The sequence below is a fragment of the Patagioenas fasciata genome, chromosome 9 (assembly GCF_037038585.1).
Source record: "Patagioenas fasciata isolate bPatFas1 chromosome 9, bPatFas1.hap1, whole genome shotgun sequence".
Taxonomy (NCBI): Eukaryota; Metazoa; Chordata; class Aves; order Columbiformes; family Columbidae; genus Patagioenas; species Patagioenas fasciata.
This window is the reverse complement of record NC_092528.1, coordinates 13,458,539-13,530,627: the sequence shown is the minus strand read 5'-3', so window position 1 is coordinate 13,530,627 and position 72,089 is coordinate 13,458,539. Positions and strand designations below refer to the sequence as shown.

At 42.4% G+C, this 72,089-nt stretch overlaps 1 protein-coding gene and 1 long non-coding RNA gene across 7 annotated transcripts; one reads left to right on the top strand and one right to left on the bottom strand.

The window, feature by feature from the left end:
• Nucleotides 1-17,510: 17,510 nt before the first annotated feature.
• SCG2 (secretogranin II) lies at nucleotides 17,511-23,257 on the top strand. The gene is made up of 2 exons (XM_065845087.2): nucleotides 17,511-17,635; nucleotides 20,963-23,257. The coding sequence occupies exon 2, from the start codon at nucleotides 20,977-20,979 to the stop codon at nucleotides 22,855-22,857; it is 1,881 nt and encodes a 626-aa protein (XP_065701159.1). The 5' UTR covers nucleotides 17,511-17,635; nucleotides 20,963-20,976; the 3' UTR covers nucleotides 22,858-23,257.
• LOC139828629 (uncharacterized) lies at nucleotides 23,110-64,394 on the bottom strand. 6 transcript variants are annotated; one of them, XR_011740479.1, is made up of 11 exons: nucleotides 63,861-63,954; nucleotides 51,712-51,831; nucleotides 50,562-50,717; nucleotides 47,687-47,858; nucleotides 37,616-39,615; nucleotides 36,360-36,565; nucleotides 32,033-35,918; nucleotides 29,486-29,665; nucleotides 28,149-28,296; nucleotides 24,404-24,456; nucleotides 23,110-24,252 (listed from the first exon to the last, which is right to left on the bottom strand). It is a non-coding gene; the product is annotated as an uncharacterized lncRNA (long non-coding RNA). The 6 variants fall into 6 exon arrangements; XR_011740482.1 differs by lacking the exon at nucleotides 29,486-29,665 and having other exon boundaries at nucleotides 32,033-32,133; nucleotides 35,823-35,918; XR_011740480.1 differs by lacking the exon at nucleotides 29,486-29,665 and having other exon boundaries at nucleotides 37,616-38,981; nucleotides 39,573-39,615.
• Nucleotides 64,395-72,089: the final 7,695 nt, after the last annotated feature.

Below are 72,089 nucleotides of genomic sequence, written 5' to 3'. Positions count from 1 at the left end.
CAACAGGGAAATTATAAAGGCCATTTCAGTCTGAAAACACTCCTTTTAATTAAAAATGGAATTAATAGCTGAGGTTCATGGGCTGCAAAATTTCAATTTTCTTCTTTGAAAGGTGCCTGAAATGCAGAAAGAGTTGATAGGCAGGAATGCGTGGGTGTGTTTGGTTTTACCTGGTGTGTCACCCTTTTGCAGATACTACGGTGCAGAAATTTTCCATACAGGGTTACTAATATGTTCCAGCACTTGGGCTGACATGTTTTTCAAATGTGATCACTTTGCATGGTGTTCATCTCATCCAGCTTGAGCTGTGTTTAAAATGGATGTGTAGCCTGTCTAACCACCTACAGTCAGAGCAGGAGGAGCAATTGTGATGGGTGGTTCTTTACATCTCTTTTAAACATACCTGTGGGTGGGAACTGCCCTGGTTTCCCATCTTTTGAAAGCAGCCTGGGAGGACCATTGTACTCCAGCCTAATGCTGGATGAGCTGAGCCCAGCCCTCTTGTTTTAGCAGTGTCTTGTGCAGCCTTATTTCCACAAGGACGGCTTTCTAGTGTTCAGTCTGCTGCTTAATATCAATGACAGAGCAACATGATTTTCAGCTGCAGCTGCACAAGAAACCTCACACGGGAACAGAGGTTCAGGCATAGACAGAGGATTTTAAATTGCAATGGCCTCTCTTTGTGAAATTAGCTGGTAATAAAGACAAGAATTCCCCTGGAGCAAGAAAAAACACTCTCGGTTTCACCTCTCCCCCTTGCACTGTTCCAGCAGCAGCAATTAGTTTCTGTAACTATTGGCCCTCAATTCTGGAAGCCTGAGAGCAGTTTGCGGCTGTTGAGCACCAAGCACAGCTGCTGCAGACACGTGAGTCTGTGTGCAGCATCATCCCAAGCATCTTTGCGTTCTGCTGTCATCAACAGAGGAAACTGTCTGAGCTAGAAATATTTTGTATTTGGTAGTGCTGGGATTACGTTCTCTCATTTGCAGGTGGGTTAACTCTGTGACCTTAACAGAGACTTGTAAGGCATTAGAATCAATCGAGATGACAGCTTGCCGTAAATACGACCTTCCGTATGACATTTCCGAATGCAGTCCCCATACTGCTAAATCTGTCCTTATTCAGAAATGTTATGTGTGCTCCTATCAGGCAAATGCAGAAACTGCTGGAGATCTTGTTTCCCAAATGTCTTCTCCTGATGCATTAAGACTTTCAGCTCCAGAGAGCAGCCCGTGTGATAAACAAGCTGACTGTGGGCCACGTGGTGTTTTGCACTACTGCTTTTTGTATGAGTCTCTGTGCCACTGAAAGATCTCAAGGGAGATTAATGCTGTAACAGAGGCACAAACCAATACAGATAGTTCTGAATTGTTGGGCAGATTATTTACTGCTGCTTTGAACACGCTTTCTTAACTCACCAGCAGTAAAAAAACTTGTGCCACCAATATCTGAGCTCTTTTCTTTTGCTGCTGTGAGGAGATGGAACTTGCAAATTAGGGTGTTTTGGCATTTCACTAGAACCAATGGATTCAACTGAAAGATGATTTCTGTTGATGTCTATCAGAGGAAATACCCATTTATCTTCCCTTGTGCTAGCCAGCGTGTCGCACTGTGAAGACAGCGCGTGTTATCAGCCCAGCTCTGTACCACTTCTGGCAGGTGTTAACCACGTGAGTCGTGGTGGTTTGGTTATCAGCAAGCAATCCCATGCTTGTGCTTCCAGTTCTGTTTCTGGGCAGAGACCATCCTGGGAAACTTCAATGTGCCATATGCACAGAAAAGTGCAGCAGCCCACTGCATGCTCCAGAGGAGAAACAAGCAGCACAGTGCTGCTGCTGGGGCTGGGAGGGATGGGGCTGGAGCTCTGATGCCCCAAGCTCTCGGCTAAGCCACAGGGAGAAGACAACCCCTGCCTCTCCATCCTTTCCCCTGGCCGTTGGCTGATGTAGGAAATCACATCTCTGGCATCGCTCATCCTGATGGGCACACAGGAGGCAGCCAGTGCTCACCCGGTGTGCTCTGCCTTGGCTAAATTTCTGTGTTCTCTTATGTGTGTTTCCAGGGGGAGTTTTCACAGAATTGAGGCTGGAACTTAATAATATGCCTGTAAGAGAAACAAACTTAAACCAGGATTTTTTCTGGGTAGTAGGGCCATAGCAAAGTAATATGTATGGATGAGTCTGCTTGCCATTGGGGAAATGCCTGGGATTTTTTGTACCTTTCTGATTCAGATTTTGTGTGTAGCTGAAGGCCTCATGATTTTTGAGGGGCTGTGTGGTTTTGTCTCTGTAGGAGAGTCTGTGCTTTGGAAAGGTCATAATTTTGATACTGAAATGCAACAGCAAATGGTGCATCCTGGGGGTACGTGGGCTTCAGGGTGAAGGGTGGTCCAGGGGCGAAGATGCTTCCGGCGGTGGTTCAGTTACGTGAATTGTGAATAAAAAATGGCACATGAAATTCTAGTCACTATAATGGGAACATAAAAAGCAACTAATCTAGATTTATTTATTTATTTATTTATTTGGTTAATATTTACTTGGTTAATATTTAGCTACTCCTATCTATGCTTGAACACAGTTGCAAACACAAAATGTGAGACAGGCAATAAGGAGTGGCTGATCTCATTTAACATCCTTTAATTAGTACGGAAAGTAGCCCGTCGACCATATCTGAAGCGGAAGGGCTGTGCACTGAAGCGTTCACCGGGATGAATTAATGTGTGATTCCAGGTGAGGTTGTTTCTTTCAGTGCTGTCAACAGTGAGCCCTGGGGAGTTTGTTCTTTGCAAGCAGATGACAGCTAGTGACAGATTTCTTAATAGTCGTTACAGTGTTGATGCCTTTAACTGTATGGCATGTCAGGAGAAAAAGATTCATTGCTCTGAATAGCTGAACCTGGCCTTGTTGTTCTCACCATTTGAGTTTAATGGTATAGATTCAAATGTAAAGCCTGTGATATGAGATCATCAGAAATTCTTTAGTTGGACTGTAGACTGCCATATTTTAAATTGCTTTAAATTCACCTTGCTTCAGAGCTAGAATGAACCCTAATGCCACAACGCTATAGAACACAGAAATTTTTGCTGGTAACTTCCACATAAAACCATAGAAAACTCTTTTCAGGCACAGTACAGGGGCTATTCTGTCACCTTTCTATTTTTTGTGGTTTGTTTTGAGCAGTTTTCTATCATGGGAGTTGTTTTCATAGCTACCCCCGTCAAAACCTACTGAAAATCTCATGACATGATTTATACTAAAGGGGCCTCCCAGTCTTGAATGCTTAATGCTGTCATGGGCAGGGAAACTTATCTGTTCTGCAGAGAAAGAACCCAGGAACAGAGGGGTGAAGTGAGCTGCTGAAGTCCCTGCAGGAGATCCATGGCAGACGGGGGAAGATGTGCTCCTGGGTGCCCTGCCAAGCCCTGTGGCCAGCCTTGCTCTCACACCTGTGATTTGGACTCGTGTGTTAAGCATCCCTGATGTTGTGAGCATGGCTCTTTTGTGAGAAGGGGGCTCTGTTTGCAGATAAAATATATAATTGTTATTGAAAAAGATCAAAAGATGCCAAAGAAATTTATAACTGAAAGTGTATTTGACAGTAGGCAAAGATGGTCGTTGAAACCGGAAGTGTTACAGGCATTTAGTGCATTTCTTGTTCTCTTGATCACCTAATTTCATCTGATGAACATTACCTTTAGTTTGGGAGTGCTTTTTCCTCTCTGTACCATGTGAACAATTTGATTTTTCCTGGCCCATTTGCAGCAGCATGAAATAGCAAAGCATGTATCTCAGGATGTCACACGGTTTTATGTCCTGGGATCCTGGCTATAGGTCACAGCTTGGAGCACTGACGATATCCAGTAATGAGGCAGTGCCATGTCAGATACAACTGGATGAGTTATTTGTAGCAAACAACTGATTTAATTTCTTTCCCTCGGTCCCTGAATGATCTGCTGTGAGGTTTTGACTGCTGGAGAACTGCGTGTGTGAAATAACGACTGTTTTATGCAAATAGGTTTCATGCTCTGGATTGCCTATCAGCTACTCGTAGCAATTATTTCTCATTATTTGCCATGTTGACTGAATGACAGGCCTTGCAAGTCACGGGGCATTGAGTCTGATCCCTGAATGAATAGCTTCCAAACTCACATGGAGCTTTCAAGATGATCTTTCAATAGGGCTGTATGCATGCTCTGAGCATCAACCCTGATGAAAACCCATTTACTGTGCTTTTCTCTTCCAGTCTGCGTTCTTGTCCACGTTTGCTTGTTGCTAGCAAGGAATGGGAGTGTTGACCATTCTGTAGGGCAGTCAACAGCTTGCCTTCAGACAGAGATTTGTAAGTACCTTTTGTCAGCATTTTACTCTAAGTAGGGGACTCACTGGTGCAGGAAGGCAGGGCTGAACCCACAATAGGTGTGGCAGTGGTTCATGGAGGGCCTGGTGTGGGTTTGCTGGTGCCATGGCAGATGAGTTCATCCCAGCCCATGTTGGTGGGGCTCGGGCACTGTCCCTGCTCCTGCGGGCAGCTGCCAGTACGGTCAGGCCCCAGCGCTTGTCCAGCCCTGGCTTTGTCTCTGCCCAGGAACCGTCAGCATTTGCTGGGTTCCTTTTGCAGTTTTGCAGCAAGAGGTTGTACATGAGAGAGCTACATTATTTGTGACAGTTGTAGCTCTAAATAGGAAATGATTAATATTTCATGATTATTTTTCTGTAAGGCATGATTCTTGGGAGAATGCATCAGTCTGACTTGCTGGAGAGAATGAGCCTGCCTTGCTTAGCTTCGAATCAAAATGTAGTTGGGCACTGCATGCTAATATACCTATATTAGATGAAAACTCTCTGGCAGTCTGACTAATGCTCTGCTGCCAATACATCAGTACAAAAGTGAACACTTAACTTTTAGAAACTTCTGTTTCATTCATCAGTCTTACAAGTTAGCTGTCTTTCTGCCTTGATCTTGTGCATCTTTTATCTGGGTTTTAAAATAGTGGATGAGGTCATGAATATCAACGGATTGCATCAATTGCAGAGACTTTTATTCTGATCTTTCCTTCTTTCTTATTTATTTTCCCCTTTCTTGAGTCATAAGTAAACTTCCTTAAAATATTTCAGGATTGCACTAGAGAGTAGCAATCAGTCAAGGAGGTGTTCTTGCATCTATGATACGAGTTTTTTGTGAAGGTAGTTATTCAAAATTCCTTGGAGTAAAATATGTCAGCAAATATCTTACAGAACTTTTGTTCTTGCAATATTAATAGGATGGTCCCAGAGTTACTGTTAATCAGCAGCCAGGCCACCAAGACCTTGACTTACGCTCTGGACTGCTCGCAAGGAAGTCTACAGGAAGGTCGCAGAAAGGTTGGTAAGAAAAGTGCAATGGAAGCTGCTCTTCTCCTCTATTCTCTGCAAGTCATGCTGTAAGAAGACATGCCACATTGTAGTAGGATGCTATTAAGTGCTGAAAATCAGGGTGAAAGAAACAGTGGGATGGACTCCTATTTACATAGGGAAGTTCTATTCTTTAATCTCAACTAAGTCAGACCAGAAGAAAATGAACTGAAAGATTATGTGCGTTCCCTCAGACTAGTATAATGGCTTAATCCTTGTGCAAACAGCAGTACTGGAATATAAATAATTCACAGCAGATTCTGCTGGTCCCAACCAGAGATGATGAAAACATGATGAAAGAGAGTTAAGATGGCAGAGAAAACATGTTAGAAAGTGTCAGTATTAAGGTGATCTGTGAAATGTTAAATTAAACCACCTTCCATGCAAGTGCTACAGTTGTTCTTAATTACAGTCATGTCTACCCCCTCTATCTGTGCAATGGAGTGCATACCCTTGCTATAACCAAACAAAACAAGGACTCCTGGTTCTTTCTAGGATGCTATTTTAGAGCTGGGTTTGGTTTTGTGTCACAGCTGTTCCAGATTTTTTAAGGGCTGTTGGTAGCCTCCAAATAAAGCAGAAATGAATGTGTAAGAATGGCAACTACTTTGCAAAACAGCTCTACATTCATAAGGTACTTGAAAATATGTTTTGGAGAGGAATGATTTACAACACTAGAAGTACTTTGAGACTTCATTGAGAGACGGGGTCATCTCAGAACTTTTGTCTGCAGTATCCAAGGATTCAGGGACTTAGAAAACTACATAGCTGAACTGCTTTGCTTTTCTGTCTAAAAAGCCTGATAAATCGACCCTTTTGGGGTGTGTATAATTTTCTGCACATGTAGGTATATACTACAATATTTGATGATCCATCTTTTTTAAGCTAATGCAGCTGGTATGTCAGGCAAGACTTGCTCAGCATTATTAAAATTCATGTTGCTTTATGAATTTAGGACTTAAATCAGCACAATGCAAAGTGTTAATTCAACAGCTACTCTGTAGGTCAGAGTAGTCTTGAGGTAATAGGCAATACAGCCATGGGAAGATACCGCATTTATCAGTGTATTGTGGACAGCTTTGTAGATGCTGCTTTTGATGATCAATGTAGCAATCAAATTTGCAGGCTTGTTTTGTGATCCGTTTGCCTGAAAATCATTGTCAGTTTGTTTCTTGGGATCTTTTCTCTTAAAGTGTCATTGTTGATAAGAGGAGTGGTTGAACTTGGTTGTCGTGATTATAAAAGGGAGGTTTGGTTTTGTTTTGTCTGATGCCGTTGGCACAGAAAAGCCTCTGCAGTTCTTTTTGGTTTCCAAGTGAACACTGACTTGATAAATAGACTCTGAGCTCTGACTGTCTAAGCAGCTGTGAGAAGTAACAACATAAATTTAGAATTAAGAATTGTCAATAGTAATTACAAATCATGGTTAAGGGCTCTCATTCAGCAAACACTGACTGTTGCACAAAGCCCTTAGGCATGTTTTTAATTTTGTGCATATTCCAAATAATTGGTCTTATTACAACCAAAGCATATACTTTCAATCCTATTGTTTTACTGCTTTTTAAAGCAAACAAATGTTTGTAAGTCAGATATATGCTTGGTGGGTAAAAATCAGGGGATATAACTGCAGTTGTATATGTGGATTTACTTTTGGGAGCAGGTTCTGTATTTCTGCTTCCCTGCAGGTTAATTGTGCTGGGATTTACTCTGTTATGCTTCTTACTTCAACTTTTATTTTCCTAAGATTTCTCTTATATTGTAAGCCTCATTTAATACATTTAATATCACTGTTCATCAGCCTAATTACCCTTTGGTCCCACGTCTTTGGCACAGACCCTGAAAGAGAGACTCAATATTCCTGCCTGGCTCCTGCACCATCTGCTCTTTCCAGCGCGGAGCCTCTGGCCGGGGTCTCCAGAGGACCACACATCTTCTCAGCTGTGCTGCCTCATGTGTTGCAGCTGCACCGCTGACAACTGAGCTGTTTCTTTCGCTTCCCAGTTTCTGCTGTGTCTCCTCACACGTTACAGTTCTTCCTTCTCATTTATTTCTGTTCTGTAGAGAACACCTCCATTCTACAAAAAAAGATAATAAGATGGGAATTGATGTCCTTTGCAATGCCTAGCAGAGAGAAAGGAAATCCTTCCACAAGAGCTCGGCAGGCACCTGCTTCTACACAGGACCAATGCTGTACCCACCAGGCACGGCCAGGTCCTTGCAGAAGAGAGAATGGGGAATGAGAATAGGACCTTTGTGCACCAGGGCGAAAACCAGCCAGTGGAGGCTTGTACAAAGGGCCAGAGAATCACACAGAATCACAGAATGTTAGGAATTGGAAGGGACCTCGAAAGATCATCTAGGCCAATCCCCCTGCTGGAGCGGGAACACCCAGATGAGGTTACACAGGAAGGCGTCCAGGCGGGTCTTGAATGCCTCAAGAGTAGGAGACTCCACAACCCCCCTGGGCAGCCTGGGCCAGTGTCTGTCACCCTCACTGAGAAGAAGTTTCTTCTCAAATTTAAGTGGAACCTTTTGTGTTCCAGTTTGTACCCATTACCCCTTGTCCTATTATTGGTTGTCACCAAGAAGAGCCTGGCTCCATCCTCGTGACACTCACCCTGTATATATCTGTAAACATTGATGAGGTCACCCCTCAGTCTCCTCTTCTCCAAGCTAAAGAGACCCAACTCCCTCAGCCTTTCCTCACACAGGAGATGCTCCACTCCCTTCAGCATCTTTGTTGCCCTACACTGGACTCTCTCCAGCAGTTCCCTGTCCTTCTGGAACTGAGGGGCCCAGAACTGGACACAATATTCCAGATGTGGAGAGCTGTGACAGTTTCCGCAGTCCAAGGGAGAAACCAAGCAGCGGTATGATGCTGTGTGGCACATGATGTACGTCCACTGCAGCAGGCAACAGCACATCAGGAGAAGCTGAGAAGATACCACTTCAACAAACATGTCTGGTCATCACTTCCTGATTAAAAGCAAGCAACATCAACCCAGAAGGGTTGTGTTTGGTTTTGCTTGTTTGTTTCTCATATAATAATATCATGAAACAGTTATGTAAAATTGAGAACCTCATCAATATTACATCTGCAACAGATGGTGAAAACCTCACTGCATGGACAAGTAATCCAGTTAGCTCTTCAGACGATATCTACAGTGCCAGATGTAGTATCTGCCCATTTGATTCATCTTTGAGATACGCTAGTGGAAAACCACAGCCAGCACAACAAATCCCTCTTGACCCCACATCTACGCAGGAGCACAGGCAAGCCAGGCTCTAGGTAAGGCTGATGGTAATTTGTTGCGGTTCTTAGTGACCTCATTTTAAACAACTGCAATGGATTGCTTTTGCCTTGAATTTCAAACAATATATTTTGGGTGTTCCAGGGCACTTCCATGGGATCTAGCACCATGCTGAATGCAGTAGATACAAATGACAGCACCTGTCATATTTTGGAAGATGACTACTGAGTCCCTGGGGGACGCAACTTGTGTTTGTGAGCAGCTCCGGGGCTCTGCTGTCCCTGTGTGTGGACCTGTGGCTGCTGGGACAGACCCAAGGTGAGGGTTTACAGCACAGTGGCAGTGCAGCAGCAGGACAGTTTCAAAATAAAGTTAAGCACTACAAGTCTGGTGGAAAATAGATCGTGCTGGTCCAGACCTTTCACCATCACATTGCCTTGTACAGGTGAGATCATCACTGAAATTTGGGTTGGTTTTAGAAACAGGTGGACTAGGCAGTTTCCAAAGGTGGTGAAATAGAAGAGGTATAAAAATGTGTTAATAATAGAAATGGACAGACCCAAGTCTCACAAGCAGCCCTGGCTCTGGCTCTACTTGTGTCCTTGCACCTGGGAAGTCTGCTCAGTCTTGGAGCTGGGAGACGTGGAATGAGGAGAGTACTGGGGAAGCCACTGCCAACATCGCATAAATCCATGTTACTACCCATCAGGCAAAGACAAAACAAGATCATCTTAGTTGTCACAATGCTCACATGCAACAAAAGTCAGTTTTCCCCAGTCAGTTGAAAAGCTGTATGAAAGTAAGAGGGTGTTTTCAATGTGAGCACTTGCGAATGGAAGCCAATAACTCAGTCCCATCCTGCTGGAAAAGTGTGTTTCCTGCAGCCCAGCCCTGCCCGCAGCTTCTGGCTGACAAGTCAGGAGTAAACGGTGCCTATAGGCTTCATGTTTGGTTTTTAAATGCATCCAGGAGAAAATTTCCGGATACTGCAGATTTGGGGTGAGATGCGATAATGTGTCTGTTTACTTTCAGATTCGAATCTTATTGAATGAGAATTATGAGCCCAGCACTCAAGCAGCTATTTTCCTGACAAGCCTTCTGTCGCCTGCAGGAATCCCTGGATACAAATGGTCTGTTGTGAGTACATTTCATTCAATTGGAAAAATAGCTTGTGTTTAATATTTTATAAAAGAGGCTGTGTATTTTATCTTTGCTGGTACAGAATCTATGCTTTCCATCTTCTCTTCAACATGTATCCAATTTTTTGCTCAGTTCTTTCATTTTGAGGCAGAAAAAATGATCTTATATCACACAGTCCTATCTTGTGCTTAAGCTCGGAGCGCTCAGCAAGATGCCTGAAGCCATAAGATGTTTGGATTGATATTCAGACAAGATAGTGGATGGGCTACTTTCTCATTAGGTGTTCGTCCTTTCCCAAACTTACTTGCTATGGTACCGTTTTCCAACTTGAAAAAAAAAAGCAGGTCAGTGGGCTGGCACACATCTGCCTTTACCCAGTGGTGGTATCTCAGCCTGGAGGGGGTTTCCATACCGCCTGGCTGATGGGTTGCTGTGTGGTTTGGCCTAGGATTTGGAAGAAGGGCAAAGTGGGACTCTCGGGGCTGGGCTTCTCCAGCACTTACCAGCAAGGTGTATTGGGCAGAAAGTATCTGCCTTAGGGGAAAATCGCGGCATTTTCTCCCGATTGTATGGATTTTGCTTGCCAATCAAGGCTCTGATAACTGAGAGAAATGCAAGACTGCTATCTAAAACAGTTTGAATGTCCAAGCAAATGTTCTTCCCAGCTTGCAGAGGTGTTACTAGTTGTCATGTACATTGCAGCCTGTTCAGGGAAACAGTGTCACCTCTTACATTTTTACTGTCACTAGAGAAGGGAACAGCCTGCCTAGAATGTTACCCTAGCCCAAGAGAGCTTTTCAGTGTTGAGTGATAAGAAAAAGCAAATTATAGATGTTAACAGAGCTCTTAACCTTTTCAGTGGATGGATGCGCTGTGCCATGTCCTCAGCTGTACCCACCCTCTGGCTCCCAGCCCATTCCGTGTTGGGTGGAGCGCAGTGGCTTGTCCTTATACACCTGTGCAGGATGACAGCTCGCTGCTCCCAGACCACATTGCTTGACTTCTCTGTCTTTTGCTGTTCAGAATATGCCTCCTGCACATCTGGGTGATGGCATTAAATCTTCACTGTCTGGGCAGCATCTCTGCCAGTTGATAATGAAGTTCTGCTTGGCTGCACAAGCTGCACGGCACTCCTGACCATAGCCCAGCTGCATGAAGCAGCAAGACTGGCCAGGCAGGAGGCTTGTGCGGGGCTGGGGGGTAAATGATTAACCCCGTGTCTCTTCTGCCTTTTGCACTGAGGTTCTGGACTTGCCTTGATCCTACAATCACAAACTTCCATTGAAACCAGCCAACTCTCCCTGGCTGTATATCCTGAATTCCAAAGTCAGTATGGTTCAAACCCAAAAACAGAAGCTCTCTGTTTTAATGCTGATGTAGCGAAAGTTAACAGCTATAACTACATGGGACAATATGAATTTGTGTTCTTGTTTTGATGCAATCACTCATGTTTATGTTGAATTAACTTGTAATTTAGTATACATTTTTTAAAAAGGACATGACATGAAGTGGTTATGCCTTGTCCATGTGAGCTACCAAATCAAACTGTTTGCCCTCTTCTTGGCAGAAGTCGTCTCCAGGAAGAAATTCTGTAACATTGACTCTGTGCTGTGCATTACACTGAGTCTTTTTTTTCTGTTGTTGTCACATTCATGATCAAATGCTAAATTTGATCTCAACCCAGGCCTATATAAATTACTGTAGTATTAGGGTTGGAATCTATGTAGGCATATACTAAGCAAAGAAGGACAAATCCATGGCCACAAAAAAAATGCTGTAATGGCACCAGGGGAACTAATGACATTAGGAAAGACAATGCAAGAGAAAATTGTGATAATGCTTTATAGCAAGGAAACAGAGCGTGATAGATTCTCTCATGCTGCGTTGCTAAAGCACCTGTTGCTCTAATGGCTTGGAGATGGGAAGACATTTGGCCACATGAAGTAACGCAAGCATGCTAGTTCATGCTTTGAGAATGATTCAATTGTCAAAACAAAAAAAACCCTCTGAGTCTTATCCTCTGTTGTCAGACGAGGCAGCAGGTAACAAAGTGGAGGTTTTCTGCCAGAGACAGATCCAAAAATCACTGAGATTTTTCATGTTTATGAGTGATTAATGTGAAAATTAATGAGGCTTTAATGTAAGTAAGGGATAGAAATGGCTTAGCACCAAGATCATGAAGTTTCTGCAGAGCAGAACTACTGAAATGATGTAGCAGAGCACTAAACAATGTAAATAACCTATGCACAGTTGTGAAATCACTTCTATCCATTTATTTCAAATGAAAAATCACGTAAATATGTGTACTCTTGTGACAACGTTTTTCAGTCTCCTGTAAAACCTTTGTGTTCTTTCACAAAAAAACATCTCTGAAGGTCAATTTTGGCTGACCCCAAGGTGGCCCATACCCCAGGCTGGACCCTCACACGAGCCAAGGAACAGGTGGCACTCATCCTGGAAAGCAGAGGCAAACTGGTTTTGTTGTCTGTTGTTCCTAGTTGTTGCCACAGCTGCTCTGAAGGGCTCAGAGATTTTGGTTAAGTAATCTCCAATGATTTTGGGTGAACCCTCAAAAAGTTACTACCTGGTTATCACCAATCATCATTTTTGTTTTGACTCAGCTTTAGCAAAAGAAAGTTGCCTAGGGCTGGCGTATAGGCTGTGTCTTCTGTAACTGAACGATGCTCAAAGTTGCTGGGTCATGCAAAGTCTGGTGGGTGATGCATTGTTAGAGCAGCTTGTGAGCAGCAGAACTTCCCTGAGCACAGCAAGCCCCATGCTGAGCTCCTCTGGGTGTCAAGGAAATGGGAGACTGCCCCATGCTAATTAAAACTCTTTTCTCAAATTCTCCTTGGCAAGGTGCAAAGAAACCCTCTTTTCATGCTCAATGACTAAAAATAAATCCTATTTTGGGTTTCAGAAGCAGCCGCATGACTAAAATGAGCTGTTCAGTTTCATTCATGTTTGCTGTCTATTAATCTGTTCTCTTCACCCTCAGCAGGGTATGACTCAGGGCTCTGCATTGTCTTCCTCCTAAACTATCTGTGTTTTGACTTTAAATTCTGCTGTCTGACGCAAAGCGGTGCTGAAATCATGACAGTTTGATCCAGCCAGCTCTCAGGAGGCACTTGATCTTTACTGGCTGGTAAATGTAGCACTCAGAACAGCTATGCAGAGCAGATATTGATATTTTTACACCAAATGTTGGTAAGCAGATGTCACAGGCTTGTGAAGAGCCTTGAAACTCCACAGAACAAAATATGTGAGTATGTATGTGGGGGAGGTCTGGAGATAAAAATAATCTGGTGGTTATATGCGAAAACATACATTCCTTAATGTGTTGGTGTTTTGCTATTCCTGTTCATGGTACTCAAACTGGAGGCAGCACTGGAACAAGTATGACAGTAAACTCTGTCCCTGTTGATGCATCTGCTGCTTTTACAGGCTCCTTCCAGCAGAGGCTTCTCTTGTCCCCTGGCCCAGCCAAGCCTGCCATGAGCAGAGGTGCTTTCTGGGGGACCCCAAATATTCCAAGCATCCTATAATGAATGTGGGTCATTGGGCAGGGCAGGAGGAGCAGTGAGGCAGCAGGTCTGGCTCCTCCAGCAGTCGCTGGAGATGACAAGAGGCACTTCCAGGGGTCACAGAGCTCTAGGGGGAAATCACGGGCAGGCCCAGCACAGCTGAGCCTGGACTGACCCCAACATGGGAACTCCCCCGGTGGACCAAGAGGTTTGTGCTGAAATAGTGATACCCACAAGGTTGTGGGTAGGTCCACATTGCGAAGGTGACATCCAGCCATTTGTCAGAGGTGGTGGTCAAGTCTTGCCCTCTGAGGCTCCTCTTTCTATTTTTATTTTTTTTTTTTTAAATGCAGGCAGAATGAAATCCTGAACATATAAATGTTGGGTGAAAGTCAAGATTTCTATTTTTTCGTTGCTCTTAGCAAAATCTGTTCTTGAAATGTTGCTATGGACCTTCAGGCCCATGTGTCAGTCAGGCTGGCATTGAAACTACTTAATCTTGTTGCAGTGCAGAATAAAGCCCAATGATCTACAGCCACCACACACTTGCCTTGATGTCCATGCTTTTAAAGGACTGTGGTTACAAACTACAAAGCACTTACTTTTCCTTACAATGTTATATTTTCCCCTTCCCTTACATCTTTGGTAATGAAATTTGAGCCATTTATTATGTACTAAATTTAGGGAGGCCAAAAATATTTGCATACAAATATGTTTGGTCTGCCAAGCATGCAAAATGAGCACAAAATAACAAGCCTAATGTTGGACCCAAGCAGAGTTCGAGTATTTTAAAATGAAAATAATTTAAAAGAATCTATATCTGTGATGACAGATGAACTTTTTCTGAGGAAAGAGAACCCTCCCCCTTCTCATTACATACAGAATAAATTCAGATGTTCAAGTCAGATATGGATTGAATTTTAAATGTGACAATGGCTCTTATTCTGCAAGAACTGCCATGTCTGTAATGAATTGTAAATTATTTTTAGTTGCCACTGGAAACAGAGAAGGGGGAATAATCAATATTGACACAATCCTGCTTTATTTTTAAGCAGCACTGATCTTTGGTGACACCAATTAGAGGAGGAGAGAGATAGAGCTGAAGGGAACTGCATGAACTACAAACTATTTTGGTGTTTAGAAAGGGCCAAAGCGGCCAGACGAATGTGCTGCTTGCTGCTCCGCATTGTTGCTGGGATGGCCATACCACCAAGATCACTGCTTCAGCCTTTCGTCCAAGCTGGACACATGCGGTGGGAGGCAGGTCTCACCAGGAGACCATGGTCCATGGGTGGTGGTGGTTCTTTCCAGTGCTGGTGCTGTCCTAGGGATCAGGCACAAGGGCAACAACACCAAGCCCCGTGTCAGACCTTGCTACCTTCTGAAGTCAAGTTGTTTGACTTCTTTCTCCATTAACCTTAGGGACAGTGCTCTGCTAGCTGGCTATGACACCACACAGTGGGTGGGAGTCCGCTTGCCTCTGTTTGCTGCAGTAAAGGCCCCTCACCCACCACATGCCCTCTTTCTTATATGAAATGAAATATCTTTGAAGCTTTACTTTTACGTTAGCATACAAGACGCAGGGTTGGTTAATTAATTAACTCTTAGCTTCTCGTGAGGCATAACTATGTGAGGCAGAGCATGTGACAGGGCAAGCCGTTCAGAGAAACCATTGTGTTTATTGCTACTCTGTTTCCAGGATCCACAAAAGGATGTGGTATGGTCAAAGATATGCTCAGAAAAAACAAGATTACCAAGCTACTCTGATTGGACAGTTGATATTGAGCTAGTTCTAATGCAATTTCCTAAAATTCAGAGATGCCGTGATGTGATCTTACTCTTGTACAAAATGCCATGGAACTTCTAATGACGGAACAGATCAAATTTTCTCTTGCATGACTCATTCTGAGGAAAAGAATGTCATACACTCAATAGGGGAAAGAAAAAAAGTATGTTCATTAAGGCCCTCCTTATAGGACTGTGTGGACGCAATCAATCATAAGCACAAAGTCCGTGCAACACTTTTTGATGTGGAGTAAAATTGACAGCTGAATTGTGGATACCCTTCAGTAAATTGTATCCACTGAACTCAAAATAACCATGGCAGAGACCTAAGCCAAGTGTCTGCCTGACTTCACACACTGTAAAATCTCAAGTGAGCAGTTCAGGACCAGAGGAAGGAATTGTGCTGATGTGCCAATTAATCTGGGTTGGCTGAAATATGCACTGGTGCTGAAGATCCATGATAGATGGATGGAGGGGCAGCAGGATAATTTCATGGGAAAGAAACGGCTAGCTAAATGCTAGGCATTTGGTAGCAGAATGTACCACCCAAGAGTCTGTTGGAAATACCTGCAGAGGCATAAGAAAATTCCTGAAAATCTGAATTAAGCAGTCTTTGGGTTTTTTTTTGTTGTTGGTTTGGTTTTGGTTTAGTTTGTGTTTTGGTTGTTGTTTGTTTATTTGTTTTTATTTGTTTGTTTTCCTCACAATGACTATTTTCTCCATGGACTAAGGTGTAATAGCGCTAACAATGTCTGCAGCTATATGTTTGTGGGCATTCAGAGAGTTGCTGAAGGGGGCTGTGACGATCAGTAATAGGATTCCCAGCTGCTCAGGGCAAACTTGGATCTTGCTTTCTGCAGCAGATTCTGTTTCCTGTCTTCAGGTTTGCTGTCATGGGTCCTAATGTAACTTCACTTTTGGCTCTTTTCTTCCTGGGCCCAGTGATGAAAGCGGGCATTTTGGGTTGTGTCTGGGGCCTAAGTAAAGCTGCTGATGAAGTGTTTCAGCACAAAAACTGGTCCTATATATTACCCATAACTGAGTGTGTAGTGAAATGAGAGCCTTCCAGATCTCCATTTCAACTACAACAAATACACCAAGGATAGTCCTTTCATTCATGGCTGCAAATATGTCTACCTTGCTGTTCTTATGACAAAGTAATTTTGTAACATTTATTGATTTGGAAAGGCATATTCATCCTGGGTTGTTGTTTTTTGTTTGGTTTTTTTTTTGCATTTTTTGCTGTAAAAGGTCAAAATTGTCAGGAAAGATTTATTTTTGGGAAAAAGGAGCCCTTATTTAAAAGCCAAAGTACAACCACCTTTCTAGAATAGAAAGGAAGCAGAAGGAACAAGCTGAAACCCAGAGGAGCAGCTGAAGGAACGTGTTACATTTCATGCTTTCTGATTTATGGCACAGTGGTATTTACTCACCCTAGTGAGCTACGTGTGGAAGTGCTGGATGTCTTGCACATGGAGTGCTGAGAATGGAGTTAAAACTGCAAGGGCACGGCCAGTAGTGGAGTTACTGTGGGGTGATCCTTCTGCCTTTTCCAACATGTTTCATGTTTTCTATCTGTGTCAGGCAAACAATGGAAACGTGTAATTTCCCCCCTTCATTCTCCTGAGAGCACCCAGCTCTCAGCAGGATGCTTTAGTTGGCCAGAGCTCCCAGGCCTCCTGTGCCTGATGAAGAGGCCATGGATGCTGTGAATTGTCCCTACCCTGTCACAAAGCCAGAACTGTGCTATGTCTCATTCAAAGATTAAAAAAAATAACTCCGTATAGACCGTAGCTGTTAAAAGGGCAGCTCCTGCAAAAGGGAAGGGCACAGCTAGGTGCACACACTGACCTTTGCACTGCACTGCCTTGGCACATGCTCTTCCTCGAGGTTTGGCTCGCACTCCCCTCCAGTGCCCTACACATACCGGTGTGCCCCAACTGGGCTCCTGTTCTGGAGCCCCAGGCGTCTGCTCCTGCTGCTGCCTCGGCATCACCTCCAAACCCCAGATGTTGGTCAGCTTAACAGAGTTCCCCTCTCCCAGCCCCTCACTGCTGTGGTCCATGGGAGCAGAGAAGCAGAAGGCACTGACTATACCCTGTTTACCCGCTTTATTTTAATTTTACCTTTTTATTTTTTTCCCCCTCTCTCTTCTCTACCCCCTCTTTATTTTTTCTTTTCATTTTTAAAATATTCTATTTTCTTTTTGTCTTTTTTTTTTTCACTTTCCCTGTCTTCCTTCCCGTCTTTTCATCTTTTTTCCCTCATCTTTTTTAAAAAAATATTTTTCTTCCCCCCACCCCCCCCTTTTTTTTTTCTTTCTCCCTTTTTCTCGTGTCCCCTCCGTTTTTCTTCGTTTTTCTTTTCTTTGCAGAACACTCTCCCCGCAAGGGGGGCTGTTCCTCAGCCTTTGCCCGGGGAGGGTCCCGCAGGCTCCGCCCGGGGCGCGGGAGCGCGGCTGACGTCAGGCGCGGCCGGGCCGTTATAAGCGAGCGCTGTCCGGTGCTGACGGCGGCGGCGGCGGCGGCGGGAGCGGCGCTGGCAGGTAGGGCGGAGGGGCGGCTGGGGAGGGGGGACCGGGGAGGGCCCTTGTGCCGGCTGCCACCCGGCTGGGGAGCAACCACGGAACAGGGAGGTTGAGTGAAACAGCGGTTTACAGCAGAAAGTTGATGGGGTTGTAGTGATTTTTGCAATTTTATATATATGTATATAAATATATAAACCTACATGCAGACCTACAACTACCTATATGTTACATATATAGGTATTACCACCTTTGTTTGTGGCCGAAACTGGGAGGTACAGCGTTTGTATTTGCAATCGTGTTCAGTCGTGCTGGCTTGCCGACATGGCACTTCAAAATATGGGATGAGAGGATACCTTGGATGCAAAAATGATCTGACTAACACTCCAGATGTATACGTGTACAGTTATTATATTCGTTCAGAAATGCTTAGGGTTCAAAACTGTTTTCTTCTCATCCTGTTGTTATTTCGTTTGTGTTTTGGGTCCCTTGTACAGGATAAAGAATTAGATACACTTTTTGAAAAAAAAAAAAAAAGGCAAATTTGCTGCAGTTTTATTATTTATTGTAAAAGTCAGCGGGAGGAAGAGGTATGATCTAGCTCCTTATTTTCCATATGGAAAACTGCTGTTGGATTTCCCCTTAGACTCTCAGGGCAGCTTATGAGTTTTCATCACAGATTTTCACTGGAAGCGTTACCTTCTCATCAGAGATGACTGCTGAGAGAGACTGAGAGAGAAAATTACTGCTACCATGGAAACATCCCAGAAAGGAGATTTATTGTTTTGTCTGTTTTCTGGCTAACTACTCTCAGTCTGCATTGCCTTTGTACATGTTAGATTGTGAACTCGATTGTCTCATTTTGTAAATAGGAACTTCTACATTTGTTGGCCAAAAGACAGTTTTCTTGTTTGGTAGGTGCTAATAGAAAATATGCTCGCCATCTAGGCTAGCTTCACGATTACCCATCTGTAGACAAAACAGCCATTTTAGCATGTTGTCCCTTGAGAGGCATAGAAGAGAATGTTTTTCTATAGAGCCTAAAGATAGTCTAAAATGTCCCTATTTTCCAAAAACTATGGAATTAAAGTCTGAAAGACTGGTGAGAATTCTTCTTACCCTAGATAATGCAGTACATTTAATGACAAGATTTTACGACCTGAACTCAAAGCTTTTAAAAGAAATCATTCCCAAATCCATTTGACAAGGCTTTTAAGTGCCATCTACCAATAAATCTGAAGTGAAAATTGATCTAGATCTAGAGACAAATGCACCCAAACTGTGTAGAAAGGAGCTAATGACCTGTAAAAAGAAATATCCGGTTGAGCAACATCCTTGTGGAACAGTAAACTTTTATTTTACTGGGATGGTGACAAACCTCACAAAGGCTGTAACACTACCTAATTGTGTGTCACGAAGGAGGTTGAGTTGCTGGTGTCTGTGAGTGGGAGGTGCCCAAGAGATAATTGTGGAACAACTCTCCCTTCCCCCATGCCTCAGAAACGATGGAGGTTCTCATGCACTAATCAAACTAACTCTGCTAATAACCAGTCTCTCTGCTGGAAAAGAAAGTCTTAATTTCATTTGTTTGCTGCAAGAAGTGTTTGTGGTTCGTGGGTTTTTTTGGTTGTTTTTGTTTTTTATTATGGAGATTTATATATAAGACTAGTACCTTTTCTGCGACAGAAAATGATGTGTTGGCTTTTTTTCAGGGCAAACTCCAATCTGGAGGGTGGGATCTTCTAATCAGCTGTTCTGAACTAATCCTTTGTGAAATCGATGCTCAAATGTAGCTAGGCTTGAGTAGTCAGAAATGTTTGGGGAACTTGTTTGCTATTACAGCTCTTAGCTTGCCCAGGCATACTGAGGGGAAAAAGAAGCTCTCTGAACGGATATTGCTTTAATTATTTAGTTAAGTCACATTATGTTAGGAACTAAAACTGAGTGGCAAAATCCACAAATGAGCTGAAATGAGCATATTCATGCTCAGTTTCTACTGCCGGCAGTGGGTGAATAGTGGCATAGGTAGCTCTTTTAGGCTGTCACAAATCACCAACCTCTGGACAGGATGCTTTTACCAAGCCAAAGATCAAAGGAACCAAAATAGGTTAATTAATCAAAGTGGTTTCTATCTTTATAATTTCTTTCTCATTGTTGTACTCTATTTTTTAATGTAACTGGATCAGAAAAGGCTCTAATCTGTTTCCCCACCCCATTGTATCAGTGCCTGAGCAATTTTTTCCTCTCACTGGGTGGAGGGTGCTCAGGTCCCCACAAGACTGGGCTTGTGCGGCTGCACCTCATACACAGCCATCTCCTTAGTCCAGAGGCATGTTTTCCACTTTTCAGTTCCACAGTTTATTGTTGGCTGGCGTAAGCTGGGCAGACTGACTAGATATGGGCTCCTACTGATCTATTATAACTGAATTTAGCTCAATTTTGCCAATGGCCACATTTCTGCCTGCCCTGGGACATGATTCAATTTCTGCTGAAGTGAATGAATGAATGAAATCATCACTCAGAACCTGGCTACTCCAGCTCATTTCTGAGATGGGTTTTAAAGGATTCAGTAAAATTGTATTGCACCTGTAGGATAAATTATACCTTGTCCTTCATTTAGGGGATCATTGCCCATAGGAAAATGGTTCCCTCATAGAGCCTCTTAACTAAAATTCATCTGTAATAGAAAGAATTTTTTTTAAATGAAATAGCAAAAAAAGAAAGTAATAACACTAGCAGTAATGACAGAAATAAACTTGCAAGTCATATTATATGCCATGTTCTCAACTTCATTACATTAATTTTATTGCAGTCTAACATAATTCAGTGTTATTACCCTGGCATGAAATTAGATGCCCTGTGGAACAATCTCACAAAATAATTCTGTATGCAGTTTTAATATTAATACTTTTAGTGGTATTTAAATATATGGGTATACTGATTTCACCATTTGAAGCCTTCATTTTCACAATCAAAATGACATTTAGCTCCCTCTGTAGCTATTTCATGAGCCGCATAGGATTTGTATTTTATACTTTGGTGCTGCCATTGGAAAAATGGATGTTCATAAAGTACATTGAGCATAAGAAATTTCTAGCATAGGAAACCAATAGTTTCCAATAAACTGAGGAATCATATGAAAGATTCAGAAAATCACAAATTTCCACCAAAATATATGACTTTCATATATGTGTTATATTAGGTTTCCATAATTATTAAAAACATGTAGTACTGGTGGTATTCTTCATGGTGAGTCCCAGTGTAACTATCACTATTCTGCTTCTCAGTTTTTTAAGTCTGTCTCCATGTGTTAACTGCTTATTTTTTCTTCTTCTTCTTTATTTCAAGGAAATATTTTAAACATGGCAGAAACAAAAGCCTTCCAGCTTGGAGCAGCCTGCGCTCTCACCTTTTTCTTTGTGCTAATCTGCTGGGTTGATGCAGCCTCCTTCCAGCAGCATCAGCTGCTTCAGAAAGATCCAGACTATGTAATGAAAAACTTACAAAGGTTCCCAAATCCAGATATGATCAAAGCTTTGGAATACATAGAAGATCTTCGCAAGCAAACTAACCAGGGAGAAAGCAGCCCTGATTACAACTCTTATCAAAGTGTCCCGTATCTCCTGCAACAGAAAGCAAGCAAAGATCAGGTTCACCTACCAGATAATGCAAGGGATTCTTTGACAGAAGATGAGTCCCAGTGGGTTAAGGTAATGTTGGAAGCCTTGCGACAAGCTGAGAAAGACTCAAAAATTGGCCAAAAGGAGAATAAACCTTATGGTCTGAGTTCAGATAACTTTCCAGCTGGAGTAACTGATGATTATGAGGCTTACAAGTGGCCTGAGAAGTGGCAAAAATATCTCAAAATGCCACTTGTTCACTATGAAGACAGTTCAAGAGACAGTCCTTTCAAGCGTACCAACGAGATCGTGGAAGAGCAATACACACCCCAAAGCCTTGCTACCTTGGAGTCTGTGTTTCAGGAGCTGGGGAAGATGGCAGGACCTAGTAACCACAAGAAAGAAAGGCTGGATGAGGACCAGAAATTGTATACAGATGATGAAGATGATGTATATAAAGTGAATAACATTGCCTATGAAGACGTGGTTGGAGGAGAAGATTGGAATCCCATAGAGGAAAAAGTGGAAAGTCAAACCCAGGAAGAGATAAAAGATAGCAAAGAGGAAATAGATAAACACGAAGAAGAGATCGATGATGAAATGAAAAGATCAGGGAAACTCAGCTTCCTTGAGGATGAAATAAGAAGAGACAATAAAGATCAAACGTCAGAGAATGTTTCAAAGCTAATGAAGTATTACCTGAAGAGGCTGATGGGCGGCACTGGGAATAGGAAATTAAGGACTGGAGGAGAACTTGAGGAAAAAAGAGCAACCATGTTTTTGGACAAGCAACTTGAACCTCAGTCTATAGCTCAGCTGATAGAAATCTCAAGGAATTTACAAATTCCTCCTGAGGATTTAATAGACATGTTGAAAGCTGGAGAAAAAAAGCAGCTTCAGAGTGAAAGGTTGGAAGCTGAGCAGGAAGCAGAATTCCCAGAAGACCTCGATGAGATTGCTGAAACCAATCTAGGACAGAGCGATATTTTTAAAAATAATGTAAACTCTAAAAATGGGTACCTGAAGCAGCCTCTTAATGTTATTCCAGAAAATCTACCTGAAGACCTCAATATTGAAGATATTGTCAGTCTTCTGGGAACTGACAATTTAGCTAATCAGAATCCCGCCTTCTTACTTAATCGTCTTAATCAAGAAAATGATTTGCCAAGACTGTCTTACATTCCCAGAAGATTGAAGGGACACCTATTTCCTAAAGCTGCCTGGATGAACGATTTGGAAAGGCGACAAATGCAGTATGAGAAACCGAACGAGAAGGATGAAGAGCTGGCCGATTACTTGGCAAAGGTGTTGGCAAAATATCCGGACGTCATCAACCCGAACCAGATGAAACGCGTCCCAGTTGCAGCTCCTGAAGGTGACCTACAGGAAGAGGACCGGCTGGAGCAGGCCATCAGGGAGCACCTGAGCCAGCTGGGACCACAGGAGGCCACCAAGTTGGCTTCACTCAGCAAAAGGCTTTCCATGGCTGGGGAAACCGATGAGACGCAGAACAGGCAGTATCTGGATGAAGATATGCTAGCAAAGGTGCTAGAGTATCTAAAACAGGAGAAATCAGAGCTTGAGAGAGATCACATTACTAAACGGGCAATGGAAAATATGTAATTGTTCCCCAAATATTATTTCTCTTCCGCGTGTTGACTTCTATCCCAATTCAGTTGTGATTTATTCCTGCTCTCCCACTAAACCACCCATGGTAGACTACTGACCATTGAACAGTCTGCGTATCTTTCTCAGAGCTGTTATATTGTTTATTGATATATATGTTATAAATTATGGGGCAAACAACAAATTGCTTCAAGTGTTTTAAGAAACAATTTAATGAAATCAAGTAAAACTATAGTATGTAAACAACCTTTGCATTGTTAATAAAACATGATAAATGAAGAGTGATAATTATAATTTGAAATTTTTAAGATTAATTGGATTATTTTGTTACTGTCTGTAGTGGTTTTTGTGGAGTATCGAATAAAAAAAATAAAGCATTATATAGTTTTATTTACAAGGCTTTTTCTATTAAATGTTTTATTGTTGATGAATAAATTATTTCTGGACAATACACTGTGTTTCTCTGTGGCAGCTGATAAGATCATACTAATTTGAAATGGAAACATCTTTTCTTCTACAGACAACTCTTCTAGAGGCTATTATTTTATTGTAGAATAAGTTGGTAACATATACCCAGGGTAGTAACTGCTTTACTTTTTCTGAAAATTGGGCTCTACATAATTAATGATTATGTATCTCTTGGCAGCAGGAGGAAGATATAAGCTTGGATATTATGAAAATATTATTCATTGAAAGGGTTAAGATTCTATGATAAATGATCTGTCCAGCTAAAACAGACTCTGTAAGGAAGCTAAAAAAAAATAGAAAATTGGACATTTGTGTGTGAGTATCAGGAGCTCTGGGCTGCTCTGCTGAAGGGGATGGGAAGCTCTGCAGATGGGTTCGTCACTGTCTCTCCTGACAGCTGCCACAAAGAAAGAGACGGGCTCCAGGGCAAGCAGAGAATTCATATTCTGTGTAACATCACTTTTTTTCTCTAATAAAAATATTATTTCATGACTGTTACATGTGCAAGTAAGTAGACAGAGAACCTTTATTATTCACTACATTACCAGGACACTTGTAACATCTCCCAAGCTCCTGTTAAGACCTGCTGAATATGTTCTGGAAAAGCTCCGGCTCTTTTACATTTGTAACATCTCCCGAGCTCCTGTTAAGACCTGCTGAGTAAGTTCTGGAAAAGCTCCGGCTCTTTTCCAGAATGAAATGTGCTTGTATAGTCAGACACAGTTTGTGCTGGGCCAGCTCAGGCGTAAGTGTTTCCAGGATTATAGTTTAAAAGTGGTTTTCCCTGTGGAATGCTTCAGCAGCTCATCTCTGCTAAGTGGGGGTGGGATGATTTTTGGTGAGGCAATGTCTAATGAAGCCAAGTACAAAGGCTGCAGAAATAAAACTTCATCTTCAGTGTCACCAAAAACATGAAACAGGGAACTGAAAAAAAAAATACCAGCGTTAAATTCACTTCTCTAAAACAGGACAAACCTCTTGCCATTCACAAAGTACTTGCACATCAGTAGCTTGGAATCACTGTATTGTATTCAAAACAAAATTTTACTTTTAAAAAAAGAGCAATTTTTATCACCTTGATCTGAATACTGCTCCTGCAATCCTCATAGTCCAGAAAAAATCTTCTTTCTGTTAAATTAGTAACATTTAATACTCAAATAAATAAATAAAACCAGGGAAGAGTGATAAAAACAAGAGTACTGAGAATTAAATGAATGTTTGGTGTTTTCAGTGAGCAAGTTTCAGAATTCTATATTTTCTTTCCAAGGTCATATTTTAACAGGAAGCTTTATTTACTGCCCTTATTCACACCCACACAGACAAGTGTATCAAAGCCTAACTTTATAGCCAACTTGCTGTACTTAAACGCCTTTTTAAAAGTTTTCTTATGTGAGAAAATAATCAGTTCACATAAATATTTTCATTAAAAGAGATAATGGGTAGCCAGAAGGGACTTTTTTTGTGTGTGTGTGTGTGCATGTGGTTCATCTTCATAAACAAGAAAAGGGATGCTGAACTTGAAATAACAGAATTGCACATTGTATAACAGAAGCTGATTTCAAGATAAAAAGTGCAATCAACACCCTTTCCAGCCACAGAATGTGGACGGCCCGTCTCCCTGTGAAGCATTTTATTTCTAAGCAATGAATCTCCAACTCCATTTTCAAATGAAACAAGCAAATATTACATAGGCAGCACCCTCTTGGTAGCTATAGCTGCCTTCTGCTATGAAAGCAGAGCCCCTGCAGAAGAGCAGATAGTTATACCTGAATATGCGAGACAGCGTTCTCAAAATGTGCATCAGAAGATGAGATCTGCTCCATTAAACCACCCCAGAGCAGCCCCCTGCTGAGAGGCTGTGTAATGCTTAATTGTTCTTAATAGCCACAGCCGCTTCTGCTTTCATTTGTCTGTTTCATGTTTTCCTTATGAGTGTAGTGGAACAAACAGTCATGTTGTTAATGCACACAGAATACATAATTCATAACAGATACACTATCAAGCTTTTTATTATAATTATATACAAAATAAAGTGACCACCCTGCAATTTTCAGACAGACAAATTAAGGAATAGGTTTTTTTTTCAATTCCTCTTCTGTGCTACAATTTGACAGCATCTCAAGTGCAGCTGGTGTGTATTCTGTTTATCAGTGGCTTTTGTCCATCAAAGAAAAATGTTTCTGTTCTCCTTAAAGGCTGCAGTAAACTTCATCATGCCCTCATATATAAAGTCCTCCCCAACAGCAGATTGAAAAGAAATTTCAAATTCGGTCTGAATATAACAAACTGCTGAACAACTTCCTTGACACCTGAGGGAGTTTTTCTTTGTACATATACCAGGATTCATTGTATTAGTATCCATAAGAGTTAATACCTTTTCTGGTTTTCACTAATTCACATGCTACCGCAAGTGGTTTGTTTTTTTTTTTTTACATCTGCATCTTGATGGCTCCCATTATTTTGTCAGCTGGGGCTTTTAAAAGAGAACATTTGTTGATTCAAAAATTAATGTATTCACTTTACCTCATCTGAAGAAATTAGAAAAAATTAATTGCAACAGTCTAAAGGCGTATTTCCACATTGCAGTGGAAGGGGTTTGATTCACATATAATATGACAGTCAGCAGTATTTCTCAAAGCACTTTACAAGATACCTTGTTTTGCAGGCAAGGCCACATGAGCCATTTATGAACTTCTTGACGTGGCAACAGGTGACCCAAGACTGGAATCCTGAGCTGTGCTTTGCTTCACAGCTTTATTCTGCCATTTACCGTTGCTAGCTACCAAGATGACTAATTACTCAACGCCGCATCTCCAGGCAAACCTTACCCAAACCATTATCTCCTCCTTCAGTCCAAATGTTGCATTGTGGGAACAAAGGATTTGTGCAGACAGCAGTCATGTGCAGGGATGAGAGTCCCACGGGATCTGCACCCCCTGGAGCAGCCCTTACCTCCCCTTGGGTGCACAACACCCAGCAGGGGTTATTTACTGCATGATGCACAAATCTCTACAGACACAGCTGGACACCAGCTGCACTTTGCATTTGTTCAGCTACCCAAGCGCCCTGGGAGAGGTTTCTCTGAGCTGCAAGGAACTCCAGTGAGCAGAGGCAGGCAGGTGCAGAGCCTCTGGTGCATAAAGTGGAAAGGAGAATCAGAGCTGATTATCTGAAGAGCCATGTTATTCCTGACTTTTAGATCATTCAAAAACATTTGAGATTGTTAATAATTCATTTGCAGATGTTGCAGAGCTCTAAATGTGGCTGATTAAATGCATTTGACATTTCTCTTGAGGGAGGCTGTTATTCCAGGAAACCACTCAGTATCTGCAAACGTCTTGGAATTAGCTTACTCAAAATTACGGGTTCACTTACAATGTTTTCCCCTTGCAAAGAAAGAAAAGCAACCTCTGATTCCAAATGTAACGTACGCTGGCGAATAACTATAGTACAATTATTCTGAATTCACTGCAGTCTTTCAGCAGATCTGCTGTGTAATGACTGGCAGTCCAATGCAGAGAGCTCTGCCTTCCTCTGCTAAGACAAAACCCTGCAGACAATGAGCCCTGCAGGTCCTGCACACCTGGGAGAAGAGAGAGAGAAAATCCTTGTTCGGCAGCTCCCCATCTCCTACAATTGCTGCTCCATTATATGCTTCCCCAAAACCTTCCTGTATCCACCTAAAAATAGAGTCCCTGGCTATATCCTGGCAGAAAATCCAGCCTCTGATGGGATGGCTCACTGGGAGGGCCACAGAGCAGCCATGTCCTCTGGACTGGATGAGCAGGGTCCAGGACAGCCTTTAAAAGAAATAATGAGCTTTATAGCACCTTTGTGGCTCCCTGATTATGCCACCAAATCTGAGTCCACCCAGAAGAGGAGGCACACCCCATCTGTCGAGATCTCCAGGTGAAACACATGGTCATTCTTTATTTTCTATTAAAACGCTTCCCAAAATCATAGTTTTGGGAAGATCTAGGTGGATCTTTTTTTCCAGTTCAAATTTTAGATTCACATTGTAAATCTATTGTCCCTAAATGCAAAAAGAAACTTCCCATCCCCACTCTTCTCTCTCCTCTTTGGCCTAAGAGAAGTTGTCAGACTGTCTGGATGAAGTGCAGCATATAATTTCTGCAAGGAACACATTTTCTACCATGGCTGTGTGTTTTGCTATCTGTTAAGAAACATCATAGCAGAGCAACAAACCACTTGGACACTACCAGAGTACCTGTACTCCCATATTAAGTATGTAAGAGCCAGGCCAGGAACACCATGTGCAGACACAGAAAAGATAAAAATAAAGACAAACAATTAAAGGGGATAAATCCAACACGTTAATTACTTGTCATTCATGTGGCATGACAAGGGCAGATATGTTAAATCCCTGCAAGTAAGTTTTGGGATGCAAAAGTAATCTCACAGGAAAAATGTTTTCTGTAAGGTTAAATTTACTCAGATCCAATATACAATCGTTTTTCTTCTTGAAAACACAAGTGCAAAAACCTAGAAACTTTGCACTAGGGACTAGCACATTGAAGGGGACTAAGAAAAAAAAAATCTGAAAATTTTATTCTGTATGTAAGGAAGTTTACAATTACCATCCTACCCCACCAATTGTTTAGACAACAGAAATGTTGCTGCACAAACTCACAAGCCCTTTAATCTCACCCAGAACTTTTCTTTCCTAGAAGCAATAGTCAGGTTAACCTTTCTTTACATGTATTTGGCTTTCTAATTTCTATTTAAAAACTGCCAGCCCCCCAGCCCTCTCCTCGCTAGAGTGCATGGTCTGAAGCTGGTGCCACCAGAGTCACACAAACCTTTCGGGATGGCTGGGGCACAGCGACCGCTTCAACACCACAAGGTTCCATCTCCTTCACTCCTGAGTCTCCCCTTGTCAGTGACGGAGTTATTTCATCCATAGGATTTTTAACTGCTGGGAAGAGTTCACTGTTGAAAATACTGCAACTATGAACAATAAGAAGGAAAAAAAAAAGTAAATTTATCAAAATCTTGAACTTTATAATGTCTTTCTTACTTGTCACAAAAATACAGGTTCTGTTCTAGTTTTGTGCTGTTTCTCCTCTGCTCCTTTTAGAGTCAGCACATTGCGCTTTGCTGATCCTACACAAGAGTTCAAAGCTATTGGCTGCTTCCTGATTTGGCAATGCCTTTTACATCAGTCTTATTGATATCTGACACAACGCAGGTAAATCTAACGACTTCACATAATTCTATACTGTGCAGCGCTATTTGTTTCCATCCCAGTAAATTAACTGCCCCTCCCTAGTGTGGGGAAAATCAGGGATACAAATGTAAATATTTTGAGACACACCAACAAATGTATAGCTAAAATGTATAGTTTAATATGTAGTTTAAAAAAATACTTTGTATGGGGAGTCACAGAGCAAGTCTGATTTCCTTCAACTCTGTTTTGGCCATGAAGTTCCTTTAAGGTTAACATAATATGCCTTCTGTGGAGCTGATGGCTGCTTCACGTGTAGATGGCTACATCAGGCTTCAAATCTCTTGGCTCCAAACTAAGATGCTATTTATAGATCACTCTTAGCCTTCCCCACCTGCCTTCCAAACAGGCTGAAATATCAACTCTGAAAATACAAACCTCTGTTCAAGCATAGAGATGAGAACAGAGGAGAGGTTGAGTAGTCTGGACATTAAAAATATGCTAAGATATATTGCGTCAGACAGATCAAGCCCGTGAGGAACAATATTTTGATTATAACCTTCCAAGAAAATTCTTTATTGCAATCAATATAATCAATGCTATGCTCAAACACCTTTTTCCATCCATCCAATCGTCAAGCAGACTGCCAGAAAATCAGATTAGCTTTATTTCATTAACCTTGCTAAAGGTAAGATTTAACTTTTTAATTTAATACTGGATGCTCACCAAAGTGCTCTCCAAAGCCAGGTGATGGATGAGGCTGAGTAGGCCTGGCCCCTATCACCTGGCTGCCACCACCTGTCGCAGAGCAGATAAGGGGTAATTGCAGCCTGGCCATGCCACAGGCTGGTGCAGTTGTCTGGGGGACACTGGGCTGGTGACTGCAGCAACAGTGCCAAGGAGCCCAGGTCTCCCGGGCAGCCTTCGGTGCTGGGGAGCCTTCTATCTCTGAGCAAACACCTCGGCGGTTACCTTCTTAACTAACTCATTTGTTAGTCAGGTTGTGTAATTTCCTTTTCTTCAATTTACTGTCCTCCTGGCTCAGCTCAGTGCATGACTCAGTAAGCCTGGCTTAATCATCATCATCATAAATTCTGAGTCTATTAAATTGCTGATAAAGTTCTTGCTGACCAGCTCCTACAGCTAAAATATCTGGAATGGAAAAAAAAAAAGTGAGATTTACTCTTTGAATTGTGGATTATTTTTTTTTTTAAATTAACTCCTGTGCTACAATACAACACCTTTCCAAAGAAGCAGCCAAAAGCAGCAGCAGCCTACTTTATAAATATGTAAAGGACGTGACATTTTAAAAAATACATACCACACTGCAAAGAGGGAGCAGAATTTAGTTATCTTACACTAAGACCATTGGGACATCTGCCTTTTTCCTAAGGAAATGACTTTGCCTTGTATCTCACCTTTTATGCTGCACACTTTTCTACCTGTGTAATTCATTATCCAGTAGTCAATCTCCTCAATAGTCTAATGCTGATGTTCTTAGGAAATGAATTTTTTAATAGTCTCCCTGATGAACATGTATTTTGTGGCACCTGAAAATAAATGTACTATATTTCTAGGCTAGTTACATATTTTACCTATTGAGTCTTACATTTCAGCAGCTGCGGCTTCCTATATGTCAAGATGCAAAAAATAATTTAAACTACTATTTGCCTGACAAAATATGATTATTTGTCCTCCTATATACCCTATGAGTACAAAGTTCAATTTATAGCTTGCTCTTTTCCTTTACATCTTTCAAAAGCCAAGGAATAGCGAATGCATTGTTCTATCAGTTCTTGCTAAGTGAGCAGAGGAATCGTAGTGTGTGTGTATATATATATTTATATACACACCTTATAAAAAAGGCTATTGAGATATACAAAATAACAGGTGCTTCAGTTAAACTGCTGCTACAGAGAGGGAAAAGAAAAAAAGATGTCAAGTGAGCAAGCAAGTCCCTGCTTAACTAATGGGATAGAGGAATGAGGCACTGGGGGACCTGTTCTGCCACCAGATCTGACTTGGACAGCAGGAGATGGGTGTTCAGCTTGGCTTTCTCACCAGGAAGGCACCATCCCTGGCTAATCAGTGCTTCCACTACTTATGCAGGTTTCTGGCAAAAGAAACTACAGCCAGGGATGTTATTCTCCTAAAAATATGATGACCTTAGGAAATGCAAAATAATTTGTCTGCCTAAAACTCGGCACCTACGTTAAAACAGCTCATCTTTCAAAGTCACTATGCCTTGGCAAATCTATGCATATGCTGAAACCACTGGGCTCTGCACTGTCTTTTCCTTACAAATAGGCACATTATCGAGGTAATTGAACGCAGCTCTGCTGACTTCATTGAGCACAGAGTACACCGAGCCATCCTGGCAAATATTTACACAGAACCACATTATCCCCCAGGTCTGTTCATGTTTCGACATGTGACAAACACCTGTGCACCAGCATCCCTGGTGAGCATCATCCCTGCCCAGGACAGCTCTCATCCCTCTATGTCCCAGGCATGGCCTGGGGACATGGCTGTGACAGAACCACCTTCCCTGACCCAAGCAACAAAACCAAAGGTGAAAACGTCTGAAATGTCTGTGAAAAGACCAGATTCAGCCCTGTTTCACACCAAGAACATGCTCATCTGCCTCCTTGAACCCCATTATTGCACTTCTTTAGCTGTTCATACACCTTGTGCAAACAGGCAGGGTACACCTCCCCATCTCTGTTCCCACTGAAGCCCCTGGGAGCTGTGCTACCTTGGGACAAGGTTCAGGAACCTCACCCCTGGGTGCAGGGCAGGCGGGAGTGTTCCCAGGGACAAGAGTCTGTCTCAGCCATGGGGCAAAGCTCCCCCAACTCTGCCCTGGCTCATCGCCTTCAGGCTGGCTCTGAAAATCTTTCCTCCCCAGCCTGATGAGCGTTGTCATTATCCTAGTTTGGAGAAAACAGAAGGTAGTGGCTGGGGGAACGTAAGGACAGACTTACTTATAGCTGACCCATGTTACATTTCCCCAATGCCTATATGAATCAAAACATAAAGTCTCTCCAGTTGAAAAAAAAACCTCAAACCCTTCATTTCACACAACATAATTTTTTATACAGATTTGGAAGTTGTTTTTAAAGCTCTTCTATAAAAATGAAGTACAAGCTGAAGATAAGAACCATCTCAAGATCAGATGAACTATCTTCTCATCTGAAAATTCCCTTTCTGTTTAAGCTCTGAGGTTTTTTTCCTTTTCAGAAATCTGCAGACTGTTTTACTGAAAGGAGACTTTGATTTTTCAGGAAAAATAATGTCTTGTTTAAAAAAAAAAAGTATGTATCATCTACCTCTTTCAATCTAGGAAGCAGAAAACAGGATCTTTTTTCCAGGTCTTTCTATGGCCAGCAGCATCTAGAACAGAATTCTGTGTTCCTTGTTGCAAAAGAATTACTGAATAATTAAATGTCATACAAACAGGTTGGTACAGCACTACAGCCCAGTGCAAAATATTCTATATCAAAAGTAAAGCATACTCACCTCCAGGAAAATACTGGGATTCCAGAAAATTCTGAAGGAGGTCATCAATGTGTTACATTATGTAGCAGCCATAGTTCTGTTCCTCAGTTTGTTTCCTCCACCTGTGATTTGACATTTCATATAATTTTCAATTTTGTAATGCTGGGAGGGTAGTTCACCCAACTTCTAAAGTTCATTTCAAGAATATGGTTAAATTTAGCCAGTAATTTGCAGAGGCCATCCCTCTGTTTGCAGGATGTTTTTCTGCCCATTGCAGAAAGCACAAAGAGAAGAGGAAGGCAGACAGCAGCATTAGTGACCCCACATAATCTCCTCTAACACCAAATGCAATTGTAAGTGGACATATTAAAGTGCTGAGATACCAGTTAGCTACTTTAATGCAAATTATTCTTTTATGTATAGAGTGGTTATTCCTTAGACCTGAAACCGCTGTAGCTCTTATGCTAGCACCGAGTCATGAGATAAATGAATCACAGAGCCAGATTACTGCATTTGCAAAGAATGCTACACTCTGGAGTCTAACCTGATGCTGCTGCACTTGCAGGAGATCTGTGTGTGTGTACATGTATCTGGCAGATGAAGCAATTCCCAAGGGATATTCTGATGCAGCCTCTCCTGCGCACTGTCAGGGCCAGAGGGCAGGATGCATAGTCCTTGCTTACGCCAGCAGCTACAGCTTTGTCTACACCAAAGGGGTATGCATCCCCTGCCCCGCAACACAGCAGTTTGGTGGGGCAAATGCCAAATGTACCAACATTATCAGAAGGACCCTGATCTGGGAAGCTTATCCATCTGTTCCTGCTCTATCAGACTGGTCCAGTTGCTGGTCCCTATGTTCCTTGCCTGCCTTCAGAAAGCCAAGACTGTAATTTAGCAAACACGAGCCAGTGAAGAGGAAACAGGCTGTATTATCTCTAAAGAGATACAGACAGAGGTTTTCCAGAAAAAATCTGAAGGTTTTTTTCTCTGCTGCTTTCTTTGCAACACCTGAACTGAAACCAAACCCACAGGCTCAGCTCCTGCACCACCACGTGAGATTTCCCAGCCATGCTCCGCCGTGCTCCCGGGAACACAAACTCCTCTTGCCCATGACACAGCACCCAGAAGTGCTGCTCGCCCCTTTCTGCACAGGCTTCCCATACATCCCGCCTGCACCAGCCACCCACCCCTTCTCACAATTAGAAAATGGAACCTGGGAGTCTGTCTGCTACTGCAAAGGATCCACATCAGTCCAGGAGGGAAACAGGTCCATTGCTGGTGAGTTTGAACAGGCAGTGCTGCGGTCCGCACTGACCTCGGGAAGCGGCTGAGACAACAGACCGAGCAAGAAATGATGCTATAGAACATACACACAGGCAGAACCAGGCTGATAAGCTCTTGGTTGAAGTCATATAATAAATACAAAAATGGAATTTTAGTTGCATCAAGTTTGGCTTTTTCAGTTTTTCAGGAGTGGAAATATTGAAAGTGCTTGCAAATACTCTGGCCAATTAGTTACCAAATGTTTCTGCGATATCTCAGGCAGCTTCATAAGTCCATTAAACAACTCACAAGTCCTTTTCTGCATGGGGTTCAGCATATTCGCTGTTATTTGGAACATATTTTTACTTTATTACATTCTAGTTTCATCCTTTGCAGAGCTGTAGTAGCATCCGTTATCACTTACCAACTGTGCTCTACTAATAAATACCTACAGAGAATTTATGGTGAAAATCTGATTGCACTGACCTCGGTCGGAGTCTACCACCACTGTCAATACCTGCCAGCACATGTGGTCACTTCCAGAGACTCCAGGCAGTCATTTCCATCTCATGATGTTTCCAGAGCGTGCCAAGAGGCAGGCTGGTGCCGTACCAGTCCTGATGAGATACTGGCTCCTGTTAGCAGCAGCAGCTGCCTCTGTGCCATTTGTCATTCACACAGGCACACACAGAACGACCACGGGGACTCAGGAGAGCCGGCAGTGTAAAATGCTCTTCAATTTCTAATTTTGTTATCATCATTCATCTGGTTTGCTTGCTTGTCTCATGTCTCTCAGGCTTGATTTTCAGAGTGATTTTTCTGCTGGGGTGATCTCTTTCTGCAGGACTATCTGCCTTTCTCAGGCTGATTGTGCAAGTGGAAATGAAATTCTATTGAAATGGATTAATTAAAAGAAGATTAGTAAGATTAGTCAAACTAAAACTGGTTTGTACCTTCCTTGTTGAATGCAAAGAACTGTGTTACAGACAACAGAGCCAAGGACCAGCCCTTCTCTAGAAGTGTATGATGTTGCTCCATCTATTCTGACACTATCAGCAGCTATCTGCCAGTAAATGGATGATAGCTTCTGCAAGTTTCTGGTGCTATACATCCACACACAGAAAAAAAGGACTTCTGTGGCAAGCAAGAAATCTCAAACATGCACCACAGAGCGCTGAGTTGCACAGATGCACAGGGTGCTGCTCTGTTTCAGGCAGGCAGGCTCGGGGTGATGCTCTCATGAGAAGAGCAAAGCAGACCATTTTTAAATGCACCAAAGCTGTGCAACTGCCTCTGTTGATTCCATGGCATTCATAAAGGAGGTATTTCTAGCTTCCCTCCTCTAAGACTTTCAAAGCCGGTTTCCAGGAGTGCCTTAGCTTCTCCAAATTGCTCAGGCGATGCGTTTCCCACCCCAGGGCTCCCTGAGAGCTTTTGGGACTGCCTGTGGCACTCAGCCATGCATGACCATTGTGACCTGTGTCTTCTCTTCCACACACACAAGCCCATCAGCAGGAGCACTGAGTACCCTGACAGGAACCCAGTGTTTTCCCTGACACCAGTATGGTTGAGGACTGGGTGGAGGGAGGACAAGCAGTGCTTTGAAACAAGAGCAAAGAGGGCAGGAAAAAGAGCTTATCACACTCAAACTGCCTTGCACATCGCTGCCTCTCCAGTCTTTCTCATGGGTTGCTCCTGCTGTGTCTGGCCAGTCTCACTGCCATAGCGCTTTCTGCCACCTTCTTGTCCCCAGGGAGGACGAACAGCAGCCAGTCCCCAAGCTCAGCAACAGGAGAAGGGAACAGAGGGTGTTTCAGTGCTTGGGGACCACGACAGGCCTAACCAGGATCTACGGATCTCACAGGAAAAAATCCTCCCAATCGAATTGTGTTTACCTCGGTTGCACTGGAAACTACCACCATGTGGTTGATGCCAGACAGGTTTTAGCTCTTTCTAGAAACAACTGTGATCTTCCCACCTTGAATTTTCTGCTGTCTGCTTTTCTCTCCAGGTCAAAATGAAAAGAAAAAAAAGACAAACAAAAAACCAGCAAAGAAAGAACAAACCCATATCACAGCAGGTTAGGAAGCGCACAGAAGCAGATTAGGAGCTTCTGTCCTTCCCGTCTCACAGCATATAAGCAATCAATGGCATTAAGAGCAGCAAACACGGAGTTGACGTAAAGAAGCATTTTTCAAGGAACAAGTAATTAGACCAAGGAACACAGTGCTGCAGACAGACATCCACAGCAAGGACAGAAGGAAATTTGAACAATTATCTGCATAACAAGAATAGCAGAGTTTTAACAGCTAATGATTTTGTTTGTGTGGGAATGATGTAACATCATGTTCCCCAGTTTAAGTCAGTCTCCTGATTGTCAGGATTAGGAGAAATCCTCTTGAAGATGCAGACTAGCCATAAAAGTTGACCACAAGTCTCCCCAGGTGTGGCTGTGAGGTGTTTGGAGATCCCCATTTCACCAAACAGACCACAGCCTTGCTTTGCCATAGCACCACACTGCCCCTTTCCCATTACGTTCCTGTTATACCTCCAGTGCATTGAGATGAGAACGACGGCAGTCATGATCCCATTCCGCTTTGCAGCTCGCCTGCCTGTGCCACTCACCAGTGCCACCAGTGCCTGTCTGTGGGAAGGAGAACAAACCAGGGGTGTTAAAACACTCAAGAGTATTTAGGATATAGATTTCATTATAGTATATGCAATCTCCATTTGCAGCTTGAGCACACAAGGCTATTTATGAGAGAAATTTGCTGCTGAAGGTAATGAGCCAGTTTTCACCAAAGTGTAAATCTGCTGGCTGCTTGTAGAGGCTGGTGGATTGTCAGAGCACAGATCATTGCTACTGAGTGCTCTGCTAATAGTGTACACAGTGATGACATTTAGAGTATTGTTTAACTGAGGGAGGAGATTTAAGTCACTTCCACAGTATTATCTAACACAGAGTAAACCTCTGCAGACCGTATATCACAACTCAGGCAGCAGTCTACAATGTCCTTAAGCTACAATTTTAAATTATGAATAATTCCTATTAAAAAATCATAACTGTTAGTTGTGGTAAGCATACCTGAGCAAAGATGCTGTCAAAACAATGAAACCGCAGATCCTGAATGCAGTGTCTGTCCTCATCCCATGAACAGTTTGCAGGATCAGTGCACCCATTATAATAGTTTATTGTACCTCTTAAAACCAACGCACTGCAAAGTGCTTCCCACCAACCATCTTTCCACTTCTGAGGTGAGTTAAGCCACTCCCAAGTCTACAGCTGAGCATCTGAGAGCATGAGAAACGAGTAGGATGCACATTTTAAGGAAGTCCTTTCTAACTTTGAGAAAATTGTTTCCTCTAGGCAAAGATTTGCTTATCTTGTAGCAAAGTAACTTACTTTCAGATAATGTGAGATCAGCATGACATCTCCTTTCTGTCCCCGTAGCCAAGAAGCCCTTGGTTTGTGTCCCTAAAATCCTGCTCACATCTGTGGGCTTATTTTTGCAGCAGTGCAAGAGGTGTGTGAAAGAAAGCCCCCAAGCAGTCCCAGGTTATGTGAAAATTTACCCAAAGCCAGTTAGTTCAGCTTTTACATTGAAGTGCAAATAACTCTCACGTTACTGAAGTCCATTGTGGCAAACATATCCCTAAATTTTAGCCAGAGCAGGAACACAGTTCATGCTTTTGTACAAACTGACGCTGGTTGAGCACCTCTCCCACCCCATGGAAGGGCCCCCAGTGCCAGGCAGACCCTGGTTCCTTCCAGCCGCTCACCCAGGCTCTGTGCAAACAGTGCAGAAGCGAGTGAGCCGTGGGCTGGTCAGATGGAGAGGCTTCTCCAGCAAAGCAGCGTTACTGCAGAGTGTACGAGGGCTGAGTAGGGTCCACAGGCTGGTGGTGGGACTGCTGGGGTGGAACACTGGAGGGATTCAGGCCTCTAAACCCAAACGTGCAATCTGGCACCATGGGGCAGGGACACTAGCATGGTGGGGCAGGGACACTAGCATGGTGGGGCAGGACCAAGGGCTTGGCTGCAGGGGTATTTCTTCTCACAGAGCACAAGCGGGACTTGCAGGCACCGGTGGCTGATGGAAAAAAATGAGGCTCTGCTTGCCCCTGCCTCCCTCCATCCTCTGGCCAGGAAAGCTGGAGTGCAGGCACAGAGGCAATGCCTGTATTTCTCTCATCACACAGACCAAAAATAGCACCTGGCCTTAATGCAAGTTTTTTCTCTAACCACGTTTCTTCTAAACAGCTGCATAAAGGCCAACCACCAATTGCGCACCACAGAGCAAGATAGAAACACTGAACAGAACTGCCAGGTCACTTACTTACCCTCAAGAGTTTCGTCTCTTGACTTTGCCTCCATAAGGGGGAGAGGAACAGCCTCCAGCCACGTTAATGCTGTAAGTGAATTAGCAGCACCATCCATAGGCTTGTAGAAGGAAATAAAATAACCAGCACAGCACCACATAAGGAGGAGAACTTCTAGGAGCTTAGCTCGAGCTTTCTGGAAGAGCAGGCAGACTGCAGACAAGCAGCGCAGTCACAGAAAGTGGCTGATACCATTTGCTAATGCATTTTTTTTTTTCCTGGCAAATTGTTAAAGGTGGGAGACTGACAGTGCTGAGAAATAAAGGAAGAAGTGAAACCAGTAGCAGTAGTACAAGATTTCGTATACCCTCTGTCGAGAAGCCTTCCTTGATCTCAGAAGCCCCACTCCAGCAAATGAGCTATAGGTGACAGTCCCATCTACAGGGGCTTAGCCCCGTCTGCAAGGGCTGTCTGACAGCCTGTCTCTAAAGGTGTGCCCAGATCTGCCCATTTGCCATATATGACAGAACATTCCATGAAATCATGAAAGGACTAAGAGAGGTTGATGCTGAGCACCAACGCTGGCCAGGCACACACGCTCATTGGGGCCCAAGGTCCTACAAAATGCCGGCTGTCACACTGGGGGATCCCTCATGCACTGAGACCAGTCCCATGCTGGGCCAGACAGCTGCTTTATATAACCCCATTCGCCAGCCAACCAACCACCAGGTCCTTACAGCAAATAGACAGGTCCATCTTCAGATGAACAGCACCACTCCTCTAGAGCAGGACTCAACCCCAGATGACCATCTTCCCCAACATCTAGAAGCCCAAATGTCCTTTCATTCTCTGTTAGCTGTTCCCAGAGACCTAGCAACAGCACATGGTCCCACACACAGGAGCTCTTGAGGAGCAGAAATGACCTTACAACCCTTGAGATTGTAAAGAAGCTATATATTTACAGTGCTGGACACACAGGGAAATAATTTCACCCAAGACATGTGCGAATTTCCAGTAGCTGTGAGCTTGTTTAAATGCAGTAAAGTGTTACATGTTCATGAAAGTTTTAGGAATGTCTATACATATTCATAACCTGTCCCCAAGAAGGTGGTTCTTATTACAATTAGTTCCAGGAGATCATTTCCATAGTTTGCGCCTCTGACTCCTCCTGGTTGTGCCTATGCAGTGATCGTGAACCCGGGTCTCCTTCTCTGTACATGGTCACCTTTGGCCTGGTATGATGAGTTGGTTGGGACTCAGATTGCTGAGTTGGGTAGAACTGGCGTATCTCCTGTCCTGTGCACCCAAGTTTCTGTTACGTAGTTCATCCAAGGAGGCACCCAAGGTTTTTTATCTTTGCAAGGCCTGTGAGGTCACCAGCGAGCTCCTGTTTCTCATACAAGAAATTACACAAAGCTAAGCAAGGCTAGGCAATTGCGAGGTGGGTTAAGGGTTAGCTCTCTAAGTGTTAGCTCTCTCATTCTTTAAGTGTTAGTTAGTTAATTCCCTTTATCACTCCAGATTACCTCGATCTGGAACAAGGTTAAATGCTTTCCTGAGAAGAGCTACTGGGTGTTCGACCCTGGGAAGGTGTGGGAGAGCAAAGATCTGGTTATCCACCTCCTAGAGAGTGCATGAGACCGGCATGCTCAAAGGCATCACTGATGGTACCACCAGTACCTCAGAGCACGGGAGATGAGACATAAGTAGCTCTGGGTTTCTGCACCTTACACAGAAAACAGACCAGCAACAGCTCAGGACCACTGCAAGCTGCCAAGGGCTGTGCTTCACACAACTCAAGTATTGTGAGGTCTCAGGGGTGCAAGGATATCTCTCACATGTCGTTAGCATCCCAGTTTGAGCAGTGTATTTTTGCCCAGGGCATTCAGTTTGGCCAGTTTGCCTCCTCAATGTCTACTCTGGTTGATGGGGAGATGCCTACAGGATGAGAGTTTTTGGAGAGGGGCTGAATTCCTACCTGCAAATTGAAGTTTGCAGCTCATCATCCTACAAGAACAAACCTGTAATGAGAATATCTCTCAATCAACATCTAGTTTAATAAGTTACATTTACCACAAACTATCAACATTAAAATGAGACAAACCAGCAAATACTCCAACTGCACCTCTCACTCTGCACAGCATTTGAGATGGCCAGTTTTCCTCTCCAGCAGCTTACTTCCCCTAAAGATGCCAGCTGCTGACAACATCAAGCTCATCTGTTTGGAACATTAACTCTCTCTAATTTTCACTTTCTTGGTGGGCCTTTGCCATAGAAACCTTCCTTAGCAACAGGGAGGCAGCGCAGCTGCGGCTCCAGCCAGAAGCTTTAAAGAGGCAGCTCTGGCCCCTCTGCAGTGGCTCATCACTTCATGCCCTGCCTCCCCACCTTACCTTTTCCAGCAGGGTGTAGCTAATAGGTGAGCATTTCCAGCAGAATCGGGGTGCAGGGTAGGAGGAAAACAGCTGCACTGGTAAACTGTTTGGGACCACTTTGAAATCGCCATTCGATTAAGTGCATATGGTGCAGTTTATGACACAGCTCACCCAGCGGAATTTCTTGCAGCTGTACAGCCCTGGCTACCAAGGATGATCAAGGGTGATGTCTGCTGTTTGTGACCACAGGCACAAGGAGTGACAAGAGGAGGCAGGAGGAAAGTGGGGAGGGGACGTGATCTGGAGCATTTCAATGCAGGCTCAGGAGCCACTCTGCCTAAGTGAGAGAGAAACAAGCAGAATGGCTCAGGACGCTGAAAACAGCTCTGTGAGCTGCATGGGGGAAGAATGTCCCGACCACAGCCCCATCCTGTGCCATCGTTCGTGATGCTTACTGGCCAGTGGGCAATAGTCTCTGATGTATCTAAGTCTCAGGGTAGTGCTTCTGTCAGAGTGATGCTCAGATGCTTTAGTTCTATTCCTACCACTGATTTCTGCTATATCTCCACTTAACTGCTATTACTTTTACTGTTAAGAAAAATCAGTATTTTCCTCTCCGATGGGAGGGAGGCTGTAAAGAGAAAATTTGTAGCATTTGTGATGCACTGCATGAGTGAAGGGTAATTCCTCATCCTTGTACCACCACTGGGAGATGGTACACAGAAATGCAGGCAAGAAAAGCTCGCACTTCAAATTCCTAACCAAGTGGCCCCAGGTTGTAAAAGAAGCAGTGAAGAATCAGGGACAGTTTTGTATTGCTTCTGTATCATCCTCCCCCCAGATGTGGATCTGTTCCCAATAGGCACATTTGACACGCAGGTAAAGCAGGATGTGTGTTGCTCTGAATTTTGTGCTTCTCTCAGGGAAACAGCTAACTGCTGCTCTGCAAAGGTAGGTTGGCTCTGTCTGTGCTGCAAACCAGGTCTGAAGTGGAAACGTCTCTGCTCAGGTCCAGAGCCAAGCTAAAGCCAAAGCCAAAGCCAGTGCTGCCCTGCTCCCTTGCAGCGCCTGACCATGTCCAGCCAGCTTGGAGGCCAAGCGTCCTGATAAAAAACCTCCCCAGCTGCATCCTCTGTGAAGAGCCAGCCCAAGGACATGCACATACGAGTATTGAGATGGGCACTAACCACCACAGCTAACTTGAGAAACTGTAACTTTATCTTTCCATCCTGTGACTCATCCTGGCACAAACACACCATGCAGCACGGTGCTGATAGCAGCATTACGCCGTGAGTCACTGGTAAACCTGCGCTGCTCTCACTTCCAATCCTCCCTGCCAGCTTCTTCATTATCTGCTCTGCTGCCTGTGGGATAATCACCTTGAGGAAGAGCCCCGGTGGCCCACAGCTCCAAACACGCCCGTGTGCCAGCCAGTCAGCACCTGGACATCACCAACTTGCCCCCAGCTGACCTGAAGCCACAGACCTGGGGCTTGTGGGGAACAGGGAACCACCAACTCACCCAGCTTGTCCTATTCAGTGGGAGCAAATACTTTTATCATTATGGGTTGCAGAATCTGCAGAAATTTTTGTTACATGAAAAAATCACAATTAGGCAGGAAAACACTTTTCTGTTCTTTTTTTGGTTTGCTAGTTTGGTTTCACATTTTACTGTTTTCTGACGTTTTTCTTTTTTTTTTTTCCCTGCTCTAACATGAGAAGGCTTTTGTTTATGTCTCTGACCAAAACCCTGGCCCCAAGAGGGTTTGGATTAAAGCACATTCATTCAATACCCTATTGAAGAATCACAGGCTTGACCTAAATGATTTTTTGGGTATGTTTGATCTCAAAGACATTTGGAAACTTGATTATATCAAAGGCTGCAATTTATGAAGTCTGTTTTCTTCTAATGTAAAAAGGTGAATCTAAATTTTTAGATGAATGCTTACTGAATTACATAAAGGAATCTAATGGCTTTTATTACACATACAAGTATTCTCACACGGAGCTACACAAAAACTCTGTGGAAAAAAATCAAACATGCTAAAGGTTAATGGTAACATATTTTTCACCACCAAAGAGAGAAAATGTCAAGACTTAGAATATTCTTGACACAAAGTCACAAGTGAATATTTATTCCTAAGAAACAGGCCACCACCTAAACAGCAAGCATAAGATGCACAGACCTGGGCAGTGCCTAATCCCCAGGAACCTGTCAGTGGCAGGTGCTCAGGTACCAGGTCACCCTGGCAGACCCCTGTTCCTGCAGGGGAGGGAGCTCTGCAGGGCCACGTGTCAGAGACAGCGCTCGCTCTCATGGGGAGCCCGGCACAGAAGGCACAAGGCAGACACAGCTGAGAGCTTTGTTTTCTGCAGGCAGGGAAGCACCAAAGACCTCTTCTATATATGGAACAAAAAAAAAAAACCCTGAAATGTGATCCAACATAATGTCTACCCTTAGTGCTTTGTTCTGATCACAGCCTCCTGAAAATATTTTATGTTTTTCCCCTCCCACCCCAAGAAGCGTTAAAAAAATGTGTTGGTCTCTATGAGTGTATTTGGAAATAATTTCTACCGTTTAAATTCTGATAAACAAAAAATGCGTTACTACTTTGTTCCCTACATTTTTTGGCTCAAGAAAGGAATAATTCCTGGTTTGCTTGTAACTGGCAGGACAAAACCATCTTCACCCTATGAGTTCTAGAATTTCAGTTTATCTTCTTATGTATTTCTGTCTCTGTCACTACCAGCTTCTCTGAGTTTTCAGCTTACAGGCACCTGAGGTATCAGCAATGGTATTTTCTCCTTTGGTACACCAGCTGGAAAGAGTCGTATCTTCATGGGGAATGGGAACAAGGTGTGTTTTCCTCCATTCCCATTTGTCTTGCAGGTACCTCTCGGAGCTCTGAAAAGGACAAGCTCTCGCAAGCAGATGGCTGAACATCCCCACGCAAGACAGGAGAGGTTCCCCCACTGCCTCTTTAGATCTCACACTCTTCTTAATCACAGAGTAAGATGACCTCGGCCCTCTTAACCTGTTATTTTCTGCCACCAAGTTAGTTTTTAATAACTGAGTTCAAGCACTGATTTCTAATAGGTGGGCTGGGAAAATTCACAGCAACTTACAGCTTATGTGTGTGGCTCATACTTTCTCTACAGGTTGAGTACCAAACAATTTAAATATGATTCCAGTGGAGACCTAAGTAGCAGAAAGTAAGTAGAAAGAAAATGGGATTCATGGGTGCCACTGCTTATCCTTAACTACCTCTCAATTCTGACCCTTTGGGAAAGGAGCGATAGAAAACACAGCTCGATTCATGGCAGTGCTGTTGGGGCTCCGTGACAACTGCAGCACGTATTATGCTGGATGGTGCTTGCAGTGTCCCTTGTATGCATCAAACCTCATGCTGAATGGGAAATCTCACTCCTTGGAGATTTTGATAACTAGACAATCATACTATGTATTTGCATGTACTAAACGAAAAATTTACACTGATGTCCGCCTGACTTCTTGCTGCCCTCTGCATACCCATCCATTGCTCACTTTCTTAGGTACCATTTTATTCAAAGCAGCTACAGTTGTTGTTGCACCTGCACAAAGCAGAGCAGCAAAGCAGCCAGGGCCACTGAGCCATGGTGATGGCATCGCTGGAAGGGCCTGGAAAGAAGTCTGTCCTATCAGCAAGAATTACTTGCTCAAATCAGTCTGTTGCCGTTCAACACATTTGGCAAACTCCGTCAGCTTTTCCCATGGTAAAACAACACAGGTTTGCAGGAAGAGGGGTGGTAGATGTAGCCATGAGTATCTGTATTTTAACCAGTGCTTAATCAGGTGGTTAAACCTAGTAGTTTGCTTTAGAAGCTTCAAACAAAAACCAAAAACTCCTCCCAAAACAAAGTTGATCTATTAAGCGCATTGGGGAGAACCTATTTTTATCTCTTAGTTTTCTTTCCACCTGTCTTTAATACAGCTTTGTAAAACTTCAAAAACCACGTGACTCCAAACTTCTCTGCAGTTCTCTAAAGAGCTGACACGATAGCACAGCTCCTCTGCAGCCTTCCCGGAGCACTGAGGGAGAGCAGATCCTGCTTGCCAGCCCTGAACCAGGCTACAGACACCTCTGAAACAGAAAATCTTCCTTGCTAGCCAGGAGGCTTGCTGCAGGGTGAAAGTAAAACCTAAAGAGCACTTCAAAGTTGAGGCTGACTTCAAAGAGCCCTGCTGGGGGACCTGCACCTGCAGCTTTTGGTGGATTTGTACTATGTTTGACTGTTTATCATTAAACCATTCATTCAGCCAGCTCTGCACAATAAGCCCTTTAATGGATCTTAGGCTGAAAAGAGTTCAGCCTGCAGACATAAAATGTAAAAACGTAATCTCTCTTAAAGAAGGCTTTGATATACCTTAAAAAATATATATATTTTTTTCAGAAGTAGTTACAAATTCAACCTTTTTTCCTTCCTGTAGGCTTTTCAAGACTCAATAAATCTACGAGGTCCTATTGATCAAGCACAGTAAGTGCATACATTGCAGCATCTCCCTGGAGTCTAGAATGAAATAAACAGCTCTGAAAATCTACTGCTGGAGCACCATGTACACAGTCACACAGGAAAGCCTTCTTCTCACGTGTCTGTAAGTCTAGGATACTCTGATCATAGAAATGTTTACAAAATTTTCAACTAGCCTGATTCTCAAAGGATCAGTGAAACTACTGATCTATACCACCAAGGGCACAGCTCAGTCTCGTTAGATTCCAAAAACTAAATTGAAATATGTAAAAAGGTTTCTTGGCTATCTGCCCATCCTTGTTATATAGCCTCCATTACCATAGCATTGGAGTGCTTCATGATTTTAACATATTTATGTTCACAGTACCCCACTGGGATGGAGAAATGCTGGTTTCTTCCTTTTATAGATTGGAAACTGAGGCATAGACAGACTAAAGAGACTGAATGTGGGATGTATAGATATTTGTTAATATATAAATATGGACGTATAAAGCACCAGGCTCCAAAAACCAATACCCTCAAACTTCACACCTTTAAGTGTTCCTGAAAACACACCAAGTCCTTAGCCAAAGGTTTGTCTCAGAAGCTGAGCACCTTAGTCACACTTTCTGTGTACCAGACTGCTGGAAAAATCACCAAGAAAGTGGTGGCTCAGGACAGAAAAGGAATCATATGCTCTAAAATTATGAAAGGAAGTCAAATTAGAGAATCTCCTTCGGGGCAACAGGGCATATCTGCATTATTTATCTTACCAAACAGACCTCTTTGGACCACATGGATATCTGCTGCTTCTCTTGTCATCAGCAGCACCCAGGCCAGCCTGAGTCCACTGGGATATTTCAATCTTGCCTTCCCTTCTCAGACACTTAGAGGGCAAAAGTAACAGAAAGTTTCAGATGAAAAGGATATTATGTGGTTGTGTGACTGTCACATAATGGAACACTCTCTCTGAGTAATTACATAAAGAGCAATTTTGTGGCTTTTACTGAATAACTCAAGATAATTTAAGCCATAAAAGGACAGTGAAAATAAAAAGAACTCTTTTACAGGAAGACACCTCATCACATAAAGAATGCTAGAGGCACAACATTTATGAATGTATTTAAATTTTAACTTTTTTGGAAAACATTGCAACATTTCAAAAGGAGTAGAGTCTGTTCAGACAGCCCGATTATTTATATCATAGCACACCAGTTCTGAATGTTGTACACATATTATATGTAGCATATTCACTATTCACATGCTATACATAACATAATGGAGAGGAAAATTATTGGTCCAAAAGAATATTCCCAGCCACATAAGAGAAGGGGATTTGGGACATGAAAAACTTCTTTATGTATCAAGTCTGTCTCCTTGCTACTGTACCTACACCTACATCACCTACCTCCACTCATACATTTGCCAAATTAGAAATCAGACAGATTTTTGCTGCGCATAATCCTGATAAAGGGCTGTTGCAGAGCCAAATCCAGGGCCCATTCAATGCCATCTAAAGAGACAAAACACAGAAGTTACATGCAGTTGCTTCTGGTTTTTAGAAGTGGAGCAATAGCATCAAGAGATTCATCCATGTACTCTGACCTATCCAGATCCTCTGTGGCACATCTAGAAAGTCAATCTTAGACCTCCTGCCTCCCAGTTCTGCTTAGCCAAGTAACAACAGAAGTTATTGAACCTGCCACTGAAGATGAAAGCACTGAAAACACACCCTGAGCCACAGCGTCCAGATTTAGGGACTGTTTATTCTCTGACTTGTTTTAGTTGCATTACTTTTCCCTTTTAAAGGAAACATCAACATTGTATCTTTGTCAAGGTGAGGATTTTGTATGCAGCACCATTGCTACTCATGCTAGGGAAAAAACCCCAAGCAAACAATGACAAGCATAATTCAGTTCGGTTCTTGCAAAAAAAAAAAAAAAAAAAAATCCAAAACAACATTCACAGTAGCAGGGAGCAGGTTGCTGATCTAATTTACATGTGGCAAAGCCATGGCAAAGGCAGTGCTGAAGCACCTGAGCAGCTCCTGCCTTGCGGCACTGGGCAGCTGGTGCAGCCACCCTGGGCAGTGGGATGCAGGTGGGATGCAGACAGCCTCTCCCAGCACATGGGAGAGGTTTATATTGCCACTTGAAGCCAGCAGCAATGTGCTTATGCATCCGAAAAAGATTTTCCTGTCTCATTTAGGCATTTTGCTGTTAAACTTTTCAAGCCAACTCTAGAAAACCTGGGAAATGGTTTGACTTGGACTTTGATTTTGTCTTAGAAGGTTTCAGGAATGTGTTTTCTCTGTTTCTTAGAAAAGCTGGCCATGATACACCAGGGTTCTTAGGCACTTGCTTCAGCCAGGTGTTGGTGAGACTTTGCTGGATGCTGGGGTGCAGAAGGATGCCAGACCTAGGCCCTGCAGCCCCTGCACCCACAGCTCAGCTGAAGTCACCATGCTGAGCCACTGGGCTGCCCTGCAGACCCTGTGTGTGCTGATTTGGGCAGTGACTGTTGTCAGCTGGGAGACGTTTTTGGGAGTGCGGCAGCGCTCAGTGCTGAGTCAGACCGAGGGGGAATGACTCACTCAAAAACGTCAGTGAAAGACCATATTTCTTCTCTCCAGGCTGCCCTTGTGCCTGCTTTTCATCCTGAAGAGCAGGGTCCCTTTGCACCATTCTACATAGCAGCCAAACAGGTTTTAACAGCACAGAGTTTCAAAATGCTGCCCTTTCTTGATGTTCCTCTCACAGCAAATGTTTTGTTCTGCACCTGTGACACAAGATACTGTGTGCCGCTGCAGCAGCAGAAGGTGCAGCAGGAAACACAGAGAGGCTGGATGTAAAACCACGCCAGGTTTGGGGGTGGGCTGGCTGCCAGAATTGCAGACAGCCAACAGGACAGCCTGACTCCCATGTCTGCACAGCAAGTGGCCTCACACTTGTCCCCCTCCAAACCACTCAGTGACTTGCTCTTTGCTCTAGGTCTGGAGTGGGAAGAGAAGGCAAGTCATTAAGCACACACAATCATTACGTGAATGCGTCTAACTGAACAAGTCATTATTTTTCATACTCCACGCTTTCAAGAAACCAAGTTCATGTATCATTGCAACAGAAAAAGGCACAAACACTCTCAAGAGACACAGATACTGTCATTAAGTTGCCATTCCATGCCCCCTTGCTGAGTCTAGTAGCCTCTCAGTAGTCACTAAATGGTGGGCTTACCTTTCAGGTTCCACTCCTGAGACATTGCACATGCTTCCCTGTGTTTTAAAAGATGGTTCATGTGGGTCCATCCTCTCAATTCAAATCATCTTCCCGGCTTGTGAAGGTGATACTTTCTTTTTGAATCGCCTCATTACATTGATATGCAGCATTTGTTAATGTGTGTTTCCATCTACAGTAATAAGGAATACCATCAGCAAATACAGTAATAACAGGAGAGCAACATAAGAATCAAGGTTTGATTGTGGGGTGACAATAAACCGTGGCAGATGTATCGTTAGCCCTCTGTCTTCCCCCCCTTCCCCGTTAGCCCTTCCCTCTCCCCCCTTCCCACTCAGGACAGGCAATTGAGAGGGAAAGAAGGACAGAGAGAAGAGAGTTGGAAAAATTAAAGATGTTTTGCTAATGCTACTAATAAAAATAGAGAAAATAATACAAACTATACAAAACCAATCTTGAAAGTCCCGGCAACTACTCTGGCAGATGTAGGGCCAGCACCCAAAGTCCTGGACTGGACTCTACAGCCAACTGGAATTGGATTCAGTCTGTCACTAGGTCTCAGTTCGCAGGGATGACTTGCAAGGTCCTCTCCTAATGTCGACCATAAGCAAAAGGGACGAGATCCTCATGATCTCCCACTTTTATATGAAGTATCACATGAATGGGATGGAATACTTAGTTCGTCAGTTTCAGTTCACCTCCTGCTTGCACATCTCATGGGATGCATCATTATCAACGACCTTGCATACCATTGCTATGTCTACCAAAACACGTATCTGGAAAATGCAGTTAGTAAGAAGGCTTTAGCTGACAGGGAAAATTCTCTAAAAGAGAAACTTGTTTTTTAACAAAACCAGGACAATAAGAAATTGAATAAACAGGAACCGAAGACGATATCTGTGTCATCAACAGGGCTGTAAAACATGGCTTCAGTCCTGAGCCTACCAAAACAGCTGAAACACCTCATAGGCCCACACTAAAGTATCTGTCTGGCATTGTTTCATGGCCCATTTTACTTGATAGATCTGCAGAAAAATCTTTAGTTCTCAACAGTCAAACTTAGGTCAGAGACTGAAAAGTAGTTAACTACAAGAAAGTTGACTCCAATTCAGGACCTAACAACATTTAGGTCAGACACACCAAATGTTGTGGTTTATTTGAGACAATCCCCAGAACTGGAAGCACATTCTACCTTTCTGATGATACTGGGATGTTATTTTGCACCAGATTTTAGAGGGGCACACGGAACAAGAAATGTGTCTGAGTAACTTCACCTAGAACAGAGGAAAGAGCAAAGCCAGTCTCTCTGTTCAAGCTGTGGCCCTAGCATGTACTCATGCTCTACAGCACAGCAAGAGACCTCTAATCTTTCCATCACAGCACACAACTGGGCACTCAGGAGATGTCCTCCCATTCCCTGTGCTGACACTGAGAGGGCACTCAAGCCTGGTCAAGTAGGGAGGAGAGAGCGCACCATGCTTCTTGCATACTCTTTTCTTTAGTCTGCTCTCCTTAATTTGGATAGACTTGCAAGTGTGCACTCACTGTGGGTCACATCTACTTACCAACACATCATTGGGATCCAAACAGATGTTAGTGTGTCTGTGTGTATCGAAGTATTTTTCTTAGAGAAGGCACAAATGATTGACATTTTACTGGTAGACTTAGTACCCATAAAAAACCCTTCGTTCTAAGAATAGTCACAAGAAACAGAAATATGGAGTGGGAAAATTTTGTCAGTTTTGCCATCTCTTTGGAGAAAAACCTGCCAACTGGCCTCAATTTGTCATTTGAGGGTATAGTAAATGCTCGAAATCAGATTTGCAGAACAGTTATACTCCAGCCTCCTCAGGAATCTAAATAATTTCACTTGATCTCTCTTTGAATAGCAAAGCTGGAGTCTGAGATGCCAGAGGTAAAAATTCTTTGGCTAATTAATAAATTAGGTAATTGTACATGGCTGCTATATCTGAGCATTTAACTAGAATGAAACAGCATTCAGTTATAAATAGAGCCAACTAGGGTATGGCACATGTACATTTGCATAAAGGACCTGCGAAGCTGATGAGTTTTATTTTGCACTAGAATTTGCATGCAATCATTAAAATCAAAGTTTTGTGCGAATACGGAGTAGAACTTGGGGAAAAAAACAACTGTGTGGACTTGTATTAATTTGAGGGCTTAGCCACAAAGAGTACATTTTGCAACCAAGAACTGAAACTCAAATCCAAACTTACTTCACTCCAAAGCAGCACCCTTTGGCTGCCATCACTTGGTTGCCTACTGTGGGGCTGCCCCATTATCCATGGGGCAAATGGATCATAGTCCAGATTGGTGAGGAGAAGCTTCCAGATAGCCCCACCATGCAGCCCATGCCCCAGCACAAGGCAAGGCTCTGGAGACTGCTGATGGCTCTCAGTCTGTGGTCCTTTGCTTCATCAATGTGTTATACAGAGCCTACACAGGTCAGTCAAACCTGACAGTTTTTCTAGGTAGCCTAAAACTTATGTAACTCTATGTTCAATATTGCAATGTACACATTCCCTTAGGTCTACAAACTTAATCGACCTTCTAATATTGTGCTGTTGATGTGGGATCTACATTCCTTTATCACTTTTGTTATCTCTTATGTTTGGAATAGGTAAATGGTTTTGGATTGATCCAAGTCACCGTTCTTTTCTTTCACAGCCGAACACCCATCTCTATTCTGTGCATCTCTCTCAAGAGAGGATTAGATGGTAGATTTGCCTGGCTTTTGCACAACAGTTAAGTAAACACAGAGAATATAAAAGAACTATTCAGCTGAAATGGTTTACATCTCCCTTTCTCCCACCACAACATGCGTTTTTCTCAGGATACCATGTTTCTAACTTACAGGTCAACCCTTGGTCCAGGCCTATGCTGAGAATGAGGTATGGCATAAGTGAACACGGGCTTCTTGGGACCCATACATCAGCTCATTTTCCCAGCTGCGGAGGCACACACCCATATAATAAGCAAAGCATAGGTCCACACAGCTTGCCATTTGCATCTGTAAATTAAGCAACATAGATCATCTTGAAAAAACAAACAAACACAACAGTAAAAAAATGAATTCATAAATCAGTTTCGTTATGGTGGCAATGAGTTCATAGAAAGGGAAGGAAGCTTTTGTCAAACCACTTTTTCTGTAGTCTTTGATCCCACTGGGAAGCCTGCAAATTACAGTTAAAGATAATGAAAATGAAAATGAGCTAATATACAGCAAGGTGTGAGGATGTGATGGTGAAGCAGTAGATTGAGTTTTTAATAGTGTGCAAAGGACATTTGTGGGAAGGGCTTATGAGGAGTGATTCAGAAGATCAGAACATGCAATTCAAGGCATGGGGAAAAAGAAAACAAGAAGGAAACAACAGTAGTTATTTTTAACTCTTTGATGTGTTTATGAGCTTTTAAGTGCTTTATGGATACTACTTTATAAAAGGGCTTGGCAAGCTGCTTTGATTCCTGGAGTGGAAAAGATCAGCTTAATTATTATCTCATCTGCAACTAAAGCTTTGACACTGTTTCAGAGGAAAGGAAATGCTCAACCTATTCTGAGATATAAAACATCTCACAAAATCACTCAAAGTGGGACCATTTCAAGCTATTATAAATTCTTGCAAAGATTTCCCAAGATGAAGAACTTGCTTAGTCAGAGGAAAAGCACCATTAATTTCCCTTCCTCTGACTCATGGGATAGCCCTGCAAAAGGCTTTGACAGCATTCCCTTGGATGGGGTTCTTAGAAATTATACTGAGTATTGAACACATCCCCTTTGTGGAGGGCTGATGACACACTGCATGCTTACCACAATATCCAACTTTACATGGCAAAATCACACTCCTACGCTGGAACAAACCCAGCCAGGAAATTAAGAATTTCATTGCTACCCGTAGATGTACATAATTATTAACCTTTCTCTGAAAATACCTAATCATCTATCATCATCTTAAATAATTCTGCAGTTTGAAAGAAGTCCAAACATAGTTGAGGCAATTACTTACCCACACAAAGGGAAGGAGCACAGTATTTCCAGGTATTTTCCCATAGTTCTGTGGTGCTCAATAATAAACTGCAACAGGAACTCGTTGATGGCTGTCTAAAAAAAATCCCAAGCTCTTCAGCTGAAAGCAAAGACAGTATGGGGAAAAAAAGAAACACACAGGAAAACTTTGCTGAAATACAAATATCTCACATGGTTTTTGACTCTACTTTAAATTGTTTTACTGCATTGGAAATTCCTTTCCCCATGGTTATAAAACATTAATTTGTACTCTTTATTTGACTATTTAAAAAAAAATATATAATAAGTAATCTAGGACTAGCACTTGCTTTGCTATACCTGGTGTTGCTCTCTCTGTACATAAGCTTCAAAGTTTCCTTTCTTTTTTTTTCTTTTTTTTTTATGTTAAAATGCACAGCTCATCAAGCACAATTGTCTCATCCTGTTTGGAGCACTGTGTTTTCTTCCTTCTGGCATTGTGTGGTTCTTCCCTTGCAGAACCCCGCATTGCAAGATGGCCATTTGTTCCCTTGTTTCATCTTGAGAAACAAACAAAAAAACTCCCTCTTGTTTCCTCTAGGAAGTTATTTTGATAGCTTCAGATAGATTTTGAGGCAAACCAAAAAGTGCACTTGCTCTGATTTGATTTGGAAAACTAATGATAACCATTCCTGCAAATACGTAGAGGAAAAATGGACCATGCCTTTTGATACATGAGAACATAACTAAAACATCCTTGGTCAGCTCCAGATGTGACAATGTCCAGATTTCAAACATTTTGTAAGCGGGATTCTTAGCTAGAGCTCACAAGAAACAGAAAGGCAAGGCACAGAGATCCAGGGGAGAGGCAAACTTTTAAAAATCCTCTAGACAGGAACGGTATCAAAGTCAACATCTAAACTTACTAAGCAGAGCAAAGATTTCACCTAATAAGTAGGAACCTTTCCATGACACACTCACTTTTTTTTCTACCACACAAGTGTTCTCCAAATCTCCCTAATCAACTGAGAAATCAAACCAGAAGATAACTTCCCTTCCGATGTGCAGAATCCCTATCAATGTAAGAGCTCTAAATTCTACAACATCACAGCCAGAGTCAACAAGGTTAGAGCTTTTAATATGAGGAAACAGAAAATAAATCGTTGTTGGCATTTAGGCTTTCCACAGGTCCAAAAGCACAGATCCCTTACATTCATCACAATAAATATGGCATGTCTTTCAGAAAGACAAGGGATTTTTTGGACTGTTACTAGATAGCAGCATCAATATTTGCCCAGGTCAGTTTGCAAGGCCAGTTATCTTCAGAGATAGAAGCCATTAATCCAGGAAAGATGGTGGTTTAGAATTTGAAATCACATTTTTTCTCTCTCTGTCATTCCCTTTCCTTCCAATACAGTATTTGTCTGCAAAAGTGCATTTTCCAAAGCGTCAAATTAATACTAGGCCAACACCTTAACTGGCCAGCATCAGTTAACTTCAATGCATGCATGTCGCCTTTGACCAGCCAGGAAACCAGTCCAATAATATGCCTCTATCCGACATCGACTGATTAAAGCACAGTTTGACATTAAAATATATATTTCTTCCTATTACTAAAAATCTTGTCGCCCTGTAGGAAAGAGAGTAAATATCACAGGGTTATTAAATTTCTACCTCAAGGTACAACTGTGAAGAATGGGTACTTAGCAACCAGAAACAGAAGAGCACAAGACGTTCCATCTTAATGGCACATTTTGCAAGGAAATACAAAAGCTTACATCAACCTGTAACATCCAGGCCAACACAACTGTTCTCCACGAACAGTTCCAAACTTGTAATTGTCGGGAAATAACCACATTTAAAAGCCTCACATGTCTGACAAATATAACTCAGACCAAAAATTCCTTGACATTTGTCTCCTTACCATCAACATCTTTTCCAATTGGATTTAAATGAGTAATCTCATTTTTAAAAGGTTGGTTCGATATTTGTGTAGGTTATTAAAGCTGAGGAGTCAAGAGATGACAACGCAAATTTCTACAAACACATTGCTTGACATTTGAACAAGATTGAAAATTCCATCAATATAGCACATTTTTCTTAGTAAAAAGTTCATGTAATTTCTCAGGCATTAATCAGCAGAAGTCAATCCTGAATGACGAAGAAATTACAACAACCCAGATCCTCTGTGCCATGTCATCCAACCTCACTGGAGTGTTCATGCAAATGGGAGTTACAGATGATACAGCAGAAGACAAATCCAGCATGTCCTCGTCTACAGACCTCAGATGTGACTGTGGAAGCTGCATGGGAACTCGCCTAATGGAGGGGATGAATGCAGGGATGCAGCTAAATGACCAGTCATGAGAAGCCACCACATAGGAATAGGAGAAGGTGCTAATGGGTTGGGGGCCAGGGGAACCTGTTGCAACAACCTGTATCCATGTTTTCACTGAGGTATGGAAGAGGAAGGACTATTCTGGTCCCTGGACTCTGGGACACCACACGTCTGTAGTGAGCGTAACCACGTGTCAGAGGCTGTGGGCAGTAAGACCGGCCCGGGGTTCTGCCTGTTGCCAGAACAGGGCACACAAAGTCTCAGCATCACGCTGTGCAGGAACTGGCTGAATTCAGCATTCTTTTGCTGCAGCTTTTTCAAGCTTTGCTCAGAATATCCACCCTCTCAGCCATTGCTGACAGCAGGTGTGAACCCTACCCTTTTTCCCCATTTTGGAACCTTCAGCCACATCCAACTAAAACATACTGAGAATCTTTTTAGCTTGGCAGGAGATGGAGAAATGCACACTTAAGTGTGTATGATCCAAATGATTATTTAATGAGGTGTCTGACTCATGTGGAGGCTGCAGCCAGAGGAAATAAAGGCTTTTAAGGTATCTTCCTGATTGTTCAGTAAATAGACATCTAACACCATGATGGTTCTTTCCTTACAGAAGGACATTCAAGTAACACCATCATGCTGGGAATCACATGTAAGCCAGCCAGCTCTCAGCTGCTCTGCAAACAGGGAATGCCAGGGAGGGAAACAGATCAGACATGTAGATGAGAATAATCTCAGGGTGAAGCCTATTAGTCCTTTTAGAGACTTAAGCTGAAGAAAATAAATCCTTTGAAATTGCTCCAGACTTTCATTCATATGTGAAAAGTTGAGGACTACTGCACTCTTTCACTTCAAGAACATTTTTCCTGTCCAAGATCCTCCAAGAAATATATATGGTGTTGAAAAATCATCGGGCTAACCTGCACCACGAACACATTAAAAAAAAAGAAGGAAAAAAATCCACACTAAAAGTAAGCAACCAACCAACACCACCTCCCCGCCTCAAGTTTCAAACTGCTGATTAATTACCAGAAATTATTCCCTTCAGTATACCAGCTGTGTAGTCTCTGCTATTTGGAAAGTTTTTTGACTTTTTTTTGTTTGTTTTCCAATTTTTTTAAGGTGTGAATAAATTTCTTCCTATAATTTACGGAGTATATGTTAGCTTAGTGGTCCTTTGAGCAATGAAAATTCAGGTACATGCTTCACTGCTGCTGTGTCCTGCTTCTGATGTCACATAGACTGCAGGACAGTCTATTACGTCCCAGTGGGCAGCTCTGAAAGACCCAATAGCTTTTTTTTTTTTTTTTTTTTGGGGGATATCTATATCTATATCTATATCTACACCTATATCTATATCGTCCACCAATTGGTGGTTGGTTTTGTAAGCAAGAGCTGCCTTCTCATGTGCTCTCCAGATAGTGGTTTTGCAATGCATTACTAAAGACAAATAAGACTGGGGCCACTCCAAGTTTTGTCCTTCCTCTGGAGCTCCACATAGGTTTAAAAGGAATGGAAGTAGCATTGCAAACACTTGTCTGTATAGACAGTCAAATACCAGGGAAAAGAAGGTTACATGCATGTACTGAGTGAGTGAATGCTCAATTAATGGCCATGTTTGAGGTTTCACAATTTTCCAGGAGTTTATACATTTTTTTGTTTAAAAAACAGGATTTTGTTAAATTTTAACCAAAATACAATAAACAGAATAATCACAAATGAAACCTGAATATGGTTGCCTCAACTTGTCTATTAAATCTACTAATACCTTCAGAAAACTTCAGGAGGAAAAAAAAAACAACAACAAAAAAAGAAAATGTGAATGAAGTTGCTTTGCAATAAGAAGCAATCAGCCGTTTTCTAATAACTGAATTTAAGATATCTATATTGGTCCATTTCATATGTCCTTGTGGCATTCGTGGGATTTCTGAGCTCCCTCTCGTGGCCATGTTCACAATCATGGGCAGGTTTTTTTCCAGCCCAGCAGTTTCTGTAGATTAATGGGTGACACAAAAGTGCAGTTTGTCCTTCTGTGAAGCAAGAATTGATTCGAATTTCCTTGGTAGCTAAATTAGTCACCCGAGCTCCTGCTGAATCACCTGTCACCACCCATGGTAGATGTTTCTTGCTGCCTCAGGGCACACAGGAGATGGGCAGAATTCACAGGCAGTGCCTAGAGGATGCAGGTCAAGGGAGATGCTCCAGCTGGTGGGTGGAGATGGGTATGCCAAGCGCAACTTTGGGTGAACCAGCTGTGCTGCTTCTCAGGACAGCCTGAGAGCAGGATGCCTTCCAAAAAAACGTGAGCTGCCTTGGCAATTCATGGTTTCAGGGCTGTTCCAGTGAAGATGTGCAGTACATCACCAGCCAAGGGTGGAGGTGACACAGGACAACCACTGTGCTGCTGACCCCGGCAGGCTGGCATGCCTCGGGGGGGTGAGCACCAGCCTGATTTATACAGTCAAATCAATGGGTAGAAAAGAAATATCCAGCCACCACACCCTCCGGAGAATGGGCTGCAGGGAGGTAAAGGGCCAAGAGAGCAGTAGAGAGATTTGCAAAACAAATTAAAAAACATTTCTGAAACCAGAAGTTTCCAAGTTTGGAGATTGACTTGAAAACTACTTTTTTAAAAATAAAAGGTCATATTGTGCAAATGTATGAGTTCTGTCCAATGGCTGCTTTTTAAACTGACAGAATGCTGTTTACAAACTTATGGTACCAATTTGCAGACCGTCATTAAAGGCATGACTGAGATTTCCCATCTATTTTTAGCACAAGTAAAATGGAAAGAGAAAAAAAAAAAGCTACTTCTTTAATCCTAGATTAATTTTTCCCTCAAACCAAACACATTGTCTCAGAAGACTGATTGTCCTCTTACCATTAAAAACTGGACTACAGGTTTAATAACTTAACCATAGACTGTTTTGGGTAATGGACATGGCAATAAATGAGTTATAGCTGCCCAAATCCTGCAAAATTGCTAATTTTGGAACATTATTACTAAAATGTACTGCAGGCACCATCCCACAGGAATAAACATACAGTCCTGCAGGTGTTCTATTAATAGATCTCCTATTACTACCTTTTAACACAGGGAGTTTACTGAAGAAAAGTTCACTTATTAAAAACAATTAATTAAAATTCATCAATAACATTTATTTTTCTTGCAGGTCAACACTACCTAATGACAAGACTACACCAATACCTGGTGAAGTTCTGGACCATATGTTCCAGGACAAAAAAAAATGTTTGTGCAAAAATTTGCAAATTAAATTTCAGATAATTTGTATATGCTCAATTACCACAGTGCCATAGGCAAACAAGATGCTAAAATAAACACATGGCTAAAACTCTTCCTGCTCTTTTTGCAGTGGCAGTTATCTGACTGTAATGCAGAATTGCTTTTCTACGCTTGTTGATCTGATCATGCAAATATAGCAATTATAATTATTAGAACTCGGGTTTCTTAATTTTAAACCTCTGCCCCACCTTCTCTCCTCACGACTGTAAGGGCTTCTCTCATTGTATTGGTCAGGCTTTGAATGCAAGCTCCAAGAGACAAACCCTTAGTGACAAGACTTGGTGCCAAGATGCTGCAATAACACGCAGGTAGGGAAATTGAATGCTTCGCTCAGAAAGACAGTAACAGTAAAGCTGCCTCAAAAGGCTCCACAATGTGCCAAGTTGTTGTACAAACTGCAGTACAGAGGGAAAACAGATTTCAGAGACCACTCTCACCACCAGATCCTAGAACAGGTAATTACATTAATGGGTTAATTTTGAGCTGAAAACTCACATGGCAGGAAAGAGTTTGATTTCAAAAGAATTTTAAGGGGAAAGCAGATCCAAAATGACATCTCAAAAAGACTCATTTCACCAGATTGTTTGTCTAATTCTGTCCTGCGCTGGGAACGCCGTCTGCAGAACAGGCTTGGAGCAATGCAGTCACAATGATAGCTGGGCACTGAGTACTGAATTATGAAGCGCAGATGCAAAGTATGGCTAAGACTTTCGAATGTTAAAAGGCTACTGTTAGAATTTCATTTTTTGAATTATCAGTGTTGCGAGCCCTTTAAAATCTAATTGCTTTCGCACATTTCTGCACTGCATATGTAGATTATTTTTTTTTTCACATTTTCTCTCAGGCAGAAAGAAATTAGGCAGACTAATAATGCATACATTTTAGAGATAATGCCTTTGGGGAAACAATAATACCCTATAGCTAATTTACTGAGGGATGTAAGTGATACTCAAATCCTTTACTAGCTAGTGTAATATTTAAAGATACTGCAAAAACCTAATTACATTATATGCTGTGAAGCAGATATAAGACTAAAACCTGTTTAATAGTTAAGTCTGTTGCTATAACAACCACATTTCAAGGACATGGATGTACAAAGCACACACAACATCATCTGCATTAATAAAATGTCTCATTGCAATTGAACTTTACCTGGTAAACTAATCAATTACATTTGAAACTTCTTTGTTCAATAAACCTTAAACAAAAAAAAAATAGGGTCTGTTGTTACTGTCATCAGAATTCTATCTTCAAACACTAACAGCCTCTCCATGGGTGATTTGCTATTTAATTCATCTTGTTTTGGATTCCTCCCCAGATATTTGCCCTCCAAGGCAAAGAAATCAACCTCAGTGTTCCCACCTCAGTCAAGTAGACATTTAGCCGTCCGACTGTTTCCACTTAAGAAGATGGGAATATTGCTTTGGATGTGTATTGCACCATGCTCAGAGAAATGGCTTCTGTCAGCCTTTGCTCACAAAATTAAGAAATGAGAATGAAGAGTGGAAATGAATGCTTTACTGTAATGTAACATAACAGGCCAGGCAAGGAATCACCAGAAAATTTTTTTTTGACGAATCGAGTAATCATTTGGCACAACTTCTTCCTTATTAGACCATTCTTTAGCAGCCCAGGATAGAAGAAGGCTATCAATTTCATTTAAAGTAAATAAAACTAAATCCAGTTGGAGGCAATAGAGATGTGTTCAGGTTCAAGAGTAATAGATGGTTTCCATTGCTCTGAATAAATATGAACGATTTTTACAGACTAGGTAAGTTCAGTTCTATTGAATGTAATAATTCACAAAGGACTGTTGCGGGAAAAACCATAGTGATAGCCACTGATTAAGGTGCTAAGATTGTTACTTCAAAACAAAAAGTAAGGAGAAACATCCCATAGCTAGAAAAACCAAATGTCATTTGGATCCAATTTAGAAATAATTATTTTAAGCATAAAACGTATTCATAGTTTCAAATACATAAGATTGCATAGGGGGTTGATAATCATATTACCATTTATAAAGGGATGAATCTAGCTTCCTCCTAGTTAAATCACATTGCTAGTCATGAAACACAGCAGTGGAGAGATAAGAGACAGTAGCAATACTTGTACACCTCTGATTTACAAATGATGTGACGTTTCTGTACCCCATTGCTCAGATCAGAGCATCTCAAACAATATAACTCCAACTATAAACACAAATTACTCTCACTTGCTCCATTCCCTCCTCCTCTTTTTCAGTTTCTTGGATTTACATAGTTACATATTCCAGGAAGACAGCTTCAGAAGCCAGATTACATTCAGTGCAGGTTTCAGAAAGCTTTCCAGAACTCTGACTTTGTTAATAGGAAACAGCAAATACAGGTTTCTCTACAACTATCTTTTAGCTTCCTCTGGAAAATAGCAGCTGTGGCTCTGAATTAACATTATTGTTTTCATTTGACTGCACAGCTTTTAAAGAAGCAACAAGAGCACTGAAAGCAGAAGTCAATAACTGTGTTACATTGTTGTTCAAGCTTTCTGATTTCCACCCAAATTGCGTACTATGGAGGCAGTTCGCCAAAGTCAGACACAAGGAAGAAGTTTAGCAATAAAAATCACACTTTTTTTTCTTCTTAAATGTAAACACAAACTCTGACATTTACGAGAGTAAAACTGTTTACAGCAGAAGGCAGCAAGAACATACCATTGGTGATGGAAAAACACAAGTTGCAGATCTATCACTTAAACAAAACTAGCCCTGTCCCCAAGATGTGCTTTTTGGCTGGATGAATTTGCAATCACCCTCTTGTATCTGCTTTTAAATTCAGAAGCTTTCAAGCACTTTTAGTAATTTGCTTATCAATTACGAGACATACTCAACTCTTCCAATTCAGAGGTCCAATGGGAAGGTTAAATGTATCATAAAACCTGTTACAGCAGCTGTTAAAGCCAAATGCTGAAATCCAACCAGCTAATGTGAAAGGGAGTCTTACCATTGTTTTTACAGTCCAGATATATCCACTGAGCTGATGTATTAAATCATAAGGTGACAACAGAAGATACTGCTGTGACATAAACCGCTATAAACAAAAGCCTCAAACTAGCAGCTCTTTACTCAAAAATGTGTTGAGATTAAGATCAGAAAAGCTAAATATGTGTTATTAACTTGCAAATGAGACCAAATATAACCAGGTAATGCTTGTCTGATTCCTATCATTTAAAGATCATGAGCACCTAAACTAAATATGAAGCAAGTCACAAAATAGCTTCTAATTATAGGAAAAGCCTGACAAGAAGAGAGGAAATTGCTTTATTGCTTCATTGACATAAACTGGCCACACTCATGCCCTTACCTAAGATACAGCCATCATCTTCCACACCTCTCTCTTAAGAAGGCTGGTGTGTGGGAAGAGGTAATATTTTATCTAAGCCAAGTAATATAACTGAAAAAATAAAAGTTATCAGGCATATGATCAGTAATTCAGCTGTTTTGTAGGCTTAAGCATCTGGAGGTCAGCAAAGAGCTACCTTTTCTTCAAAGACCAATGACGCTGGCACCGCAGTTTCGCTGCAGGAGGGGCAGGTACCAGGGCACAGCAGCCTGGAGCTCCCTGCTGGACCTACATGGGCACTGGTGGGCTCCCATTGGAGGCGAAGCTTGCTCAGGGTTATTGTGACATGTGCTAGACACATTATGCAGTTTTCTTCCATTTCAGAGAGCTGTATTGTTTTCCCTGGTATTCATTTTCCTATTGCTAATCTCCTCTAGCCCCCAGCACAATTTTCAAATTACAGGCAATGATAAGAACAATGTGCATGAAGCAACTGATGTTAAATGTTGTCATCTGTCTCCACTAAAACCTTTTGGTTATTCAACATAATAACTGGCACAAAGACAGATTACATCCTTTATATATTTCAGCAAATTTGAACTATCATAAATTATTTATGCCCACTTTTAGTTAGAGATGTGAGAGAGACAGCCCATTTTTCACAGTTTCTAAACTGAGGCTTTCAGGACTGGATTCAATTACAGCTAAGTTATAAGATAAAGTTGGGATAAATGTTGCTGCCCTCTAACTGTCTTCACAGAAGTTGAATCTCTGCTTGTGTAGCATACAAACAGGCCTAAACTCCAGCTTCAGCCTAGCAACACTGTAACAGGTCTGCCCTGGAGCTGTCACTTGCACAGTGATCACGAATGATCCTTTCAGTTCACCTGTACTATTGGCATCACCGGGAATTTCCACCTGCTTCTCACAGAAAGGGAAAATGCTCTACGAAGAGCTGTTTCACAAAAACATTTGAAATGGTCAGAAATCTCTCCTACCTCAACAAAAATGTCAATGCCTTGATCAGAAGAGAAGTGCACACCCAAAGTATGCAACTCCCAAATTGACAAATTCCTATTTCTAACTCCACATGTGATGAGAGCTTAGCTCAGGCACATCCTGTTCCCATTTCCCTCTGCCTCGCTCAAGATGCTCCTGAAGGTAGAAGACCTTTCGTGAATGCAAAATGGCCAAAACCTATCATGAGAGATCACTAAAGCAAGCTTGTGGAGGGCAAGGAGAATATGAAAACAAGAATTACTAGCTTTATAACATGCTGCCTTAGAGCAGACAGCTGCTTATAGAAAAGTAATATTTTCTGGTAGAAAGCCTCCATAAAACAGAAACAGATTAAATGTAGAATGTTCATTTATGTCCAGGGATTATCCTACAGAAAGTAATAAGTAATCCCCTGGGGAAGCCGCTCTGCTGGACTATCAGACAGTTGGCTCCACAGTGCTCAGTGATGGGGTGAATTCCACCAGCGGCAGCAGAGCCCTAGGACCTCTCCCACCTAAGACCTGGTCTCTCTTCACACCAACCACTAGAGGTCAACACCAGCACACGCTGCCAGCAGCCCCAGCTCCCATCTGCAGGAGCTTGGCTGGGCAGGTCGCATGCCTGACCATAGAATGAGTTTGGGTTGGAAGGGACTTTCAAAGGTCATCTAGACAACTCCCCCCTACCATGAGCAGGGACATCTTCACCCAGATCAGGTTGCTCAGGGCCCCGTCCAGCTTGCCCCTGTGTGTGTCCGGGGATGGTGCATCTGCCACCTCCCTGGACAACTTGTGCCAGTGTTTCACCACCCTCATTGTAAAAAATGTCTTCTTCATGTCCAGCCTGAATCTCCGGTCTTTTAGTTTAAAACTGTGTCTGTGACTATGGGTTTCTGAGGTGGGGTCACTGCTGACCTCTGGGAGCTGTGAAGCTCCACGTGGAAACCCGTAAGGCACCACTATGTCACTGTGCAGCTCCAGTCTGGACCAGCACCACTACCATCCCGTATCAGCCTCTGCTAAATGGGGATGGCACAGTCACATCGAAAGCAAGAGGAAAGCAGCACATGGTGCTCATTAGCAGATATGGGGTAATGATGATCTTCAGAGCTGTGGCTGATGATCTGCTTGCACGCTGAAATACAACGCCAGGAAACCCAAGATATCCTTTCATACAGAACAGTGCCAAATATGCCTCCTGCATTGTTCTGATTCTCCACAAAACAGTTCTCCAACCATTCAATGAACCCCAAGGAGGAGATATTTTCTGGAAAGCCTGACACAACTGAACATTGTTACAAAATTATTTGCCTTTTTTACAATTTCACTTTTTACTCAAATTTTTACCCAATTTTACTACTGCAACTTGATAATTTCTTCCATAACTGAATGTTTGCTTTCCATAGCATGTTGATAAAACTCCTGATCACATCAGTCTCTTTGTTTAACACAGAATCACATGGTAGCATCTTCATAATTTTCTATCCAATGCCACTGATTTCCCCCACCCCAGTTAATTTTGCCACCTTCTTGTACAGTGTTGGGCAATATTCAGCCTCATTTATACTTCTTCCATTTGCCAGCTTCATGAAAAGAATTACCTCAGTCCATTGCTGTATCAGGGGGCACCAAATATTTCATGTTTTAGCAAAAGACAAACATTACAAAGTTTGCCTACACCTTTATATGCTTGCCACCTCCAGGAAAGTGTTCAATAGATTGAATTCAGCAATTCTTAAAATGGATTTTTCTCAATCAACATGGATTTAAAGTTCAGGTAATAGCAAGTTCAAGTTATTGCTGCCTTTTGAAAACCTCTATACTAAGGGAAAATATTATTATAAGCCTTATTATATTTCCTCCTTACTGACATGCCAACATTACAGATGGACTGCTACCAGAATTGTGACTTATTGTAAAAATTAAATTGGGACCTATGGTGATATTAATAGCTTTTCAAGGTCTTTGTATAATAGCAATGCCATTTTCCTGGGGTGATCATATATATTTCTTAAACACCGCAAACTGCTTTATAGCTTTAGCAACTTGCAGTCTCACACTACTTCTGCAAATCAGAATCCTTGTTCAATTTTCAAGCCTGAAAATGTAGGACAGTTAGTTAATAGAAATTTCGTAAAGAGCCTCAATATTCTGTAGCTATTTAAAAGAGATTGCAAATTTTAAATCATTCTATCAAGCAATAAAACACATCCTTACCTTTTGACGACTTCTTTTTCTTTTGCTGTTTTATAGTTTATGCTTGTTGGAGGGAATATGAATTTTAAGAGACCACAGCAGAAGTACACACTGTTTTCTAGAAAATAACATACAGCTGGAGGCATGCTGCAGAAATCAGTATTATCTTAGAAAGCCTTTTATTCAGACTCTTGCTGGGTGCTAAGAGCTGACCCAGCAGACACCCCCACAACATGCATTTGTGGAGGGGCTGTGGCCCGTCCTGCCTGCAGGAGCTTGCCTGCTGCTCACAAAGAAAGGCAAAGCTCCTGGGCAGTGCCCTGTGGGCACTTCAGCAGGAGGCAAGCAGTTTTGAGCTCCCTGGTCCACTGCTGCTCTCCTTCCTTCCCTGGCATTTTCTAGAAAGCAGGGTCTAATAAAGGGATTCAGGGCTGTGAACCCTTGGAGGTGCCTATTCCATGGTGGCATATTCCTGTCCACCAGTCTCCTCCTGCTGTCCCCTTGCTGGTACACTCACCAGTTCTGTGCGGGGCACACCAGTGGCTTCCCAGTGTGTATGATATTCATAGCCCCTGAATGCTCTCTATGGCTTCTCCCTGCTGAGACAGTGCCCATTTCCAGTGCTGGGAAAGATAGTGAGTACAATGAATGCAACTGCAGTAAGAAGAGGCACAAGGAGTGGAACGAGGAAAATTCTTTTTCAGATGAATCCAGGCATGGCTTTAGCTGCTCTTAAGTTTAAAAAAAGAGATGGAAAAGTCTTCTCAGACCTCATGAGTCATTCTCAACTAATGAGAATGAAATGAGGTTCAGCTATCAAATGAACACACATAATCTGCTCCTAGCCCTGGTGATGTGACTGAACAGCTGAACCTCATCAGCAGTGCCTCCAGCTCCTGCAACAAGCCCGTAAAGATTAAGTTTCACTTCACCCTTTTGCTGTTGTGTGTACTGATTTATTTGGTAACCAAAAATCCTCAGGGAAGACAATGCCAAAGCATTGCTAAGTTCCTGTAAGGTTAAATTCATTCTTTTATCTTTAAGATTCTGGTACTTTTTAAAAAGAAAACAGTGGCCTTGCAAACCTCTCCAGGTCTCCCCCTGTTCCAGGTTTTCAGCCATTAAGTCTTGCAGGCAAGATCAACCAGAATCATCAGTCATAGCACATCTGGAAAAAATGGGGGGGGGGCAGGAGAAAAACAAACAAACACCCCAATACAAAATACAAAAACACACACCAAAAAAAAAACCCAAGCAAACACAACTCACAATTGTTTTTTTATTCCTCTCTCTCTCTCTTTTTCATTTTTATTTCTTCCCCTCCTGCCTGTTCATTTCTATCTACAGACAGATACTGAGGGCTTAGAGAAACTCGTTTCAGAAAGTCATGGCTCTGAAAGACAGCAGTCAGTGTGTGGACTGGAAGGTGTATCAGAAAGCTAACACAGTCCTGGTAAGCACACAGCATTAAAAAATGGGTTGAAGACCTTTCACAAAGATCCTCTACACAGGCAAACTTCCCACTGATGCCACCAGGACTGCTGCTTAGATAAAGGCTGATGTCTCAGATCTTTGAAAGGGAAGAACACAAGCAAGTATATTTCATCCCTTCAGAGACAGTTCATGCAAGTCACATTAGAAATATAACCCCAGTCACAATACTTAAAAATGTTAATTAGATGTGCAACTTTTGTTTGCTTATAATTTTAGGAAGGTTCACACAAGACAAGATCTTATGCAAAACTTTCCAGGTATATATGTAACCTGGGAGCAGAGTGGGTACTTTCCTAAATCAGTGAACATTTTCCAATATTTCTGTATTCATATAACATAAAGATAAATCAATATGCATCACCTAAATGCAACTCATCCAGGCCTGTAGTTGTGAGCAGACAAAATCAGCCAGTCCAAATATTTGCACGGGAAAGCCAAACAAATGAGTATTGAGTGCATTATAATGCTTGAAATATTACACAGGGAAATGTTTTCTTCTCTCCTAAAATGTAAATACAACTACTGTTCTACAGATGTGTGGAACTGTAACCAAGTAACACCTGACAGCTCATAAGCAAATCCTAAATACAGCTCAAGGAGATCAACTTTTAATTTATCTGTAGAGAAATAAGTGATCCTAGCCATTTGAGGTTGATTTGTGATGGCGTGTAGCATCTGTTATCTTTGTGAAGCATAGGACGGGGATGTCTAGCATTCCATCATCACCTAATCCTCCAGGATCCGAGGCTCTGTCCTGGATCACCCTTCCTGCTCAGGCTGTGTCTGTGGCTTCGCTGGCAGCAGAATGTTTGTTCACAGCTGAGACAGGAGAGCTTTCCTCTTCCCCACATTTCTCCTTCTTCCTATTCCTGGTCTCAGCTACACGGTTCAGCTTCCTCCTGAGATTTGCCAGGCACCAGCTGATTGAGTTTATCTCAGCATAAAAGCAGTGGTGAGGCTTTTTCCTCAGTTAGTTATATCAGTTCCTACACAGTTGCAGCGAGGTAAAGCAGTGGGGGACACAGCTGGAGTGGGGCAGGTGGAGATGGGAGAGAGGGAGAAATACCTTCACCATAGGATCACCAAAGACCTGTAAAGCCACACCTTGTAACTCCCATGGTCTCCTATGATCCTCTGTCCTGCTGAGCCACCTGGCAGTACCGGTATCGCCCACACCAGCATCCACAGAGGAAATGCTTTTCCCTGGGGTAGGAGGTCCAGGGAGGACAAGGGACTGGAAGCTGATACACCTGAAAGCAACTTATAGATATATTATAACATTCCCAAATACTTAATCTATTCATTTAGGCCATTTTTTTTTTGCATTTAGGGGTGGCATGAAAGCAGAAAATATCTTCAAGTTGTTTCAGTCAATATATATCTGCCCATGGCTCTACCAGTTGATTTTGTTGTGTGAAAGGCTAACAGACTTTGACCTCAAGTAAAATTAAAACTTCTCACAACCTCTCTTCTTACAAATGGCACAGAATGGCTTGGGAACTGCTCTGCTATGAGTAACACTTTCACACTAATCACAGCTCTCTCTTACCTTGTGCTCAGCTCATCATAGTCACCTGCTGTTTTCTACATTGTACTGAGACTGCATATGGAGCAACGGTCCTCTTCTACTGTATATTTGCCTGTATCTCTCAGGCTGTGCTCCAGCTGGGCCATCAACGTGATAAAAAAACGTAATAACAATGCGTAAGTAGAACAACTATCCCCTGGATAGTTGTTCTACTTACGCATTGTTATTACATACCATGAAAAAGGGTTACTTTGCACATGCAGTCTTTCTGGGATAGGGAGAACACAGCAACCAGCGACTTGATATTTTTCTTCTTACAGTGGCAATGTTCCTCCTAGCCATGTTTCAAATTAAACAAGACAGACAATCAATGCCACTGCAGAGGTTTCCTTATTTGATTGATAGAAGTATCGTTGCAACGACCTCCAGGATATGTTCACAGAAACAAATCAGGCTGCTGTTGGTGGCTCTGTGGCACGGTGGGAGTCTGCAGCAGCTGCAGCCTCTCTGAGGTCTGGCAGCAAGACCCACAGCCAGCAAGCATGCAACCAACGCAGAGCGTTAGCAGTTATCAAAATCTCACAATCGTGTATCTGTATCTCTGGAGATTCACATAGATAAAGATAATATGACCTTGAAAGACAGAACAGTTTGTTCTGCGCCAAACCCTGTGTCGAGGGTTAAGATTGCAGGGTGACAACAAAAACCCTGGCAGATGTATTGTTAACCTCCTCTTCCCCCACTTCTCCCTTTTGCCCCTCCCTCTCCCCGCTTCCCGCTCAGGACAGGCGATCAGGAGGGAAAGAAGGACAGAGAGAAGAAAGTTAGAAAAATTAAAGATGTTTTACTAATGCTACTAATAAGAATAGAGAAAATAATACAAAATATACAAAACCAATCTTGAAAGTCTCAGCAACTGCAGAGCCAGCACCCAAAGTCCTGGATTAGACTCTGTAGCCAACCGGAGCTGGATTCAGTCTCTCACTAGGCCTCTGTTCGCAGGGACAACCAGCAAGGTCCTCTCCTAATGTCGGCCATAAGCAGAAGGGAAAAAGGAAAAGGGCCGAGATCCTTGTGATCTCCCACTTTTATATGAAGTATTCACGTGAGTGGAATGTTATACACAGTTGGTCAGTTTCCTGGTCACCGGTTTCTCGTTGTCCCTCTCGCAAGATGTTCATCCGTGCTTATCAATAAGTTTGCATTCCATTGCTAGGTTAACCATGTATCTGGTTCTCCAGGAAAATGCAGCTAACATGAAGGCTTTAGCCGACAGGCAAATTCACTAAAAGAGAAACTTATTTTTTAACAAAACCAGGACACCCTGTACATTCAGGTAAGAACAGTGGGCTAAGATTTTTAATGCTTTATCTGCTTTTAACAGGGTGATGTATATAGTTTTAGCAAGGCCATGCCTGGATGATGAAGCAAACTAGAACATTCACTTCAAAAAATAACAAAGGGAAGCTATTCTTGGAGCCATTTGGCCATCAGATTCTTCCTAAATGGTACAGAAATATCAGCTTCGAATAATCAATGCCTGAAGTGGATGATTCTCACTCAGGAAAAGGAAGCAGCGTATGCTCCTCCAGCAGTCCTTCCCTCAAGAAGCAAGAGTTGACTCGAGGCTTTGTTTTTGAAAATACAATCTCATGCGACTTTGGGTGCAGGTCAGGACATGAACTCCAGCTTAGCTAAGTCTATTCAACTCTAGGGATATTTCAAATAGCAGAACACACATCCTGGAAAGGACAGTGCTGGAACCAGGAAAACAACTTCACTGATGGCTAAAGCTTGAGCCTTCAGGCAAAACAAATGACCTTTGTCTTTTGGAACTCAAGCAAAAAAATAAATCTTGCTTCACATTACTGACATATAACAAATAAACTAAATAATAATAATGACGCTCTGGATTTTATTTTTTTTTTTTTTACACAGAGTATTATTTCCAGCATATCTCTCTACAAAAGAAAATAGTGGTTGGCAGAGGGCTGATCTGAGAATTAAATACTTCCCTCCTCTGCTCCTTTTAAAATCATTTAGGTATTTTTTTGAAGAGTTCTAAGACTCAATACAGTTGTGACTAAGCGCAAGTGTAAGAAATGAGTCACATCAAAATTTCCTTTCTGATTAACTGTGAGTAGCCCACTTGACCAGTCTAATACATTATCATTTTTAAAAGGGCCGACAGGGACAAGCCCTGGAGTTTGTTAGGATTTGCCATGTTTATGTTGATAAAACCCCTCCAGCTAAGTCTGACTTGGAATTTCTTGGTTCTTGCCAGTAGTGCGATCAGTCCAAGCGTGCCTGGTCACCGGCTTACACAACAGCCACAAACAGCATCCTGGAGCAGCCTGGAGAGCCAGAAGTCAGCCAAGGAGCAGGGGTCTATTCAGTTTAAACATGCCAAGTTCATCTCAATCTATGTGGGAAGCCACAAAGGGCTTCAGCTTCCAGACTCCAGGCTGTAAACAGGCTCTTGCTGTCTTTCCATCCCCAGAAAGTGCATCCCTGCCAGCTGGGGTTGGTGACAATGACGCTTTTAGAATTGCCCACTAAGCAGTGCTGAGAGATGAGCACAATGCCCTGGGTATACAACACAGCATTGAAATGCCACTTATCCCACCTGAGCATTCAAGGAGCAACTGTAGAAGAGACAACAGGCAACCTGAGCTCTGTGATTTACTCCCTAGTAAAATCCTTCACATTAAGTCCTTAGCCCTACAGCAAATACAAGAGCTGTGGCACTCTCAACCAAAGTCCGGTGTGCTACCAGAGCAAGGGATAAGAGATATTGAAACACTCTGCATTAGCCAGAACACACAAAAGAGTATGTTTGCAATGCCACCCCAATTGTTGAGCCTCTCTATGTCAATGTGAGAAATCTGTACTTACAGACATTTCTTCAAAGGCTTCAAATCCTGCCATAGATAAAATGGTGAAAGGGTGGTCAGGTCACACAGGATGGATGCACATGCCTGTGACACAGTCAATTAGACTAAATAAGGCTACTGCACAGTGATGGTGCTTGACAAGAAGCAAAGGAAATTTAGGCAGTCCCAACAGGAACTCAGTTAATTATTAATACGAACTTGTTATAGCTGACATCTACTGTATTAGAGGAAATCCCTAGTGCTTTGGTGTGTGGGTGAGATATTAACTTCTGGTTAAATGAGCTGATCTGGCCAATAAACTTTGGCAGTTTTTCTTAGTTGGCCAGAAGCAGGGAGAAAATTAAAAGTCAGACGTCAGGAGAGAAATCAATCTATTTGAACTACTGACCCCATGACAAAAAGTCTAGACTTTCATTGTCTTCGATGTTTAAAGTTTATTAAGCCAATAAATGTGATCCAATGGCTAAAAAGAAAGTCTTTGACTACGTCTGGAAGACTTCTAAGTTAGTATCTCAATTTTCGTTTTTTCCTCCTCTTTTGCAGATTTTGAAAGAGGGAGGTTGGCTTACATGCTAGAATATGTACTTTTCTCTAGCTTTTCTTCCATTATCATGAACCTATTTGGAACCTGGCTGAAGATAAGAATCTCTTATTTCCAAACAAGAAGGTTGAATTGGGTAGACTGATTTCTAGTGTGGTAACAATTGCCAGTCAAAAATACTCAGACTTCTCATTTTTACAAAAATCTCTCCCGATTAAAAAAAATGTCATGTGTTTTAACTTGGGAAACTATTCAGGAGAAAATTTGCAGCTAGAAAACACCAGGATTTATTCTCATCTACATGGTGCTTCAATGACTCCTATGAGAAATGAAATTAACATCATAGGAAACAAGAAATGAGAGACCACTACAGGTCATTAACACTTACTCACCAATCAAGGTGCAAGTCCCAGTGATCCCAGGCCCTGGTATTGCACCAGCAGGCTCCCCCTGGCCGCTGTCTGGGGGGGGGGGGGGTGGGTTACATGGTTTCGGGGCTGGCAGCTTCTCCTTCCTTTTCCCCTCCCTGTCAGTTTCCCCACAGGTCAGAGGTGCCCATGGGCAGCATCCCTCTACGCAGCCTTAAGTTCAGAACCTGCCAAGCGGTTCTCACTACCACATCTCAGTAACAACAACAGCTTCAGGGGCTCAGGGGAAACCCTGTCGATCTCTACAACTGCCTGAAAGGAGGTTGTAGCATGGAGGGTGTCAGTCTCTTTTGCCGAGTAACAATGAATAGAACTAGAGGCAATGGCTTCAGGTTGTGCCAGGGGAGGTTTAGATTGGATATTAAGAAATATTTATTCACAGAAAGGGTTGTCAGGCATTGGAACAGGCTGCCCAGGGAAGTGGTGGAGTCACCATCCCTGGAGGAGTTTAAAAGACGTGTAGACGAGTTTCTCAGGGACATGGTGTAGTGAAAGTGTTACATTGATGGTTGGGCTTGATAATTTTGAAGGTCTCTTCCAACCAAAATGATTCTATGAAAACAGGGGCAACACAGCCATAAAGCCTTTGGCAGCAATATGTACAGATACTCTCAGAAAAACAGGGGATGAGATCATGAAAGTCAGGCTAAATTGAAAAGAAGCTAAAAATACACAGAGTTCATAACTAGTGTCTGAACAAGCTTCACCTACTCCTGGACTGAATGTCACCGCAAAGCCAGATGTTTGCAGACAGTCTCCAAGTACTCTGCCTTGCAAAACCCCACAAAAGGGCTCCAACCTCTATTCTGTAGACAGTGTCTCTGTCTAACAATCAGAGTCAAAAACATATTTCTACATTAGGATGGGGTTTTCCTTTATATGGGGAATCCTCGCTACTCAAAACCCCACTAAGTAATGAACACAAACAAGGGTTAGCTGGGAATGGTTTTCTGAGATGTGTGACAGTCTCCACCAGCTGCACTTGTGAATGCTCACTCCTCTGAAGGAACAAACTTGTGACTTTTTCCAACTGCCACGATCTAAGACTTTAATGCAACCCAAGAATTGGGCACGCACCACTTGTCCGCATACAGGGCGTGTGCAGCTTTGGCTTGGAGAAGCAAGCAGGCTGCTGCTTTCCTTCATGCTGTCTCTTCCAAGTACCATCCCTAAGCCTTTCCTCAAGGCTAGGATAACTACGCATTTGCAGTTTCTTAATGTTGAGCAGATGACATTGCATTGTGGGTAGATTTGTGACCCTTAAGGATTTATTTGAATTTAATTACAAACAACCCCTAAGCATTTCACCTGCAAGTAGTTCAACCTCACAGAACCTGGAAGTCTGGGGGAAGGAGGATTCAGAAG

What these genes read in the sequence shown, in the direction of transcription:
- SCG2 (XM_065845087.2), top strand. Translation starts at nt 20,977, where the DNA reads ATGGCAGAAACAAAAGCCTTCCAGCTTGGAGCAGCCTGCGCTCTCACC.